Genomic DNA, 72,089 nt, shown 5'->3' with positions numbered 1-72,089 from the left:
AGATTATCTTTGCCATGAAAGGATGTACCTGGTCCATAGCAATGTTTAGGTAGATGGATGATGAATGGCTGGACGCAGGGTTTCCCAGCAGAATATTGCCCAAATGGTCTTACTCAATTTCAGATTCATTTGGACCGAGCGCTTGTGTGTGCTAATGTATAGTGTGCTAAGAGAATTTATAATTAAATAAAACTAAAAATAAATAAAAATAAAATTAAAATAAAATAAAAAATAAAAATAAAAAATGAATAAGGACAAAAGGAGAGGGTTGGGTAAGGGTAGGGGGAGGAAGTGCAATGTTTACAGCTCCTTTATGTATTTTGTGGAGCTTGTGGACACTTTGGATGAAAGGCTCAGTCTATTCGTTTGTAGTAGAAAACTTTCCCTGACTTACCCTATTATCCAGTATAGGTGTGGCTCTGGTGTTGTTTTGACAGCGTAGGGGATAGCTTCTCCTGCCTGTGCTGTTAATCACGTTCCACTCCTTCTGGCCGCACTGTAGCCGCTGCACCGTTCGTCGGACCGGAAGTTCGGATGTTTACTTCCGGTATTCGGGCGCTTGGATAATAGGGTAAGTCAGGGAAAGTTTTCTACTACAAACGAATAGACTGAGCCTTTCATCCAAAGTGTCCACAAGCTCCACAAAATACATAAAGGAGCTGTAAACATTGCACTTCCTCCCCCTACCCTTACCCAACCCTCTCCTTTTGTCCTTATTCATTTTTTTTTTTTTTTTTTAATTTATTTTTATTTATTTTTAGTTTTATTTAATTATAAATTCTCTTAGCACACTATACATTAGCACACACAAGCGCTCGGTCCAAATTAATCTCTACATACGTTAAACAACAACCTGAGCAGCTTCATTTCACAAGCGCAGCAAACTATATTTATTCATTCTACTTACTCAATTTCAGCTTGTTTTCTTCCCACAACGCATCCTTGCTCAGTCTCTTCTCTAGGTAAATGATGCACCAACCGTCCACATGATACAACATAAAACATGATGCATCAGACCAGATGTCCTTGGTCCAGTTCCAATGCTCATATGACCATTATAGGTGCTGTCAGTGGTGGACATGGGCTATCAAAGGCACTGTAACTGGCCTGTGGTTACCTAGCCCCATACGCATCAGGGATTGATGCATTCTGTATTGTGACAAATTAATCCCATCACTGTAAAATGTTCAGTGATTTGTGCTACAGTAGCCATTCTGTTTGTCCATGCCAGATAGGATCTCCTTTGCACCTCTCACATCGATGACTCTTGGCTGCCCTACACCTCATTTGCTGTTTTCCCTCTCTTCAGAGCTCTGCCGGTAGGAACTCACCATGGCTGACCTTGAGCACCTCCCATGACTTGCCATTTGAGATTGCTTTGACCCTTTCAGGTCATAATGATTTGGCCCATATTAAAGTAACTCAGGCCTTCACAACTGCCCATGTCTTCTGCACCCAACACGTCACCTACTATTACTAAGGTCAGCCTACCGTCTAATTTATTCCTGACCTTGACATTAGGGAGATAGCTGGCTTCACTGACTTTATATGGGAGTGGTGAAAATGTTTTGGCTCATGAACATATAATCTCAGCAAAGGACTGGAGATATAGGGGGGGTCATTCCGAGTTGATCGCAGCCAGCAACTTTTTGTTGCTGGTGCGATCAACTTATCCACGCCTATGGGAGAGTGTATTTTAGCTTAGCACGGCTGCATTCGCTTGTGCAGCCCTGCTAAGCTAAAAAAGTTTCCCGCAACCTAGGAGTAAGGCTGGATCTACTTACCATGTGCGACGGTTCCAGTGACGTTCCTCCTGGCTTTGACGTCAGACATCCGCCCTCCATTTGCCTGGACATGCCTGCATTTGGACGACCACTCCCCGAAAACGGCATCCAACGGTGAGTATCAGCCCCGGACCGCCTCTCCGCTGACCATCTTCCTGCGTTAGGCTCTGCGTCTTCTTTTTTAGTTGTGAGCGTCGTTGCCCGGTGACTGTAGTTGCCTGGCAACGACACGTGCGCAATGCGTACACCGCGCATGCGCAGTTCTGACCCGTTCGCACCGCAGCGAAGAACTGGAATATTGTTATATTGTCCTTTGTTATACTTTTAGATAGTTTTTAAAATGACTTATATAACCTTTTACTGGGAGTCATTTACATAGATGCAAAATTGTGAGCCCATGGAGGGGAAGGGAGGGGGGGATAAACACATGTAGTTATGCAGGTACGTTATTGGGTAGGTAAAGATATTTCTTCAGGGGTAATAAACTGTTTCTCATGGGAGGAGCTAAGTGGGCCCATCCTGGTATTGCTCCTTCATATGAAAATTAGATGTTATTTTCCTGTTGGTGTTTTAAGTGAGTTTTTAGTTAAGCATGTGTACAGTATACCTTCCAGCTGCCCCAATTTAGAAAGAACAGCATCTGGGCTGGGTTTGTATGGATCAAGAGTTGGACTTATTTATCCTGGTTCTGCATGTATCAATGGCCCTCATTCCGAGTTGTTCGCTCGCTGCTAATATTAGCAGAATTGCTAATAGGCTAAAATCCGGCAGTTCTGCGCATGCGTATGCATCTCAGGGCGCACGCACTAAGCAAATTTACACAAAACTATGCTATTTTACTCACAGGCTAACTAAGCTTTTCAATCGTTCTGCTGATTGACAGAAAGTGGGAGTTTCTGGGCGGAAACTAGCCGTTTTCAGGGAGTGTGCTAAAAAACGCAGGTGTGCCAGGTAAAAACGCAGAAGTGTCTGGAGAAACAGAGGAGTGGCTGTTCGGACGCTGGGCGTGTTTGTGACGTCAAACCAGGAGCTAAACGGACTGAGGTGATCGCAATCTAGGAGTAGGTCTGAAGCTACTCAGAAACTGCAAGGAAATTGCTTTCGTTAGTGTAAGGATTATGTCTCTGAACCACCTCGATGTGATGACCTCTTTGGTACCAGTGAGAGCAAAACTTAACACCATACAGAAAACACACAGTTGAGGGTTAAGAATCACTCTGTTTATTGTAAAAATTACAGCGTACTATATAGATAAGAAACATGGGTGTATACAATATGTGCAAGCATATGATTGGATAAATAGAAGTAGCATACGACATTACATGCAGGATATCATACAGCGGGAGCATAAACAGCACGAGGACATCACGAGCTCTATGTCCATATAGGGGCTTCCGTACACGGACAGGGGTACGTGTCGAAACTAAGGCATAGTTTCAGTGTGGGATGTGAAAATAGCTTTGCAAGGTCATAACCACAAATGAAAACACAGAGACATTCTTGTCTCTGTAGCAATACAGCAAGAGAACATAGACCCTTTAACCCTTCAACCCCCTCTTAGAATCACAAATTTATATTATGTGATTCTTACAATGGGATTTCTTTAATCGATAAGTGGCTAAGTATTGGGTGTAGGCCTTAGGGGAATCATCACGTAAAGTGGTGATGTCTTCGTACATAAGTGCGTTGTCGATACCTTTGGAAGTGAGCTTTCTGCAACAGGGTATTACGCAGTATACAACAACACAGATGAGAATCAAGGCAATTAGTATGAAGATTCCTAACTGGACGAGGGCTTGTTTCCAATTTTCAAACCAACCAAAGTATTGGCTCCAGGGGTTGTCAATACCAGAATTTCTTTTAAGTTCAATGGATAAGTTTTCCAGTTTGTTTATGGCCAAGGTGACTTTGCCATTAGGGCCAGTATTGTCAGGTATGTAGGTACAACATCCTTCTACCTTCCCAATATAGACACAGGTGCCCCCTTTCTCTGCTAGTAGCATATCAAGGGCCATGCGGTTTTGGAATGTCATTTGGGAAGTGGCTTCCAATTGTTCAGCTATGCCTTTAAGAGCATCCTTTGTGTCATTTACAAATCTCTGCTGATTATAATAAATGTAATTAATCCAAGCAACATTTTTATTCACAGTAATTATGGGTATTAACGATTCAAACCCAGCTGCCACTTGGTCCCTGGCTTTAAACTCATTTGGTACACCCCTAGGTACCCCAATAGTATCTATATATACATGTGGATCAAAACTGCCCCCTGGGCTTTCCCTCTTTCTTCTCCTGGGGGTTACAACGGGAGAGGGAGGCTGCTCCTCTCCTGGGATGATATGGAGGGGCATGATCACCTTAGCCAGGGCACATTCTCCTTGCCAAGTAGTATCTAATTTTGTTCTTAATTTCATATCCCCACAGATATAGTAGATGTCACCTAAGGATTTGGTTTGATTCACCAGGACAGTAATCCTTTTAGATGTACAGTAACCTGGGGGGAAGGTTTTCAAGTCCCTGGCGCTGGAAGTGTTAGAGACATAACAGGTGTAATTCCCTGGATATATGGTTATGGTATTACCTGGATTGGGGTCTTTTGATAGGATAGGATATTCCTTTTTCCACATTTTACATTGACTGTCATTGGTTTTGGTGCCGTTGTAAAGGCTGAAAAAACAACTTTCCTGCTCTAGGGGTATATTAAGGGGCACTGTGCCTAGGTGAGGCCTAGATCTGCCACAAACATAGCAGTTACTTTTATTATGTTTATTGGCGCTATATTTCATCCATTCTAACCAGAAATTGATGTCAGAGAAACCAGTTTCAATAGCTAGGATGTCTTCAAAGGTGGGATTGTTAATGGCTATCATATCCTTGAAGGTAGCTATATGAGGCCTTAGGGGTTTACCTTGGGGGATAGCCTTAGACTGATACGCTGGATTGTTAAACATGTCCCATAAATGAAAGCTTTGCCTTTCGCTATAGTACCCTGTTCCCCACCATATTCCAACTACATAGGTACCATTATCTGCTCTGCTGGGGCGTTCTATGTTTAATCTGAACCTATATGCACTTGGGCCCTCGTCCATCTTAAAGATAGACATTCTAGAGAGTAGAGGTATTCCACCAGGTTGGCTCCATCTATTTAAGGCATCTGATTGTCTGTACCCCCAGTCAATTCCTGTGTTCCACCCCACAGATCCCCAGGAATCACAGTTGTATCCCCACCATGAATCAGTAACACAAATATAAACTGTCTCAGATATTCCTGATTTTCTTTTTTTGTGTATAGAGTGTTTTGCTTCAGCAAGCTTGGAGAACATAAAGTAATCTAAGACATAGGTGGCTACGTGTGTGTTGGAGGAGTTATACCATAAGGTGGTCACCCCTTCCTTTTGTGAGATGTCAACCTCAGTTCTACAGGGAAGTGTTAGGACTGTGATGAGGGTTAGGATAACACATGCCCAGCGGGGTCCGTGGTTCACAATCATCTTCTCCATGTGTGAGGTCATCTTGGTTGGAGGTCAGGGCTATCTGCCCCCGTTAGTACCTCTCCTCGTTGGAGGTCAGGGCTGTCTGCCCCCGTTAGTACCTCTCCTGGACTTGCTTCGCGGTTTGGGCTGGGTATCTTCTTTACTCGGGATGCATGGATCCAGGTGGGCCCCTCCTCAGTAAGGACAGCTGTTCTGGTCACTGCTACAACTTCTGTCTCTGGACCATAGGCAAAATCTCCTGGACCTTTGTTCCTGGGGAGCACTTTCACAATGACCTTATCTCCGACCTGGAAAGGATGTGCTGGTTCCTGTGGGTTAGAAGGATTTTTACAAGCAACCTTATGTTCAATCTCATCTAGTTTTGTTATGAGGGACCTGACGTATTCTTCCCTTATGAGCTCTAAGTCTCCTTCCTGTACTAGTATGATAGGGAGGGCTTGCTTGAGGTATACATGGTTTCCCCTCTTTGCAGATTAATCCTGTTTTAGGATTCTTCTGCATTATTGGAAACAACCAATCAGCTAAATCTTTGGGGGAGGCAGAAACTTGGAGTTCAGTAAATAGATACTGATCATCTATCATGGGTGGGGTCATGACGGCCATGGCTTGGTATGTGGAGTCATTTGGTCTAGCACAAGAGCCGTCAACAAAAATGTGGTCAGAACCCGGAATGGGCACTGGTGACATGTCCAGTCTTGGGGAGGTTTCTGACTCTATTGAAGCAGAACAGTCATGGTCGTCGGGTATGTCGTCATGGGGGCCTTTTAATCCTAGAAGTGCATTGAGTATGGGTGCTGGGCCTGAGGATGTGGTGGCATACTTAATGGTGAGCGAAGGGTTACCTAGTAACAGGACCTCATACCCACTGAGACGTTGAGCTGACATATGCTGTGTATGTAAACCTTTAAGTATGGCTAGGACATCATGTGTTGTGTGAAGCACAGTAGTATGTCCCAAAGTGAGTATAGTTGCCATCTCAGCCACCATTGCACAGGCCGCCAATGCTCTAAGACAGGCAGGCATGCCTTGGACCGACACAGGCATTACCTTGGAAAAGAATGCCACAGGGCGCAGTTTGCCTCCATGTGATTGAGTTAGTACCCCCGCCATGGTTTTACAGTTGTCCCTTGCATATAAATGAAACGGCAGTACATAGTTTGGGAGGCCCAGTGCCGGACTTTTTACCAACATACATTTTAGACTTTCATATGCAGTTAACATTTCTTGTGACCATTGAATCTGTTTAGGTTTGTCATTGAGAGTGGCTTGTCTCAAGATATTGTCATAGTAGGAACAATCAGATATCCACTGTCTGCAATAATTAATCATGCCCAGAAAGGATAGCATTTCCTTCTGAGTAGTTGGGGTGACCAGGCCCAATACAGACTGAATGCGTTGTGGACTGATTTTCCTTTCTCCCTCTGTGAGTACAAAACCCAAATAATCGACATGCTTTTTACACCATTGCATTTTTGTTTTAGACACCTTGTGTCCACATTCACAGAGCCAGTTTAACAGTGATATACCATCCTGTCGGCAGGCCTCCTCCGTTTGACTACAGAGAAGCAGATCATCTGCATACTGTAGCAGGACAGAACCATAGGGGGGGTGCCAGGGAGCCAATGTGGCTTGGAGTACAATGCTATACACAACAGGTGAATCAATATACCCCTGTGGTAACCGGCACCATGTTAACTGCTTGCCCTCAAAAGAAAAAGCAAAAAGTAATTGTGTCTGATGGTCAACTGGTATGCTGAAAAAGGCATTTTTTAAATCAATTACTGAGAAAAACACAGCGTTCGCAGGGATGGCTGAGAGGAGAGAGTTTGTGTCTGGGACTATGGGAGCAATGGGGACAACTAGCTGATTAATTGCCCTTAGGTCCTGTACAAACCTAGTTGAACCATCTATTTAACAACAGGGTTGACAGGAGTGCAGTAAGGAGAAACTACAGGTCTGAGTATGCCTTGCTGCAGGAATTGCTCTACAATGGGTTTAAGGCCATCTATTTTCTCTTTGGACAGTGGATATTGTTTCTGATACACGGGCTGCACATCAGGTTTTCAGCGTGGCCCTGTATGGGGTGCAAGATATCAGTCCTGTGTCGAAGGGACCTTCTGCCCACACAAGGGGGTCTATTGTATCTAGTTCAGTGGTCTCAGTGAGCACGGGGAAGTGTGGTGAGGTTATGTCCATACCCCTCCCAGTAGGGGTGATGGTTATCTGTAGTTCAGTAAGGAGGTCTCTTCCCAGCAAGTTAACTGGACAGTCAGGTATGACAGTGAATGAGTGAGTCCCTATGTAATGTCCCCGTGGTGTGTCAATAGGGATAGGTACAGTGGAGTAAGCTTTTGTGGGTATCCCATTGATTCTCATTGAAGGAGCGGACTTTCTCAGGGGCCCATGGTACTGGTCCCTGCACAGAACACTGGTGGTGGCCCCGCTGTCAATCAGGAATGGGACACTTGTTCCATTGACACCTAGATTGATCATTGGGGGTTCCTTCCAGTGTTCTGTGAGCTGCATGAAAGTCGGGACACCCTCCTCCGGGGCCCCGTCAGCGGGGCTGTCCCTACCAGTCAATCTGGAACCTTGGGGGGTCCCTGGGAATGTTGCTAAGGGGGGGCAGATTCAGTTGATGGCTGCCTAGGTTTGTTAAGGGGGTAGGGGCAGTCCCTAGCCCAGTGTCCATCCTTGCCACAATTAAAGCAGGATGTATGTCGCTTGTTTGGGGGTACAGGGGAACCTCTATTCTGTGGGATGTCCCGCTGGGGGTGGGAGTTCCTAGGCTGCCTCCGGGGGTTTTGGTAACTGTGGGTTGGTACATTAGGAGTAGTTTTTTTAATGTCAAAACAGCCTGCTGCTTCCTTCTCATATAAGTGTTTAGCAAATTCCTACTGTCAAGGTCACAGAAGGCAGCAGGTTGTTTATAAATGTGGAAATAAGTAAGCTGTCAGTATTTACTAGGGTGAGACCTGCTTCCTCTGACCAGCATTTTTTTTAAAATCTCTTCCAGAATTCAGTCACATTCTCACTAGGTTTCTGTTTGCAAGCTACTGCTACTGGGAGGGACGAGCGGGTTTTAAACACTGCGTCCAGATGTTCACTCAGTTCATCCCACTAAATTGTCTAGCCAGGGGTTAACAAAGTAGTAATTTGTAGGGGAGACACGAGCAACATATTCCTTGCAGGTCTCTCCCGGGAGGGGAGGGGGGTATTCAGTCTCTTTACTCTGATATGATCCCATATTACCAATAAGTAACTAACGTGTCTAAACTGAATTAATAACAATCTTTATCATAAAAAAAAACATAGATTGTTCCAAACACAGTGTCATATAGTGCGTGTACACTTACCACCCACGCAATATATGTCTGTGAAGTTAACAAACAACAGGGAAGGGGAACAATAGTCTATGTATGCATTCAGCTGATCTGATCATAGATCATTGGTAACATGTGGGAGTGCATATTTCCTACACAAATTACCGGGAACAGAAAACAACAACAGTACAACAATATTTGTCACAAATCAACTTTTAAATGTACTTAAAATCACTGTAAACAACAATGTCCTCTGACACTCAGCGTCCGTACACTTACCACCCGTTCACTGAGTGTCCTTAATAGAAAAATTACAATATGAGTACTTATAAGACAGACATACAAATATTTAGGTGATCAAATCGAGGAGGCGTTGTTATTTGGACCCCTGGTCCATCTATGGTATCCCGGATACCTGTTTATGACGCCTTAAATACGTGGACCCCTGGTCCTTCTATGGTATCCCTGATACCTGTTTATGACGCCTTAAAAAAAATCCTTTACATAAAACTACGTAACATTAAGTCCCGGACTTAAATATTACCTTGTCATGTGTTCCCGGAACACGGAGTGAGTTCAGATCCAGTAGATGGTCGCAATCCCTTAGCGGACAAGACAGACAACAAAATTCTCTATCTTACCGATCAGGGAACGATCAGCTGGATTCCGGACTGAGCCCCCAGACTGTAAGGATTATGTCTCTGAACCACCTCGATGTGATGACCTCTTTGGTACCAGTGAGAGCAAAACTTAACACCATACAGAAAACACACAGTTGAGGGTTAAGAATCACTCTGTTTATTGTAAAAATTACAGCGTACTATATAGATAAGAAACATGGGTGTATACAATATGTGCAAGCATATGATTGGATAAATAGAAGTAGCATACGACATTACATGCAGGATATCATACAGCGGGAGCATAAACAGCACGAGGACATCACGAGCTCTATGTCCATATAGGGGCTTCCGTACACGGACAGGGGTACGTGTCGAAACTAAGGCATAGTTTCAGTGTGGGATGTGAAAATAGCTTTGCAAGGTCATAACCACAAATGAAAACACAGAGACATTCTTGTCTCTGTAGCAATACAGCAAGAGAAGAACATAGACCCTTTAACCCTTCAGTTAGCAACTCTGCTATGCTAAAATACACTCCCAGAGGGCGGTGGCTTTGCATATGCATTTCTGCTAAAAGTAGCTAGCGAGCGAACAACTCGGAATGAGGGCCAGTGTTAGGAGGTATACCCATGTATAGACCAAGCCAGTGGCTACCAAATTTCTCGAATCACGATGACCTAGAATCTCAGCTTTTTTTCAAGATGTTTCTTATTAAGATAATCAACAAACATGATTAAATTAAGTAAAATATTTTTATCTGCCATCCTTCAGGTCAGTTATGAGGTGGTCGACACGTTTGTACTTTTGTTTGTCCATGTATTTAATGATTGGCAGCTGCCTGCACTGGTTTTGCCTAACATTGACCATAAATAATTTGATTTGGGACTGCACCACCAACTTCTGAGAGCCAGGAACTAGCACAGTGTCTGTATGTATCAAACACCCAGAGCCAGGAACTGAAACAGTAACTGTACGCACCAACTACCCTGAGCCAGGATATAGATATTGGTCCCAGTAGAAGCCTGTTGTGGGGATTCTTCCAATCTGGACACCCTAGGACAGGCTTTCCAACCTCGGTCCTCAAGGCACACTAAGAGTGCAGATGTTAGTGATATCCAGGCTTCAGCACAGATAAATCAAAATAACTAATGTACTGATAAAGTCCCCTGTGCTCAACAATGGATATCACTATAACTTACTGATAGTGTGCCTTGGGGAGCGAGGTTAGAAATGCCTCCCTAGGATCTACTTTCTTCTGCCAAAAATTTCAAGCAGGTAACACAACAGAGTCTATTTTCTTATGGTGGGCTCATCCCGGACACCTGGATGTCATCTGACTAGAAATGGCACTTCACACTGCTGGAAGGTACATACTGTAACATTATAGTTGGGGCTTGTCCATCTCTATACAGACATTGTTCTAGAAGTCTTAGAATCAATACTAACCCAGGTTCTAAGTTCTGTAGTGTTTCCCACAAGTTGTGTTCTTAACCTATTTCCTTCATTAAACAATGACTATTTCTAATAAAATTCTGTTAAAAATATCTGCCAGATAAATGATTAATAGCTGATATTGTTCACTTTGGTCACCTTCCTTTAAAGTTGTTCCGTATTTGCAACACAATGGGAGGATTCATTTAGGTGCAAGCAGCTCACAGGGGTGTGTGAGTTACCAATGCAACCAGAAGTAAGTGCTGGCAATCACCCTCAAACTCGCTCCCCCCACAGCCTCTTCTAGTGCCAGACACATTTTTGCTTGTAGCCCTATGGGGGTCTGGCAGTACTGCAAGTGTGGCATGCCCCTGCACTTGCTCAAGCCTAATAGGATCAGCCTCACTGGGGGAATCCAAAGCCACACATAAACCAAACACAACTCCGGAAGCCTGCTTTGACCGGCATGCTCTAGCGACTATATGGCTGTATTCTGAATCCTACGCTATCATGTAAATGCAGTGCCCCCACTGTCATTACTATCATGGGCTCTCACACCTACTATGTACCAAGTGCAGGAGACCTGTCTGGATTTGGCATCCACAATGTATATGCACAAATAGTGAGTAATTGTGGCTACACACCCACGACATGCCTACTAAACAGTTTTCTTATGTGTGCTTGCATTGTTGCCACCTAGAAATGCCCATTTCTCTGACGTCCTAGTGGATGCTGGGGACTCGGTAAGGACCATGGGGACTAGACGGGCTCCGCAGGAGACTGGGCACTCTAAAGAAAGATTTAGGACTATCTGGTGTGCACTGGCTCCTCCCCCTATGACCCTCCTCCAAGCCTCAGTTAGATTTCTGTGCCCGGCCGAGCTGGATGCACACTAGGGGCTCTCCTGAGCTCCTAGAAAGAAAGTATAGTTTAGGTTTTTTATTTTACAGTGAGACCTGCTGGCAACAGGCTCACTGCACCGAGGGACTAAGGGGAAAAGAAGCGAACCTACCTAAGTGGTGGTAGCTTGGGCTTCTTAGGCTACTGGACACCATTAGCTCCAGAGGGATCGCACACAGGACCCGACCTCGTCGTCCGTTCCCGTAGCCGCGCCGCCGTCCCCCTTACAGAGCCAGAAGCAAGAAGGTCCGGAAAATCGTCGGCTGAAGACTTCTGTCTTCTCCAAGGTAGCGCACAGCACTGCAGCTGTGCGCCATTGCTCCTCATGCACACCACACACTGCGGTCACTGATGGGTGCAGGGCGCTGGGGGGGGGCGCCCTGAGCAGCAATATTAACACCTTGGCTGGCAAACTAACACCATATATAGCCCCAGGGGCTATATAGGTGTATATTAACCCCTGCCAGATATATTAAAATAGCGGGAGAAAGCCCGCCAAAAAAGGGGCGGAGCCATCTCCCTCAGCACACTAGCGACATTTTCCCTCACAGCTCCGCTGGAAGGATCGCTCCCTGGCTCTCCCCTGCAGTCCTGCACTACAGAAAAGGGTAAAAAAGAGAGGGGGGCGGGGGCACAAATTAGGCGCAGTATAAGATTTATATGCAGCTATAAGAGGAAAATACTTCTATAGGTGATATCCCTGTGGTATATAGCGCTCTGGTGTGTGCTGGCATACTCTCCCTCTGTCTCCCCAAAGGGCTTTGTGGGGTCTTGTCATCTGTCAGAGCATTCCCTGTGTGTCTGCTGTGTGTCGGTACTGCTGTGTCGACATGTAAGATGAGGAAAATGATGTGTAGGCGGAGCAAATGCCTGTGAATGTGATGTCACCCCCTGCGGGGTCGACACCTGTGTGGATGGACTTATGGAAGGAATTACGTGACAGTGTCAACTCCTTACACAAAAGGTTTGACGACATAGGACAGCCGGCTACTCAGCTTGTGCCTGTTACAGCGTCTCAAATGTCATCAGGGGCTTTAAAACGCCTGCTACTTCAGGTGACAGACACAGATGTCGACACTTATACCGACTCCAGTGTCGACGACGATGAGACTAGTGTACCCTCCAATAGGTCCACCCGTTACATGATTGAGGCAATTAAAAATGTATTACACATTTCTGATAATACCCCAGGTACCACAAAAAAGGGTATTATGTTTGGTGAGAAAAAGCTACCTGTAGTTTTTCCCGCATCTGAGGAATTAAATGAGGTGTGTGAGGAAGCGTGGACTTCCCCCGATAAGAAATTGATAATTTCTAAACGGTTATTGGCAGCGTACCCTTTCCCGCCAGAGGATAGGTCACGTTGGGAAACGCCCCCTAGGGTAGATAAGGCGCTGACACGCTTATCAAAAAAGGTGGCACTACCGTCTCTGGATATGGCCGCCCAAAAGGAACCTGCTGATAGAAAGCAGGAAAATACCCTTAAAGCTATCTACACACACACGGGCATTATATTGCGACCAGCGATTGCATCAGCTTGGATGTGCAGTGCTGCTACTGCGTGGTCAGATTCCCTGTCGGATAATATTGATACCATGGATAGGGACAATATTTTGCTGACGATAGAGCATATAAAAGACGCCGTCTTATACATGCGTGATGCACAGAGGGATATTTGCCGGCTGGCATCAAAAATAAGCGCTATGCCCATTGCCGCCAGAAGGGGGTTACGGACTCAGCAATGGTCTGGCGATGCCGACTCGAAACGGCACATGGAAGTTTTGCCCTATAAAGGGGTGGAACTGTTCGGGGATGGTCTTTCAGACCTCGTTTCCACAGCTACTGCTCGGAAATCGACTTTTTTGCCACAGGCTACCCCACAGCAAAAGAAAGCACCTTATTATCAGGTACAGTCCTTTCGGCCCCAGAAAAGCAAGAGGGCTAGAGGCTCATCCTTTCTGCCGAGAGGCAAAGGTAGAGGGAAAAAGCTGCAGCACACAGCTAGTTCCCAAGAGCAGAAGTCCTCCCCTGCGTCCGGTAAGTCCACAGCATGACGCTGGGGCTGCTCAGGCGGACCCGGGTACGGTGGGGGCCCGTCTCAGAAATTTCAGCGCTCAGTGGGCTCGCTCACAGGTGGATCCTTGGTACAGGACTGTCACTATCAGTTCCAGACGCTGCCGTTTGGGTTATCCACGGCACCTAGGGTCTTTACCAAGGTAATGGCCAAAATTATGATACTCCTTCGCAAGAAGGGAGTTTTAATTATCCCGTACTTGGACGATCTCCTGATAAAGGCGAGGTCCAAGGAACAGTTGGTAGTGGGGGTAGCACTTTCTCGGGAAGTGCTACAACAGCACGGCTGGATTCTCAATATTCCAAAGTCACAGCTGGACCCGACGACACGTCTTCTGTTCCTGGGAATGATTCTGGACACAGACCAGAAAAGAGTGTTTCTTCCAGTGGAAAAAGCAGAGGAGTTGTCATCTCTAGTCAGAGACCTCCTAAAACCGGGATTGGTGTCGGTACATCAATGCACACGAGTCCTGGGAAAAATGGTAGCTTCGTACGAAGCAATTCCATCGGAAGGTTCCACGCAAGGACTTTCCAGTGGGACCTGTTGGACAAATGGTCCGGGTCCCATCTCCAGATGCAACAGCGGATAACCCTGTCGGCAAGGACCAGGGTGTCGCTGCTGTGGTGGCTGCAGAGGGCTCATCTACTAGAGGGCCGCAGATTCGGAATACAGGACTGGGTCCTGGTGTCCACGGATGCCAGCCTTCGGGGCTGGGGTGCTGTCACACAGGGAAGAAATTTCCAAGGACTGTGGTCAAATCAGGAGATTTCACTTCACATAAACATTCTGGAGCTAAGGGCCATTTACAATGCCCTAAGCCAAGCAAGGCCCCTGCTTCAGAACCAGCCGGTACTGATCCAATCAGACAACATCACGGCGGTCGCCCATGTAAACAGACAGGGCGGCACAAGAAGCAGGAGGGCAATGGCAGAAGCCACAAGGATTCTCCGATGGGCGGAAAATCATGTGTTAGCACTGACAGCAGTGTTCATTCCGGGAGTGGACAGCTGGGTGTCAGGTCCAGGTGTTTTTGTGAATCCGTTAACCCGGGACCAACCACAGGTGTAGGTGCTGGGCTATGAAGAAAGCAGGGAGGACGAAGAAAGTTCCGCTTCATATATTTATTCAAAATAACAATTCAGTAAAGAGTTAACTGACAAGTTGTTAATCATCATATTATACTGAAGTATTGCAGGAATAATATGCAAGAGAAAACTCAAAAATAAATAAAAGAAATGTTCATGGAAACATATGCAAAACAAGCTGATGAATAAATGTTGGATTGTCCAAATATAAACAAGCTTTGATGCTGAACTGCAGAATGTGATTAACTGGATAATGCAGACATGAAGAGATAACTGTAAGGATTTGCAATGGAGTTTTGAGAGTTAACTGAGAGACTGTGAAGAATTATCCTTGTTATGATAACATAGCAAATATAAACAAGCTTTGATGCTGAACTGCAGAATGTGATTAACTGGATAATGCAGACATGAAGAGATAACTGTAAGGATTTGCAATGGAATTTTGAGGGTTAACTGAGAGACTGTGATGAATTATCCTTGTAATGACAACATAGCAAATAAAAAGTACTGAATTGGGTTACTTGCGGGTTCCGGAGATCACTGTGAAACTGTAGTAGAAGACAAGGTGATGAATGGGTTAAATGCAGAGTTGAACAAACGAACAGCTGAGAGAAACAGGATCCTCCAGACTTTGAATGATAGGCAGACTGACAAGGCAACCTCATGCAGGACACTGGGAATCCAACTATTTCCAATAGGAGTGCAATTAACTGACAGCACAGCGGAGAGCCGGTGGATCTTTCAGCAGTGAAGGCTGCAGACGGACCTCTGGGAACGGAGGCGATATCTGGACCACGGGAATCACACAGGAATGCACGGAGAGAGCTCAGAGCTAGAGCACAGCGTTGATACAACAAAGCACTGGCCCAGAGTAACATAATCCCAGCCTACTTAAAGGCAGCACAAGCACGGGATTGGCTTACACCTGCCCACAGGTGTTTTCACAAGTGCTCTGTATTAGCTATTTGGTCTCCAACATGGCCACCTCCTATACAGCAGACACACTGCAGTGCCTTAGGCCATTTGGTCCCCGCACTCACAGTTCCCAGCCTCTGCATTACCTGTGCCATTGATCACGCCGCGTCCCCACACGGGCACACAGCACCGCGAGCAACCGCACTGACAACGGATGAACCCCAGAACCCGCAAAGGTGAGAAACCGGTTCGTGACAGTACCCCCTCTTCTACGGGTGATCTCCGAACACCTTTGAACCTTGTCAGGATTTTTGGAGAAGTATTTCTGTACCAGTCTTGGAGCATGAACATCTTCAGAGAAAACCCAGGATCTCTCCTCCGGACCGTAACCCTTCCAGTCGACCAGAAACTGTAAACGTCCATATCGGGAACGTGAGTCCACAATCTCTTTAACTTCAAATTCCTCATTCTGCAAAGAGTGAACTTTAGGAGATTTGGACTGGGTAGTACGGAACTTATTGAGAATCAAAGGCTTCAGTAAAGATGTATGAAAGGCGTTAGGAATTCTCAAAGACGGTGGCAACTTGACTTTGTATGACACAGGGTTGAGAACCTTTACAATGGGAAATGGACCAATAAACTTGGAAGCAAATTTCTTAGAAGGAACTTTGAACTTGAGATTGCGCGTAGAAATCCAAACTTGGTCTCCCACTTTGTAATTCGGTACAGCTTTACGTTTTCTATCTGCAAAAGATTTATAACGAGCGGAAGCTTTGACCAAGGACTTACGTACACAACTCCAGATGCTAGATAGACGTTGAAGCTCTTGATCTGCTGCTGGAACCTCTAGGGCTGGCAAAGGATGAAACTCTGGTGGAGAACTTCTTGGACTCTTATGTTGGGCACATTTATGACATGCTGCTATAAACTCTTGGACATCGGCTTTGAGACGTGGCCACCAATAAGACTGTTGAATAAATTTGAGAGTCTTTAGAACCCCAGGATGACCCATGAAGGAAGAGGAGTGAGCCCAGGTAAGCAGCCGTTTTCGAAGACTTGTGGCGACAAAGGTCTTGCCAGGCGGAGGAACTGGAGAGGTTCGAGTCATTAAAAAGGACGTAGGATTCACAATGGCTTGATTCGTGGTAGCATCATTTAATTCAGAAGAAGCAAAGGGCCGGGAAAGGGCATCTGCCTTTTTGTTCTGAGACCCTGGACGATAGGTGAGTTTGAAATCAAATCGTGAGAAGAAAAGCGCCCATCGAGCTTGTCGTGGATTCAAACACTGAGCTGACTGCAGATACAGAAGATTCTTATGATCAGTATAAACTGTAATGCGATGTTGAGCTCCTTCTAGAAGGTATCTCCACTCCTCAAATGCCAACTTGATGGCAAGTAACTCTTGCTCACCGATTGCATAATTACGTTCTGCCGGGAGGAACTTACGGGAGAAATATCCGCAGGGATGGACCTTTTTATCTTCAAAGACTTGTGACAACACAGCTCCTACTGCTTCTGTAGATGCATCCACCTCTAGTAGAAAGGGACGATTCAAATCAGGCTGTCGAAGAATGGGGGCTGACACAAAGGCTTGCTTTAAATCAGAGAAGGCTTTGATTGCTTCAGAAGACCAGTTCGTAGGATTTGCTCCCTTGCGAGTTAGGGCTGTGATAGGAGCAGCTAACGTAGAATAATTCTTAATGAATCTCCTATAGAAATTAGCAAAGCCAAGAAATCGCTGAATCCCCTTGAGAGTTGTAGGAGTGGACCAATCCCGGATATCTCGCGTCTCTGGGATGGATAGCGGATGAATTTGTCCCCTAGGAGGGGTCTTGCCCGGAACCAGGACGACTGGGCAGTCCCATTCACGATGAGGAGGTAGAGAGTCTGCTGCTTGCTTACTGGAAACATCCGCAAGGGATTGATACACCGGAGGTAGATCGGAAAGGCTAATTGACCGAAGAGGTACAATTGCAGCTACACAGTCCTTGGTACAAGATTTACCCCATGAAAGGACTTTCATGGTTTGCCAATTAAGTTGAGGATTATGTTTCTGCAGCCAAGGTAAACCAAGTATCACATCTTGAGAGGCTTTGGGAATCACGTAGAAGGAAAGGTATTCGGAATGGAGCTCACCAACTTTCATCTTGAGACATACGGTTCGATGAGTAATTATACCATCTGGAATTCGACTTCCATCCACTGCTGTAACAGCAACTGCTGCTTCCAGGGGCATGGTTTGAACTTTAGACCGTATGACAAAGGCTGAGGAGATGAAGTTCTTGGCTGCCCCGGAATCTAGGAGGGCTGAAACTTTCACTGTAGAACTTGGAACTTCTAATTGAATAGACAAGGTTGGCTCTTTCCCAGAACGTGATTCTAAAGTAACTCCTAGCTTAACCTCTCTTGAATAAGCTAGGAGGCGAGAGTTTCCCGGTCGGAGTTTGCAGAATTTAACTAAATGTTCGGAGGACCCACAGTACATGCAGAGGTTACCCTGTCGACGACGAAGTCGTTCCTCCTCTGTGAGGCGAGAGCGCCCAATCTGCATAGGTTCTTCAGTCATTACTAGAGACTGTGTTGAAGAATCTTGTCGAGGTCTAGGATGATCACGTGGACTGGATCGCTCTGCCCTGGATTTCTCTAAACATCGCTCCCTGTAGCGTAGGTCAAGTTTGTTACAGAGAGAAATCAATTCATCCAGTTTAATTGGCACATCCCGGATAGTTAAATCATCCTTGATTCTTTCTGAAAGTCCATTCCAAAACGCGGCGATCAGGGCCTCCTCATTCCAGTTTAACTCTGAAGACAACGTGCGAAACTGAATAATATATTGACTGACAGGACGTAAACCTTGACGTAGACGGAGAATCTCCAAGGATGCTGAGGTGGTCCTGCCTGGTTCGTCAAAGATTCTCCGGAAGGAAGATACGAACACTTTGTAATTAGAGAGGATAGGATCACCTCTCTCCCATAATGGTGATGCCCACTCCAGAGCCTGACCGGAGAGGAGGGCAATAATATATGCAACCTTAGAACGAGCTGATGGGAAACTGGCAGACATCAGTTCAAACTGGATCTCGCATTGATTCAGGAATCCTCTGCAAAGTTTTGGAGTTCCGTCAAACTTACTCGGAGAGGGTAACTGCAAGCGGGACGTAGGCAGCGTCACAGGAGAAGCTGTAGTGGTAACTGGGACATCCGGGGTTGGAATCTGGACTTGGGACGTTTTAATAGCCGTATGGAGAGTCTCTAAACGGTCTGCCATAGTTTGCATAAACTGCACTATTTGTGTCTGTATAGACTCCTGGTTTTCCAGACGGGAAAGGATATCTGACGTAGCACCACCTCCTGCGAATTGGACACTTGACGGATCCATGTGGCCAGTGCTTACTGTCAGGTCCGGGTGTTTTTGTGAATCCGTTAACCCGGGACCAACCACAGGTGTAGGTGCTGGGCTATGAAGAAAGCAGGGAGGACGAAGAAATTTCTGCTTCATATATTTATTCAAAATAACAATTCAGTAAAGAGTTAACTGACAAGTTGTTAATCATCATATTATACTGAAGTATTGCAGGAATAATATGCAAGAGAAAACTCAAAAATAAATAAAAGAAATGTTCATGGAAACATATGCAAAACAAGCTGATGAATAAATGTTGGATTGTCCAAATATAAACAAGCTTTGATGCTGAACTGCAGAATGTGATTAACTGGATAATGCAGACATGAAGAGATAACTGTAAGGATTTGCAATGGAATTTTGAGGGTTAACTGAGAGACTGTGATGAATTATCCTTGTAATGACAACATAGCAAATAAAAAGTACTGAATTGGGTTACTTGCGGGTTCCGGAGATCACTGTGAAACTGTAGTAGAAGACAAGGTGATGAATGGGTTAAATGCAGAGTTGAACAAACGAACAGCTGAGAGAAACAGGATCCTCCAGACTGAATGATAGGCAGACTGACAAGGTAACCTCATGCAGGACACTGGGAATCCAACTATTTCCAATAGGAGTGCAATTAACTGACAGCACAGCGGAGAGCCGGTGGATCTTTCAGCAGTGAAGGCTGCAGACGGACCTCTGGGAACGGAGGCGATATCTGGACCACGGGAATCACACAGGAATGCACGGAGAGAGCTCAGAGCTAGAGCACAGCGTTGATACAACAAAGCACTGGCCCAGAGTAACATAATCCCAGCCTACTTAAAGGCAGCACAAGCACGGGATTGGCTTACACCTGCCCACAGGTGTTTTCACAAGTGCTCTGTATTAGCTATTTGGTCTCCAACATGGCCACCTCCTATACAGCAGACACACTGCAGTGCCTTAGGCCATTTGGTCCCCGCACTCACAGTTCCCAGCCTCTGCATTACCTGTGCCATTGATCACGCCGTGTCCCCACACGGGCACACAGCACCGCGAGCAACCGCACTGACAACGGATGAACCCCAGAACCCGCAAAGGTGAGAAACCGGTTCGTGACACTGGGAAGCAGACTTCCTCAGCAGGCACGACCTCCACCCGGGAGAATGGGGACTTCATCCAGAAGTCTTCCAAATGCTGGTAAACCGTTGGGAAAGACCACAGGTGGACATGATGGCGTCCCGCCTCAACAAAAAGCTAAAAAGATATTGCGCCAGGTCAAGGGACCCTCAGGCGATCGCTGTGGACGCTCTAGTAACACCGTGGGTGTACCAGTCGGTTTATGTGTTTCCTCCTCTGCCTCTCATTCCCAAGGTACTGAGAATTATACGAAGGCGAGTAGTGAAAACTATACGTGGTTCCGGATTGGCCAAGAAGAGCTTGGTACCCGGAACTTCAAGAGATGCTTTCAGAGGACCCTTGGCCTCTGCCGCTCAGACAAGACCTGCTGCAGCAGGGGCCCTCTCTGTTCCAAGACTTACCGCGGCTACGTTTGACGGCATGGCGGTTGAACGCCGGATCCTGAAGGAAAAGGACATTCCGAAGGAAGTCATCCCTACCCTGATCAAAGCCAGGAAGGATGTCACCGCAAAACATTATCACCGCATATGGCGGAAATATGTTGCTTGGTGTGAGGCCAGGAAGGCCCCAATGGAGGAATTTCAACTGGGTCGATTCCTGCATTTCCTGCAAGCAGGGGTGACGTTGGGCCTCAAATTGGGGTCCATTAAGGTCCAGATTTCGGCCCTGTCGATTTTCTTCCAGAAAGAACTGGCTTCACTGCCTGAAGTTCAGACTTTTGTCAAAGGAGTTCTGCATATTCAGCCTCCTTTTGTGCCCCCAGTGGCACCTTGGGATCTCAATGTGGTTTTGGAGTTCCTGAAATCACATTGGTTTGAACCACTTAAGACTGTGGATTTGAAATATCTCACATGGAAAGTGGTCATGCTGTTGGCCCTGGCTTCGGCCAGGCGTGTGTCAGAATTGGCGGCTTTGTCCAGTAAAATCCCTTATCTGATTTTCCATATGGATAGGACAGAGTTGAGGACTCGTCCTCAGTTTCTCCCGAAGGTGGTATCAGCTTTTCACTTGAACCAACCTATTGTGGTGCCTGCGGCTACTAGGGACTTGGAGGATTCCAAGTTACTGGACGTAGTCAGGGCCCTGAAAATTTATGTTTCCAGGACGGCTGGAGTCAGGAAAACTGACTCGCTGTTTATCCTGTATGCACCTAACATGCTGGGTGCTCCTGCTTCTAAGCAGACTATCGCGCGCTGGATTTGTAGCACTATTCAGCTGGCGCATTCTGCGTTGGGACTACCGCAGCCTAAATCTGTAAAAGCCCATTCCACAAGGAAGGTGGGCTCATCTTGGGCGGCTGCCCGAGGGGTCTCGGCTTTACAACTTTGCCGAGCTGCTACTTGGTCAGGGGCAAACACGTTTGCAAAAATCTATAAATTTGATACCCTGGCTGAGGAGGACCTGGAGTTCTCTCATTCGGTGCTGCAGAGTCATCCGCACTCTCCCGCCTGTTTGGGAGCTTTGGTATAATCCCCATGGTCCTTACGGAGTCCCCAGCACCCACTAGGACATTAGAGAAAATAAGAATTTACTGACCGGTAATTCTATTTCTCGTAGTCCGTAGTGGATGCTGGGCGCCCATCCCAAGTGCGGATTGTCTGCAATACTTGTAAATAGTTATTGTTACACAAATCGGGTTGTTATTGCGAGCCATCTGTTCAGAGGCTCCATTGTTATCATACTGTTAACCGGGGTTCCTATCACGAGTTATATGGTGTGATTGGTGTGGCTTGTATGAGTCTTACCCGGGATTCAAAATCCTTCCTTATTGTGTCAGCTCTTCCAGGCACAGTGTCCTAACTGAGGCTTGGAGGAGGGTCATAGGGGGAGAAGCCAGTGCACACCAGATAGTCCTAAATCTTTCTTTAGATGTGCCCAGTCTCCTGCGGAGCCGTCTATTTCCCATGGTCCTTACGGAGTCCCCAGCATCCACTACGGACTACGAGAAATAGAATTACCGGTGAGTAAATTCTTATTTTAGTGGACACAGAGAAACATTAGATGTGTCTGTCCCAGAAGTAGGCCCTATGTAGTCTATCGGAAACATCCACTATTCGTTGGTTATACTGTATAAATAAATATTCATTAAAAAATATCTTATTTTGTGGGAAAAGGTGGATAAGTGAATGAAGCAATGGTATCCTGTGTATTAGAGCTTCCCATGGAATTATCCCAATTGTGATTATGCATATAAATAGTTCTTAGTTAAACTTTGCTTTTCTTTATTTCTATAACCTACAGAGCTAAACTCTAATTCATTGCCTGTCTTGTAACCAGAGTTGGGAGCCAACATTCTCCTTGCTACCCTGCAATCCCGATCCAAAGTAAGCACTGAGGACTAGCCAGCCATAGTTCTGAGCAAATTACTGTTCAGCTGGCTATAACAACACTCAGAATTAAACAGTTCCAGATGCTGGTGAAGGTGCCAGGTAGTGACTACTCTTGTACAACTAGTGCACAGTTCAGGGGGGAACAGCCAGACATGCAGGGCGGACTAGCCCTGTGCTGGGCGTCCCTTCACATGTCTGTGAAACTGATCGTAGATGTGATACATTTATCACATCTGCCATCAGGTCTGAATTAGGCCCCTAGAGCCAGAATAAATCAGAGGGAATACTTGCTGGAAACGTGGTCCAGAGTGCAGTCACTGAGGCAGAGTTGAATTGATGAGCTGGCACTGGTCACTGCACAGAGCACACACAAAACGCCAGTCCCCAGGTGTAATCACAATTAGGTAATCAGGGCTGTAAGATCACAGACTAGCCAGGGTGGAGTATCCTAGACAGACCTCAGGCAGAATGACACCACAGACAGGGAAAAGAACGTGTATGAGTTGTGACAATGTCCCCTCTGCAAGGAGCGGGTTCTAGATGCTCTAACAAATGTCTAAGTGAATGGATAACGGAGACATCAGGGTATCCTAATGCTGCCAAGGAAGCCCAACAGAGACCCTCAGATGCACTCTATTTCCTCCTTGCAGCCTTCCCAGTAGTAACCGTAGACTGGAGCTGGAAGGAACCAATGCGTAGGCTGCTGGTTGCAATCTTTTTGCTGGCAATGGAGATCCCCACAAGGGACAGTGTATGGTGGAAAGGTTCTAGAGACCTGACACTGGAGACCCGGAAGGACCCGGTGTGACAGTTCAGCACATGAATGTAGACTGCAACCTACCAGACACTCCAATCTGTTTCCTAGTTCAAAAACAATATAGAAACCAGCGCTGGCTGTAAAAATTCAAATAGTATGGACGGTTTGTTATAAATGAATAATAAACCATTTATTAATCAATACACATTCAAAAAAAATATTAAAAAGGGGTATACACAATAAAAAAAACTTAGTAAAATAGCCAGTGCCATCAAATTTAAATACTAAATTCTCAGCGATCCACTATAATGGCTCATATAAATAAGTCCTCAATTGGCTGGGACCTCCTCCAAAGGATAGCAGTCAGCATATAAGCAATGGATATTACCAGATATCAATTAGGATTGTCCCTTGATGTACTCTCATCCTTGGGGATTATCCATTTGTGGCCAGAGGGGATTCCAAATGAAAAGTGCTTAGCTGTTGATCCAAATGGTGGAGCGAATGTCCAATAGATGCCAGAGATACAGTAGATGGCAGGAGTCCAAGTTATCTGGTGTGGTATCGGTTCTCAATTGTAGGTTACCGGCTCTCAGTATCACGCTCTACGCGTTTCGCTGGTTACAGGACATCCAGCTTCATCAGGAGCATCATGTTTTCATGTTGTTTTACCCATAGTGTGTTTCTTTTGTTTAGGTTAGTGGAATTTAGCCAGAGCCCGGTGGTCAGACAGGTTCCCAGCAGACACCAGGGCGGGACGAATTCTTCCAGAAAAGTATACATAAGCAATCCCCAGCCACATTGTAAAAGGCTGACCCACCTCTCTGACATCAAGGACATCACTCTCAGCCAGTGGTGGCTCTAGAGGTGGGGATGCAGCACAGTCCAAAATTCACATAGGGGAGCCACACCAACTGCCACCAACTGTCATTCCAACTGACTCACTGGCAGTTGGTGCGGCTCCCTTATTTGGACTACGCTGCAGCCCCACCTCTGGAGCCACCACTGCTCCCAACCAATGGGCATGCTACACATATCCAAGACAAATGGGGGAGGAGGAGAACGGGAAAACTGATTCATTCTGTGTGTGAGATTGGAGGTGAGAGGTTCTAGAGAAATCTGGGGAAAACCTGTCTGGGAAGAACTTGAGCAGCCAATGGAGGGGGTAAAGCTGCTTTACCCAGGAATTGGACCCAGTAAATATCAGGAGACAGCAGGCAAGATGATCTAAAGCAGCTGTACACAGTGCCATCAGTACTATACCCCTGGGTGAGCGTGGACATATTTACAGTAATTATCACTGATGGTTGGGACTCTGCAGGGGCTGTTAAGGGGACTGGTAATTACCTGGCATGTTATTCAATGGGTTACAATATGTAATGATTATTTACATTACTGTATTAAACTATTGTGTTTTCTGTGCAAGAAAGTGTCTGTTTATATATTTATTTCCTCCCTACTCGTATGTTGCTGAACCTAAGGATCCGGGCATACTGAGCGAACAATGGTTCCAATAGCTGTATCCTCACATATGGCATGAGCAGTAAAAGCCCCATAATCCTCAATGTCCCCAGGCAAGTTTGCTTGGATCTCTTCTGGAATCATATCTGGGTGCTGAGCAGTCACTGGGCACTCAAACGGTTGAGGGTGCTGGACACTCAAAAGATTGGACAGAAGATGGACACAGAGATGGACCCATATGGATTGGAACCTTGGATGGACAGGAACCCCCGGATGGACCCAGCTGGATAGGAAACTTGAATGGACCTGGCTGGGCAGGAACCTCTAATGACAGCGCATGGGCAGGAACGTCGGCACAGAATTCTGGCGCTTCACGGATCTTGAACAACGGAGGCATACAGCTGCTAGACAAAAAACATTAGAGCACTTTGACAGGCATCCGGTGAGGGGGCATTTGAGACAATAGATGAAACCTCTTTCCCAGAGGCAAGGGCAGAGCTCAGGTCCTCATTCCCCGAAGACAAGGGCAGGTGGGTCCACATGCCCAAAGGCAAGGGAAGACTAGTCATTATGCCCAAAGGCAAGGGCAGACCTTGGGTGGGTTGCCAGCAAAGCAGTGCTAAGAGGGAACTGTAAAACAGCAGCTGGTCACAGGGATGGTTTCCCCTTAGAAGCTAGCAGGCAGGAGACCCTTGTTGAGGTTGACAGACAATTGTCCTTTCCTGGGGTAGCAACACTTAAAGCCTGTTTCTGGGGTAGGAAACTTGTACCCTCTCCTGGATTCTTGAAGCCACCTCCTTTGACAGGACACTTGAAGCCTCCTGGGGTAAGATAATTGGAAGCCATTCCTTGGGCAGGTTACTAAGAGTCCCCTCCTGTGGCAGGATACTTGAATTCCCTTTCTGGGGCAGGACTCTTGGAGCCAGCTCCAGGGGCAGGACACTTGGAGCCCCCTCTTAGTCTGAAGCACTGAAGACCCCCTCTTAAGCTGAGGCACGGGAGACCTCTCATGGAGCTATAACACCATTCATGAAAACATTCAACTTTCATTTAAAATTAGAGGATAAGTCTATTAACCTTTTAGACTTTACAATATACAATAAGGATGGAAAAGTTCATACAAAGAATTATTCTAAACCCACTATTTTAGGATGCTTTTATTGGTGCCATGCATTGGAACCATGATAGTTGGATCAATTATATTTCTGGGGAGCAACATAAAAGATTAACAATAATTATTAGGGAATATATCCTAAGAATTGGATTTGAACAAAGAAGAAGAAGAAAGATAAATCTAAACTATTGTAAATAGTGGTGTTCATTACGAGTTTATTGCGAGATACACATGGACCCTTACTTTATGTATGATCTATTTTTCATCCTCTCCTTCTTGCCATGAATTGGAAGAACAGAGGAACCATATACGTCACATAGAAATTATGGACCAAGAGACTGATTAGCAATAATCTGTCATTACTGTTCATGGGTGGTCATTCCGAGTTGTTCGCTCGCTAGCAGTTTTTAGCAGCCGTGCAAACGCTATGCCGCCTCCCACTGGGAGTGTATTTTAGCTTAGCAGAAGTGCGAACGAAAGGATTGCAGAGCGGCGGCAACTTTTTTTGTGCAGTTTTAGAGTAGCTCAATACCTACTCAGCGCTTGTGATTACTTCAGACTGTTCAGTTCCTGTTTTGACGTCACAAACACGCCTTGCGTTCGCTTAGCCACGCCTGTTTTTTGTCCTGGTACGCCTGCATTTTTTCGAACACTTCCTGAAAACGGTCAGTTGACACCCAGAAACGCCCACTTCATGTCAATCACTGCGCGGCCAGCAGTGCGACTGAAAAGCTTCGCTAGACCTTACTACTTTGTTCATTGGAATAGTACTTTGCGTGTGCGCATTGCGCTGCATGCGCAGAAGTGCTGTTTTTTTTGCCTCATCGCTGCACAGCGAACGAATGCAGCTAGCAATCAACTCGGAATGACCACCATGGTCCATATAACATTGTACATTATAAGGTTGAGTGTAATGTATGAATCTGGGACAAAAAATTAGAATTGATATAGCCATTTTTGAAGTGCAAATGTCCTTGACTATAAGCAATATCAGATATGAGAGATATGTGTGGAGACATTTTGATAATGAATACTTACCATGTGGCCGGGATCCTGAGAACCTGTAAAAGAGAAAAAGATACATCATACCTGATTGATGGGGACAGGGGCGGAACTGTGGGAGGCAGTGGAGTCGGCTGCCGCCGGGCTCCTGGCCGCAAGGGGGCGCATCTCCTCCACTGTCTCCCGCAGCCTGAGGACTGCGCTGCTATTGCAGACGGAGGAGCTGTGTCAGTGACACGGAAGCTGCCTCCTGTAGAGAGAGATGGCACTGGCTGCAGCTAGGGGGAGCTCCAGAGCACAGCTCCTCCCGGGCCCTTAGTAAGCCAGCCGAGGGAAGCTCAGAACTCTCTGCTCCTCCATGCTCTGGATGATAGCCAAAGGTAGGCACTGTGTGGGGGGTGGGGAGAGGTGTATTTGGGGGGAAGTATTGTGTTTTGTGTGTGCTTGTTTTTAAGTGAGGTGTGTGTGTTTTTAAGGAAAGTTGTACATTCAAGTAAAAGAGGCATGTGTATGTGTGACTGATGTGTGTGTGTGTGTGTGTGTGTGTGAGAGGCATGTATGTGTATGTAAGTGAGAGGCATGTGTGTGAGAGGCATGTTTGTGTATGTAAGTGGGAGGCATGTGTATGTAAGTGAGAGGCATGTGTGTGTGTGTGTGTGTGTGTGTGAGGCATGTGTGTGTGTGTGTGTGTGTGTGAGAGGCATGTGTATGTAAGTGGGAGGCATGTGTATGTAAATGAGAGGCATGTGTGTGTGTGTGAGAGAGGCATGTGTATGTAAGGGGCCCTACACACTCGGCGATGCGCCGCCGAGGTGCCCGACGGCCGATACGGCCGACGAGTGACCCGGCGGCGGGGGGGCAGTGACGGGGGGAGTGAAGTTTCTTCACTCCCCCTGTCACCCGGCTCCGTAGACTTGCAGGCAAATATGGACGATCTCGTCCATATTGGCCGGCATGCACAGCCGTCATGGCCCCAGCGATGAACGAGCGCGGGGCCGCACATCGTTCATCGCTGGGGACTCCACACTGCACGATATGAACGATATCTCGTTCATTAATGAACAAGATCGTTCATATCGTGCAGTGAAATCACTATGTGTGTAGGGCCTATAAGTGAGTGGCATGTGTATGTAAGTGAGAGGCATGTGTATGTGAGAGGCACGTGTGTGAGAGGTGTGTGTAAGTGAGAGGCACGTGTGTGAAAGGTGTGTGTAAGTGAGAGGCATGTGTATGTAAGTGAGATGTGTGTGTGTGTGTTTAAGTGAATGAGGCGTTTGTGTTTTTTTTAATATATATCTAGTGTTCACGCTAGGTGTCTGCCCCTTTTTTAGACAGCTGAATCCCGCCCTGCCAGTTTTTGTGCGCCCTGCCGCCCCGCTGTTTGCTGCCTGCCGGACCCCGCCACGTCGCCGGATCCAGCCGTGCGCCGCTGGACCCGGTACGTACATGAGAGTCCCCCTAGGCTAAATTAACCTTGTAAGTATTTTGCAGCTGTAAACATTAATCTCAGTGCTCTCTACCTGGTGCAATGTATCTCAGTGCTCTCTACCTGGTGCAATGTATCTCAGTGCTCTCTACCTGGTGCAATGTATCTCAGTGCTCTCTACCTGGTGCAGTGTGCCTCAGTGCTCTCTACCTGGTGTAATGTATCTCAGTGCTCTCTACCTGGTGCAGTGTGCCTCAGTGCTCTCTACCTGGTGCAGTGTGCCTCAGTGCTCCCTACCTGGTGCAGTGTGCCTCAGTGCTCCCTACCTGGTGCAGTGTGCCTCAGTGCTCTCTACCTGGTGCAGTGTGCCTGAGTGCTCTCTACCTGGTGCAGTGTGCCTCAGTGCTTCCTACCTGGTGCAGTGTGCCTCAGTGCTCCCTACCTGGTGCAGTGTGCCTGAGTGCTCTCTACCTGGTGCAGTGTGCCTCAGTGCTCTCTACCTGGTGCAGTGTGCCTCAGTGCTCTCTACCTGATGCAATGTATCTCAGTGCTCTCTACCTGGTGCAGTGTGCCTCAGTGCTCTCTACCTGGTGCAATGTATCTCAGTGCTCTCTACCTGGTGCAGTGTGCCTCAGTGCTCTCTACCTGGTGCAGTGTGCCTCAGTACTCCCTACCTGGTGCAGTGTGCCTCAGTGCTCCCTACCTGGTGCAGTGTGCCTGAGTGCTCCCTCACTGGTGCAGTGTGCCTCAGTGCTCTCTACCTGGTGCAGTGTGCCTGAGTGCTCTCTACCTGGTGCAGTGTGCCTCAGTGCTCTCTACCTGGTGCAATGTATCTCAGTGCTCTCTACCTGGTGCAGTGTGCCTCAGTGCTCCCTACCTGGTGCAGTGTGCCTCAGTGCTCCCTACCTGGTGCAGTGTGCCTGAGTGCTCCCTACCTGGTGCAGTGTGCCTCAGTGCTCCCTACCTGGTGCAGTGTGCCTCAGTGCTCCCTACCTGGTGCAGTGTGCCTGAGTGCTCCCTACCTGGTGCAGTGTGCCTCAGTGCTCTCTACCTGGTGCAGTGTGCCTGAGTGCTCTCTACCTGGTGCAGTGTGCCTCAGTGCTCCCTACCTGGTGCAGTGTGCTTCAGTGCTCCCTACCTGGTGCAGTGTGCCTGAGTGCTCTCTACCTGGTGCAGTGTGCCTTAGTGCTCTCTACCTGGTGTAGAGTGCCTCAGTGCTCTCTACCTGGTGCAGTGTGCCTCAGTGCTTTCTACCTGGTGCAGTGTGCCTCAGTGCTCTCTACCTGGTGCAGTGTGCCTCAGTGCTCTCTACCTGGTGCAGTGTGCCTGAGTGCTCTCTACCTGGTGCAGTGTGCCTCAGTGCTCTCTACCTGGTGCAGTGTGCCTCAGTTTTCTCTACCTGGTGCAGTGTGCCTCAGTGCTCCCTACCTGACGCAATATGTATAACGTGCTCTACCTGGCGCAGTGTGTATAGGAGGTTCTAACTGGTGCAATGTGTATTAGGGGCACTACTGTGTGGTGTAAATTGACACTATTATGTGGCCACACCCCTTCCCCACGAAACAACGCCCCTAGATTTTTGCTGCGCACCTTCGGTTCGCACTGTCCATGTTTTGGCCATAGGAATAGGAGCACCAAGGATTATAGTATGTACCTAAGTTTGCCCATCTAACTTAAAAATGTACCCTCCCGAATGAAAAATGTGCCCTCCCCGTGATCAGCACCCTGCCCTAAAAAAAAATACTACAGTGAACACTAATTATATTGGCACACCGCTGCGCCAAAGCATCTCCATGGAGACCTGGCGGGTGAGGGAGCACTGTAGGTGTACTATAATGGTATGCTGGTGTCTGTTTTATTGTAATGACTGACTTGGAGTGCGTCCACTTTCTATGTGTATGTATATTACTATTGGGAAAGGTACCTGAGCACCCTTCTACTGTTCACCCTGGGTGCCGGATAGCTACATATGGTATGTGTGTGTATGTGTAGGGGGGCACCAAAATGTATCATGCCTCCGGGCGACTGGGACGAACTTACGCCACTGGATGGGAAGGATGGTCGAATTATGATTAATGGACCATTACTAGATTATAGAATATAATAATGGCCTGGCTATTCTATATCCCACTATATATGGTAAACAAGACATACAGGCTGTTAACAATATGAAAGAAAAGGGACTCTTACTGGAATTTTGAAATATCACCCTGACAAATATACATATGCAAAACCCCTCTTAAATAAATTTTCAATATTGGCTTACATGTATCTAGAGGGTTAAACACAAAATAAGCTGTAAATATTATAATATATATGGAGATGGAAACACATGTTTAGTGATAAGTAGGCTTATATATAAGGAATTACAATTAGTCGAATAGATAACAATCACATACAAACAATTAGGGATCACTCTACACAAACCTATGATAACACCACAACACTTATTAACCGGTCACGGTTCACGTCATATTTAAGCACTAGCACATTATAACAACCAGTTACAGGTCTGCTATAGAAATGTAACAATGATCGTAATTGCACAATTCTTTCACGTCACACGTTATGTGATTATAGTAACTCATTTAAACATTTACACATATAACAATTTCCAATATTTATACTATATCAGTCACAATCATTCACTGTATTTATATTTATTACATGGACACATTATTGTTTCACTATGTTTATTTTATGTTTTTTTCACACACACGATTTTGATTTTTTTGATGCGTTTTTCACATAATGCTGTGGTTATTTTCAACAATAAATGTTAATATATACTGATAAAATATATATATGTTCTATAATTAAGGGATATAAATCCTTAGTTGCATTTGTATATTATGCCTGTCGAGTGTAAGAGAACCTATCACATCTTCCCTATTGGTCCGGCTAGATCATGTGACCAGAAAACGGAATCCATACCAGGAGACAGAAATTTAACATTTTATCTATCCCTAGCAAATGGTTCTCAGGCTCCAGGATTGGCCCAGACAGACCACATGATCGGACACATTCCAACTAAACTTTTATTAATGGGAGCCTTGCCGTGATTGGATGAGAAAATCAAGTGATCAGGAATCCATCCCGGGACTGGCGTGGCGATATTGTTAAATCTTGGTCACTGGAGACATTCTGGTGTGCCCTGAAAAAACTATCTGTGAAACGCGCGTCGGTGGTTCACACTGTACCAATGTGGTTAATAACTTGTGCATGCTAATTATGTGTGTTACTGTCTAAATGTGACTCTGATTGGAATGCACTCCAGATGTAGAGTAATACGTATAGGGGTCAGATTATATATATCCGAGGCAGAATTAACTACTTAGCTACACAGGCAAACAGCGTAATAGCAGCAGTATAATATTATACAGAGATACAGTGCTTGATGTATCTTTGTACACTACTATATAAGTGTTTGTGATGCATTGAAAGTAACATATTAAATAATAAATTACTACTAGTGTATAAAGCAATTGCTCCCTTTCACTGAATAGGAGAACGTCAATGGTAATATTCAGTATTTAGCTGCATGCAGCCGTTTGTGAAGCACTGAAAGTAATATAGCAAATAATAAACTTCTTCTACAGTGTACAAAGCAATTGTTCCCTCTCATTGAAGAGGAGAACGTCACTGATAATATTTAACATTTAGCCACATGCAGCTGCCTGTGATGTATTGAAAGTAATAAAGTAAATAATAATCTACTGCTACAGTGTATAAAGCAACCGTCCCCTTTCACTGAATAGGAGAACATTACTGATACCATCCAGCATTTAGCTAGATGCAGCCGTTTAGGATACATTGTGAGCAGTTTTGTAACAATTTGAGGAGGGTGGCAGAATACTGCAACTCATTAACATTTCAGTTAATTTGCTAACTCTCAGACTCTACACGGTGTACATACATTTGTCATATTTCAGCTACTACAACAGTGATGTACTGCATAACATTAACATATCACTAACAGTTTAATAAATTCTGCTGACAGCGCTGACAACGAGGATTGAGAGCGTTTGCCAGTAACAAAATCAATATAAATTTGCTAGATGCGTAAGGTGATACTCACTTGAGGGTGAGTTTGTGAGATCATCCTATTTGCTATAATACACTAAAGCAGTATATACTGCCAGCAGCAGACTCTTGGAATTATTTCACTATTTATGAACTTTTCATGACACAATATGTGGCTGTGTGTGACAGGGGAACACAAGCCAGCAGCTGGAAAACCACCACAATATCAATGAAATTGTAATGCTCAATACACATTTGGAATTTTTCTAGAATTATTATACCCTAGATTACATGTGAGAGTTTGGTTAGAATTAAACTGACACAATAAGAGAATAACTGCAAGACAAACATCAAGTAAGTCTTTATTGACAGTAATAAACAAATTGACAGTACACACCGTGTCATTAGAGGTCATACCACCCAATAATCAATTACAAGAACGGTGCACGACACATTGAGTACAATGTGTGTTTTTAACAATATATGTCACACTTTGTCTTGTCATTTGGTGTTGATTTTAATATTTCACAGTTATAGGCCTTTTAATAATACTAGATTAAAAGTTATATTTTATGTAACCATTGATTGTTTTTGTGGGCCACCTTAGACCAATTCTTTCCCTTCTTTTGTGAACAAGACTTAATTAGCACCTCAGTCAGTTTGATTTAACCATGTGCGCTGAGCCATGGATATACCTAAAACCTGGACTGTTGGGGTGCCTTGAGGAGCACATTTGATAACCTCTGTCCTTTGCTTCTTTAAATTAGAGCCTACTTGCCTGTTGCAAGATACATTTGTGCGTTTTCCAGACTTAGACCTTTGAGAAATCAGAGAGATCATTACATTCAATGCGAATCGCGCATTTTAACCCCCCCCCCCCCTCCTCTCCCAGCGGAGAACCATGAATCTCAGAATTTTGTAGAAATTGGGGTGGGGCTTGACTGCATCAGAGCCCTACCCCGCCCAACTGAGTGCCCAGCAGAGTCTCCTCCCCAGGCCTCTGGAAGTAGGCAGGTATGCAACAAATAAACCTACCAGCCCAATCTGAGAAAGCAGCGACCATTCTAGTGATGCCTACAAAATGCGCACGACTCTAGTGACGGATACACAATGCAGGAATAATTATTTTAACTAATATACAATGCAGGGACCATCCTAGTGCTCCATATACAATCCATGGACCATCCAAGTAACCAATATACCAGTGGTTCTCAAACTCGGTCCTCAGGATCCCACACAGTGCATGTTTTGCAGGTAACCCAGCAGGTGCACAGGTTTATTAATTACTCAATGGCACATTGTAAAAGGTCCACAGGTGGAGCTAATTATTTAACTTGCGATTCTGTGAGGAGACCTGCAAAACATGCACCGTGTGGGGTCCTGACAGTGGTGCAAGTAGAAAAAATGTCTTACGGGTACTGTGAGCGCGCGCCAAAGGCGCGCGTGCAAAAAAATGGGTGTGACCAAATGCCATATGGGGCGTGGCCAATGAAAATGGGGGCGTGATACACATATGGGGGAGGGGCAGATACACGTATGACCCCAATAGTGCCAGATACACATTGCCCCACAGTGCCAGATACACAATGACTAACAGTGCCAGATACAAAAATGCCCCCAGAGTGCCAGATATACATTGCCTCACAGTGTCAGATACACGTTGCCCCACAGTGCCAGATATACATTGCCCCACAGTGCCAGATATACATTACCCCACAGTGCCAGATACACATTGACTAACAGTGCCAGATACAAAAATGCCACCAGAATGCCAGATATACATTGCCCCACTGTGTCAGATATACATTGCCCCCCGTGCCAGATACAGAAATGCCCCTACAGTGCCAGATATGCCCCCAGTGCCAGATATCCCCCAGTGCCAGGTATATATGCCCCCCAGTGCCAGATATCCCCCAGTGCCAGATAGAAATGCCCCTCAGTGCCAGATATCCCCCAGTGCCAGGTATACATGCCCCCCTGTGCCAGATATCCCCCAGTGCCAGATAGAAATGCCCCTCAGTGCCAGATATCCCCCAGTGCCAGGTATATATTCCCCCCTGTGCCAGATATCCCCCAGTGCCAGGTATACATGCCCCCCTGTGCCAGATATCCCCCAGTGCCAGATAGAAATGCCCCTCAGTGCCAGATATCCCCCAGTGCCAGGTATATATTCCCCCTGTGCCAGATATCCCCCAGTGCCAGGTATACATGCCCCCCTGTGCCAGATATCCCCTAGTGCCAGATAGAAATGCCCCTCAGTGCCAGATATCCCCCAGTGCCAGGTATATATTCCCCCCTGTGCCAGATATCCCCCAGTGCCAGGTATATATTCCCCCCTGTGCCAGATATCCCCCAGTGCCAGGTATACATGCCCCCCTGTGCCAGATATCCCCCAGTGCCAGATAGAAATGCCCCTCAGTGCCAGATATCCCCCAGTGCCAGGTATACATGCCCCCCTGTGCCAGATATCCCCCAGTGCCAGGTATATATGCCCACCAGTGCCAGATATCCCCCAGTGCCAGATAGGAATGCTCCCCCCCAGTGCCAGATATCCCCCAGTGCCAGGTATAACATGCCCCCCCCCCCTTCCCTGCTCACCGCTGCCGCTTCCGTCCAGTGTGAGGGAAGGAGAGAGCAGCCTGTGCCTCTCCTTCCCCTCAGTCTCCGGCGGGTGTCTCACAGTTTAATTCAGCTCCGATCCGTGAGCCAATCAGAGCTCGCACTGCGCGCTCTGATTGGCACACGGATCGGCGCTGAATTAAACTATGACACCCGCCGGAGACTGAGGGGAAAGAGAGGCACAGGCTGCGCTCTCCTTCCCTCACATCATAGGCGGTGCGAGGAGCGGCGGCCCGTCGGTGTGGGTACGGCGTACCCACGGCTAAATTCTTACGGGTACGCCGTACCCACCCGTACCCGCCCACTTGCACCACTGGGTCCTGAGGACCGAGTTTGAGAACCTGTGCAATATACAATACAGGGACCATACTAGTGACCCCCAAAGACAATCCAGGGTCCATCCTAGTGATCCATATAAAATCCAGGGACCATCCTAGTAACCAATATACAATACAGGTACCATCCTAGGGACCCATATACAATCCAGGGACCATCCAAGTAACCAATATACAATACAGGGACCATCCTAGTGACCCATATACAATCCAGGGACCATCCAAGTAACCAATATACAATCCAGGGACCATCCAAGTGACCCATGTATAATACAGGTACCATCCGAGTAACCAATATACAATACAGAGACCATCCTAGTAACCCATATACAATACAGGGACCATCCTAGTGACCCATATACAAAACAGGAACCATCCTTGTGACCCATGTACAATACAGGTACCATCCTAATGACCCATATACAATACAGAGACCATCCTAGTGACTCATATACAAGGACCATTCTAGTAACCCATATACAATACAGCGACCATCCTAGTGACCGAAAGACAATCCAGGGTCCATCCTAGTGACCCATATACAATCCAGGGACCATCCTAGTAACCCATATACAATACAGAGACCATCCTAGTGACCAATGTACAATACAGGTACCATCCTAATGACACAAATACAATACATGGACCATCTTAGTGACCCATAAAAAAAAATACAGGGACCCATATACAATACATGGACCATCCTACTGACCCTTATACAATATTTTATCAGGGACCCATTTATAATTTTTAATATATAATTTATAATTTTATCAGGGACCCATTTACAATACAGGGACCCATATACAACACAGGCACCATTCTAGTTACCCATATTCAATACAGGGACCCTCCTAGTGACCCATATACAATACAGGGACCATCCTATTGACCCATATACAATACCAGGGACCATCCTAGTTATCCATATCCAATACAGGGACCATCCTAGTGACCTATACATACCCTCCGACTGTACCTTTTTAGCAGGTGCAGTACCTTTTTTTTGGTCTGTACCGATTTTTGGCTCTCCAAACTTCCATTGAAAGTATAGGAAAAGGGGCGTGACAACTCCCCATTTACCTGTGGCCACGCCCCCTTTTTAAATTTGTACTGATTTTTGTGTGTAAAATGTTGGAGGGTATGCCTATTTACAATATCAGGGACCATCCTAGTGACCCATATACAATACAGAGACCATCCTAGTGACCCATATACAATACAGAGACCATCCTAGTGTCCCATATACAATACAGGGACCATCCTAGTGACCCATATACAATACCAGGAACCATCTTAGTAACCCATATACAATACAGCTACAATTCTAGTGACCCATGGGGGTCATTCCGGGATGATCACTCGCTAGCTAGCTTTAGCAGCCGTGCAAACGCTATGCCGCCGCCCACTGGGGAGTGTATTTTAGCTTAGCAGAAGTGCGAACACTTGTGCAGCCGAGCTCTGCAAAAACAGTTTGTGCAGTAGCTCTGAACCTACTCAGCGCTTGTGATCACTTCAGCCTATTCCTGTCCCAGCGAGCGCCCAGCCACGCCTGCGTTTTTTCAGACATGCCTGCGTTTTTGCAAACACTCCCTGAAACTGGTCAATTGACACCCAGTAACGCCCCATTCCTGTCAATCTTCTTGTGGCCGTAGAAGGAAAACTTCGCTAGAACCTGAGCACAACCACAAAGAGCTTTGTACCCGTACGTTGCCCGTGCGCATTGCGGGGCATACGCATGCGCAGACATGCAGCTTTTTCACCTGACCGCTGCGCTGCGAAAATCGGCAGCGAGCGATCAACTCGGAATGACCCCCCATATACAATACCAGGGGCAATCCCAGTGACCCATATACAATGCAGGGAACATAACAGTGACCCATATACAGAGGTTTTTTTTTGTTGTTGCTATTAATCTTATAGTCCCTCCCTGTGGGATTTATGATTATAGCGCAGTATTTAGTCTATGATAGGCGTACTATACACAGTAGTTACCTGCGGCCACTGCGTATCTCCAGCTCCGGGAAAACTGTTCCATATTTCATTTAAAAGTGGGAATATTTGTATCACATCAGATGTCAGGACTACATGTATTATACCTATACACTGGCAACTTGTAATTTACTGTTGATTAAATATGTTAATTTAATTCTGCAGCGTCCCCAGCGCCAGTGTTACATTAATGTTGGTTATAGTCACTCTGATATAAAACTGGCCCACTACTAGGGATTAATGTGACCAAAATCCACCCTACTTCCGGAATGTGCGTTCCATCACCTAACAGCCTGTGCGTTCCAGACTACTTCCGGAATCTGCGTTCCATCACCTTACAGTCAGTACGTTCCACCCTACTTCCGGTAAATGTGTTTAATCGCCTTACAGCCTGTGCGTTCCAACCTACTTCTAGTATCTGCGGTCCATCACCTTACAACCTGTGCGTTCCACCCTACTTCCGGTATCTGCATTCCAAAACCTTACAGCCTCTGCGTTCCACCCTACTTCCGGTATCTGAGTTCAAGCGATTCCTACCCACCCTCCCGTCAGTGCGTTTCACCCACAGGAAAAACTTTAATATCCGGTGCTACAACTTCCGAATGTAGAGAGTCCAGTCTTGCACCAAGAGGTACTGTACTGTACAGCAGGAGCAGCCTGTGGTGTCCTGTTATTATTATTATTATTATTATTATCCAGGAGGAACAGCCTGTGGTGTCCTGTTATTATTAATTATTACCCAGAGGGAGCAGCCTGTGGTGTCCTGTTATTATTATACAGGAGGAGCAGCCTCTGGTGTCCTGTTATTATTATACAGGAGGAGCAGCCTATGGTGTCCTGTTGTTGTTATTATTATTATTATACCGGGGGAGCAGCCTGTGGTGTTCAATTATTATTGCTAAACAGGAGGAGCAGCCTGTATTATCCTGATATTATTAAACAGGAGGAGCGTCCTGTGGTGTCCAGTTGTTGTTGTTATTAATATTATTATACAGGAGGAGCAGCCTGTGGTGTCCTGTTATTATACAGGAGGAGCAGCTTGTGGTATCCCGTTATTATTATACAGGAAGAGCAGCCTGTGGTGTCCTGTTATTGTACAGGAGGAGCAGCCTGTGGTGTCCTGTTGTTATTATTATACAGGAGGAGCAGCATGTGGTGCCCTGTTATTATTATACAGGAGGAGCAGCCTGTGGTGTCCTGTTGTTATTATTATTATTATTGTACAGGGGGAGCAGCCTGTGGTGTGTTGTTGTTTACTATTATTATTATTATTATACAGGAGGAGCAGCTCGTGGTGTCCTGTTGTTGTTCTACAGGAAGAGCAGCCTGTGGTGTCCTGTTGTTGTTGTTATTGTTATTATTATTATTATACAGGGAGAGCTGGCTGTGGTGTCCTGTTGTTATTGTACAGGGGGAGTAGCCTGTGGTGTCCTGTTATTATTATACTGGAGGAGCAGCCTGTGGTGTCGTTGTTGATGATGATGATGATTATTATTATTATTATTATTATTCAGGGGGAGCTGCCTGTGGTGTCCTTTTATTGTTATTATTATTATACTGGAGGAGCAGCCTGTGTTGTCATGTTGTTGTTGTTATTGTTATTATTATTATTATTATTATTATTATTATACAGAGGGAGCAGCCTGTGGTGTCCTGTTATTATTATACTGGAGGAGCAGCCTGCGGTGTCCTGTTTTTATTATTATTATTATTGTTGCGGTGATATGTGATTTCATCATTTGTGCAGAGTCACATATTACCCGAGACTGATGGAATTCTGTATTGTTTGCCCCTTGTTTCCTCCATTCTGGTGCCCTGTCCCTGTATTATTACCCTCTTCTTTTTTCTTTTACTATTGGTGTAACATTATGCAGTTCAGCGTTATGTGACGGCCTCTAAGGAGCCTTATGGGGCTCATTCTTACATATCTATTACTTGTGTTCTCTGTGATTTGTCTTATATTTATTCCTAGACACTACATCTGTGAGGAACCTTTGTCTTTATTATACATATTCTGTATTCTCACTGATTAACTGAGGATGGATACAGACAGGAGTAAGAAGACTGAGATGATAATAAATATCACCCTGGAGATCATCTACCTGCTGACTGGAGAGGTGAGGGGATCTGGGAGCGTCACAATGACGTCACTTATATCTATAGTAATAATACAGGGACATGACTGGGGAGGTGAGGAGATCTGGGAGCGTCACAGTAACATCACATATCTATAGTAATAATATGTGGACATGACTGGGGAAATGAGGGGATCTGGGATGGTCACAGTGACATCACTTATCTATAGTAATAATACAGGGACATGACTGGGGAGGTGAGTGAATCTGGGAGTGTCACAGTGACATCACTTCTATCAATAGTAATAATACAGGGACATGACTGGGTCGGTCAGGGGATCTGGGAGCATCACAGTGACGTTACTTATATCTATAGTAATAATACAGGGACATGACTGGGGAAGTAAGGGGAAATGGGAGTATCACAGTGACATCAGTTACTTATATCTATAGTAATAATACAGGGACATGACTGGGGAGGTGAGGGGATCTGAGAGCGTTACAGTAATGTCACATAGCTATAGTAATAATATAGGGTCAAGACTGGGGAGGTGAGGTGATCTGGGAGTGTCACAGTGAAATCACTTATATCTATAGTAATAATACAGGGACATGACTGGGAAGGTGAGGGGATATGGGAGCGTCACAGTGACATCACTTATATCTATAGAAATAATACAGGTGCATGACTGGGGAGGTGAGGGGATCTGGGAGCGTCACAGTGATGTCACATAGTTATAGTAATAATACAGAGACATGACTGGGGAGGTGAGGGGATCTGGGGGTGTCACAGTGACATCACTTATATCTATAGAAATAATACAGGTGCATGACTGGGGAGGTGAGGGGATCTGGGAGAGTTACAGTGACATCACATATCTATAGTAATAATACAGGGACATGATGGGGAAGTGAGGGGATCTGGGAGCATCACAGTGACATCACTTATATCTGTAGTAATAATACAGGGACATGACTGGGGACATGAGGGGATTTGGGAGTGTCACAATGACATCACTTATTTCTCTAGTAAAAATACAGGAACATGACTGGGGAGGTGAGGGGATCTGGGAGCGTCACTGTGACATCACTTTTATCTATAGTAATAATACAGGGACATGACTGGGGAGGTGAGGGGCTCTGGGAGCGTCACAGTGACATCACTTATATCTATTAGAGGATACGCTGGGAATCTTCACCAAAAGTGGACAAGGCGCTGACACGCTTGTCCAAAAAGGTGGCACTGCCTTCTCAGGATACGCCTTCCCTCAAGGAACCTGCTGATCGGAGGCAGGAAATTACCTTGAAGCACATTTACACTCACTCCGATACTATTGCTAGACCGGCTATGGCGTCGGCCTGGGTTTGTAGTGCGGTGGTGGCATGGGCAGATTTCTTATCTGCGGAGATTGACACCTTAGATAGGGATGCCATTCAAATGACCATAGAGCATATCAGAGATGTTGCCTTGTATATGAGAGATGCACAGAGAGACATTTGTTTATTAAGCTCCAGAATAAATGCTGTGTCTATTTCTGCTAGGCGACTCCTGTGGACCTGGCAGTGGACGGGAGATGCCGATTCTAAGCGGCACATGGAGTCCTTGCCGTACAAGGAGGGGAAGTTGTTTGGAGACGGCCTCTCGGACCTTGTCTCTACGGCTACGGCTGGTAAGTCGAATTTCTTACCTTATGTCCCCCCGCAGCATACTAAGAAGGCACCTCATTATCAAATGCAGTCCTTTCATTCCAATAAAAACAAGAAGTTACCAAGAGCAGAAGTCCTCCCCTGCGTCTGCAAAATCCACGGCATGACGCTGGGGCTTCCCGGGGGGAGGCAGATCTGGTGGGGGCTCGTCTTCGGTTTTTCAGCCACGTCTGGGTTCAATCGCAGGTGGATCCCTGGGCAGTAGAGATTGTTGCTCAGGGATACAGGCTAGAATTTGAAGACTTGCCTCCTCGCCGGTTTTTCAAATCGGCTCTGCCAACTTCCCCGTCAGAGAGGGAGTCAGTGTTGACAGCAATACAAAAATTGTATGTTCAACAGGTGATTGTTACAGTTCCTCATCTCCAGCAGGGAGAGGGATATTATTCAACCCTGGTTGTGGTCCCGAAACCGGACGGTTCGGTCAGGCCCATTTTAAACCTGAAATCTCTGAAATTGTACTTGAAAAGGTTCAAGTTCAAAATGGAATCACTCCGGGCGGTCATCGCCAGCCTGGAGGGGTGGGGATTGGATGGTGTTCCTGGATATAAAGGATGCATACCTTCATGTTCCAATATTCCCCCCCATCAGGCGTTCCTGAGATTTGCAGTGCGGGACTGTCACTACCAATTTCAGACGTTGCCGTTTGGGCTTTCCACGGCCCCGAGGGTTTTCACCAAGTTAATGGCGGAAATGATGGTGCTCCTGCGCAGGCAGGGGGTCACAATTATCCCATACTTGGACGATCTCCTCATAAAGGCGAGATCTCGGGAGAAGTTGCTGGACAGCGTGTCTCTGTCCATGAAGACGTTGCAGCTACACGACTGGATTCTCAATATACCGAAGTCCCAGCTAGTTCCTACAACGCGTCTGACCTTTCTGGGCCTGATCCTAGACACAGACCAGAAAAAAGTTTTTCTTCCGATCGAAAAGGTTCAGGAACTCATGACCATGGTCAGGAACCTATTGAAACCAAAGAAGGTTTCAGTGCATCAGTGCACGCGGGTCCTGGGGAAGATGGTGGCTTCATACGAGGCCATCCCTTTCGGCAGATTCCACGTGAGGACTTTTCAATGGGATCTCTTGGACAAGTGGTCCGGGTCCCATTTACAAATGCATCAAAGGATCACCCTGTCTCCCAGGACCAGGGTATCTCTCCTGTGGTGGCTGAACAGTGCTTACCTTCTAGAGGGTCGCAGGTTCGGCATTCAGGACTGGGTCCTCGTGACCACGGACCCAAGCCTCTGAGGCTGGGGAGCAGTGGCACTGGGAAGAAATTTCCATGGTCTCTGATCAAGCCTGGAGACTTGTCTCCGTCTCCACATCAACGTCCTGGAGTTGAGGGCCATATACAACGCCCTGCGTCAAGCGGAGAACGGTTCTGATTCAGTTAGACAATGTCACGGCAGTGGCTCATATAAACCGCCAAGGCTGAACAAGGAGCAGAGTGGCCATGGCAGAAGCGACCAGGATTCTACGCTGGGCGGAAGGCCATGTAAACGCGCTGTCAGAGGTGTTCATCCCGGGGTTGGACAACTGGGAGGCGGACTTCCTCAGCAGGCACGTCCTGCATCCGGGGGAGTGGGGACTTCATCAAGAAGTCTTTGCACAGATCGGTGGGGCCTGCCTAAAATAGACATGATGGCGTCCCATCTCATCAAAAAGCTAAAGCGGTATTGCGCCAGGTCAAGGGACCCTCTGGCGGTAGCGGTAGATGCTCTGGTGATACCTTGGGTGTTCAGATAGGTCTATGTGTTTCCTCCTCTTCCTCTCATACCCAAGGTATTGAGAATTGTAAGAATAAGCAGGGTCAGAACAATCCTCATTGTTCCAGATTGACCACAGAGGACTTGGTATCCGAAACTGCAAGAGTTGCTCACAGAAGATCCTCTTCCTCTAAGGCAGGACCTGCTGCAGCAGGGGCCCTGTCTGTTCCAAGACTTACCGCGGCTGCGTTTGACGGCATGACGGTTGAACGCCGGATCCTAGCGGAAAAAGGAATTCCGGAGGAAGTCATTCCTACCCTGATGAAGGCTAGGAAAGACGTGACATTGAAACATTATCACCGTATATGGCGGAAATATGTTTCTTGGTGTGAGGCCAGAGCTGCTCCTACGGAGGAGTTCCATTTGGGCCGTCTACTACAATTCCTTCAACAGGAGTGACCTTAGGCCTAAAATTAGGGTCCATAAAGGTGCAGATTTCGGCCTTATCCATTTTCTTTCAAAGAGAATTGGCCTCTCTTCCTAAGGTACAGACTTTTGTGAAGGGGGTGCCGCATATTCAGCCTCCCTTTGTGCCTCCGGTGGCACCTTGGGATCTTAACGTGGTGTTACGTTTCCTCAAGTCACTTTGGTTTGAACCACTTAAAACGATGGAGTTGAAATACCTCACGTGGAAAGTGGTCATGTTGTTGGCGTTCGCTTCGGCAAGACGTGTTTCAGAATTGGCGGCTTTATCGCATAAAAGCCCATACTTGGTTTTTCACGTGGATAGGGCAGAGTTGAGGACTCGTCCTCACTTTCTGCCAAAAGTGGTCTCATCTTTTCATGTGAACCAACCTATTGTCGTGCCTGTGGCTACAAGGGACTTGGAGGATTCCGAGTCCCTGGATGTAGTCAGGGCTTTGAAGATTTATGTGACCAGAACGGCTCGGATCAGGAAGACTGAAGCTTTGTTTGTTCTGTATGCGGCCAACAAGGTTGGCGCCCCTGCTTCAAAGCAGACTATTGCTCGCTGGATCTGTAACACGATTCAGCAGGCGCATTCTACGGCAGGATTGCCGTTACCGAAATCGGTTAAGGCCCACTCCACTAGGAAAGTGGGCTCTTCTTGGGCGGCTGCCCGAGGGGTCTCGGCATTACAGTTGTGCCGAGCAGCTACTTGGTCGGGGACAAACACCTTTGCAAAGTTCTATAAGTTTGATACCCTGGCTGAGGAGGACCTCCTGTTTGCTCAATCGGTGCTGCAGAGTCATCCGCACTCTCCCGCTCGTTTGGGAGCTTTGGTATAATCCCCAAGGTCCTTACGGAGTTCCAGCATCCTTAAGGACATTAGAGAAAATAAGATTTTACTTACTGGTAAATCTATTTCTCGTAGTCCGTAGAGGATGCTGGGCGCCCGTCCCAAGTGCGGACTTCTTCTGCATGACTTGTATATAGTTATTGCTTACATAAGAGTTATGTTATAGTTTTCGGTGATACCGTGGCTATGTTTTTGTTCATACTGTTAACTGGGTAAGTTTATCTTAAGTTATACAGTGTGATTGGTGTGGCTGGTATGAACCTCGCCCTTAGATTTACAAAAATCCTTCCTCGTACTGTCCATCTCCTCTGGGCACAGTTTCCCTAACTGAGGTCTGGAGGAGGGGCATAGAGGGAGGAGCCAGTGCACACCCAGAATCCAAAACTTTCTTAAAGGGCCCTATCTCCTGCGGAGCCCGTCTATTCCCCATGGTCCTTACGGAGTCCCAGCATCCTCTACGGACTACGAGAAATAGATTTACCGGTAAGTAAAATCTTATTATATCTATAGTAATACAGGGACATGATTGGGGAGTTGAGGGTATCTGGAAGCATCACAGTGACATCACTTACTGTATATCTATAGTAATACAGGGACATGACTGGGGAATTGAGGGGTCTGGGTGTATCGCTGTAATGTCACATATCTATAATAATAATACAGGGACATGACTGGGGAGGTAAGGGGATCTGTGAGCATCACAGTGACGTCACAAAGCTAGGGACATGATTGGGGAGGTGAGGGTTTCTGGGAGTATCACAGTGACGTTACTTATATCTATAGTAATAATACAGGGACAAGACTGGGGAGGTGATGGGATCTGGGAGTGTCACAGTGACATCACTTATATCTATAGTAATAATACAGGGACATGACTGGGAAGGTGAGGGGATTTGGGAGTGTCATAGTGACATCACTTATATCTCTAGTAAATAATACAGGGACATGACTGGGGAGGTGAGGGGATCAGTGAACGTCACTGTGACATCACTTTTATCTATAGTAATAATACAGGGACATGACTAGGGAGGTGAGGGGCTCTGGGAGCGTCACAGTGACATCACTTATATCTATAGTAATAATACAGGGACATGACTGGGGAGGTGATGGGGTCTGAGAGTGTCACAGTGACATCACTTTTATCTATAGTAATAATACAGGGACATGACTGGGGAGGTGATGTTATCTGGTTAGGTGAGGTGGTCTGGGAGTATCACAGTGACATTACTTATATCTATAGTAATAATACAGAGACATGACTGGGGAGGTGAGGGCATCTGGGAGCGTCACAGTGACATCACATATCTATAGTAATACAGTGACATGATTGGGGAGGTGAGGGGTTCTGGGAGTGTCACAGTGACACCACTTATATCTATAGTACACTTTTATCTTTAGTAATACAGTGACATGACTAGGGAGGTGAGAGGATCTGGGAGTGTCACAGTGACATCAGTTATATCTATAGTAATAATAAAGGGACATGACTGGGGAGGTGAGGGGATCTTGGAGCGTCACAGTGATGTCACATATCTATAATAATAATAATAATACAGGGGCATGACAGAGTAGGTGTGGGGATCTGGGCGTGTTACAGTGACATCACATATCTATAGTAATAATACAGAGGCATGATGGGAAGGTGAGGGGATCTGCGAGCGTCACAGTGACATCACTTGTATCTATAGTAATAATACAGGGACGTGACTGGGGAGGTGAGGAGATATGGAAGTTTATACAATGATATTTGATGTGTCCCCCTATACCCAGGGTTACACGGTAGTGAGGAAGACATCCGGTAAGTTCGAGACACCCAGCAGCTGTCCCCGTGTGTCAGGAAGACTGAGCAGAACCCAGAGCCCCATCACGGTGCCTCCACCTCACTCACTGATACATGAGAGACACAATAACCAGAAGATCCTAGAACTCACCAACAAGATCATTCAGCTGCTGACTGGAGAGGTGACTGCTGGGAATGGGACATTATACAGTAACACCGGGGAACGTGTCTGGGTGATGACTGGAGAGGTGACTGCTGGGAATGGGACATTATACAGTAAGACCAGGGGATGTGTCTGGGTGATGACTGGAGAGGTGACTGCTGGGAATGAGACATTATACAGTAACACCAGGGGACGTGTCTGGGTGATGACTGGAGAGGTGACTGCTGGGAATGGGACATTATACAGTAACACCGGCGGATGTGTCTGGGTGATGACTGGAGAGGTGACTGCTGGGAATGGGGCATTATACAGTAACACCAGGGGATGTGTCTGGGTGATGACTGGAGAGGTGACTGCTGGGAATGGGGCATTATACAGTAACACCAGGGGACGTGTCTGGGTGATGACTGGAGAGGTGACTGCTGGGAATGGGGCATTATACAGTAACACCAGGGGACGTGTCTGGGTGATGACTGGAGAGGTTGCTGCTGGGAATGGGGCATTATACAGTAACAGCAGGGGTTGTGTCTGGGTGATGACTGGAGAGGTGGCTGCTGGGAATGGGACATTATACAGTAACACCAGGGGATGTGTCTGGGTGATGACTGGAGAGGTGACTGCTGGGAATGGGACATTATACAGTAACACCAGGGGATGTGTCTGGGTGATGACTGTATCACTGTGTGTGTCAGATTCCTATAAGGTGTCAGGATGTCACTGTCTATGTCTCCATGCAGGAGCGGGAGTATATAGAGGAACACAGGGGTCTGTACAAGGACATGATGATGGAGAATCACCGGCCCCTCACATCACTGGGTAAGAGGAGACTGTCATGTATTGTACAAGGGAGAGCAGGTATGGGGGGCCCTATATACACACATCATCTGATAATCACATATATACAATGTACTCAGTCACTTTGTGTCTCCTACAGATGGACCCAGTAACAGAGATACCCCAGAGAGATGCCCCCGTCCTCTGTATTCCCAGGACTGTACAGAGGAGAATCACAGGACCCCACAGGAGGATCAGGTAGGTGGGATTTAGGGTCTAGACAATATACCAAAGTGACTGACGCTATGTGATCTGTAGAGGAGCTGTGTGTGTCTTATACACTATTATACTATTTACTATCAAATAATGAAATAAGCCTTATTATAAAGTGTTCATTATTGTTGGTATTTAGGGTGAAGATAGGAGTAATGTGACTGATATGAAGGCAGAAGATATAGAGGGAGAAGAGGAGACGTATGTGACTGATATGAAGGCAGAAGATACAGAGGGAGAAGAAGAGACGTATGTGACTAATATGAAGGCAGAAGATACAGAGGGAGAAGAAGAGACGTATGTGACTGATATGAAGGCAGAAGATATAGAGGGAGAAGAAGAGACGTATGTGACTGATATGAAGGCAGAAGATATAGAGGGAGAAGAAGAGACGTATGTGACTGATATGAAGGCAGAAGATATAGAGGTAGAAGAAGAGACATATGTGACTGATATGAAGGCAGAAGATATAGAGGGAGAAGAAGAGACGTATGTGACTGATATGAAGGCAGAAGATATAGAGGGAGAAGAAGAGACGTATGTGACTGATATGAAGGCAGAAGATATAGAGGGAGAAGAAGAGACGTATGTGACTGATATAAAGGCAGAAGATATAGAGGGAGAAGAAGAGACGTATGTGACTGATATGAAGGCAGAAGATATAGAGGGAGAAGAAGAGTCGTATGTGACTGATATGAAGGCAGAAGATATAGAGGGAGAAGAAGAGACGTATGTGACTGATATAAAGGCAGAAGATATAGAGGGAGAAGAAGAGACGTATGTGACTGATATGAAGGCAGAAGATATAGAGGGAGAAGAAGAGACGTATGTGACTGATATGAAGGCAGAAGATATAGACGGAGAAGAAGAGACGTATGTGACTGATATGAAGGCAGAAGATATAGAGGGAGAAGAAGAGACGTATGTGACTGATATGAAGGCAGAAGATATAGAGGGAGAAGAAGAGACGTGTGTGACTGATATGAAGGCAGAAGATACAGAGGGAGAAGAAGAGACGTATGTGACTGATATAAAGGCAGAAGATATAGAGGGAGAAGAAGAGACGTATGTGAAGGGTGATCTGCAGTGTAAGGAGGAGGAAATCCCTACAGATATCAGCACAGGTGAGCAATAAACACTTTATTTTATTTATTTACAGTTCCTTATATAGCGCATCAAATTCTGTTGCTCTTTACAATTGGAAACAGTGATAAAATAAAACCAAACGAGTGAAAACAGTGAGATAACAAGAATAGGTAATAACAGAAATTCATAGAGGTAGGACGGCCCTGCTTTCAAGCTTACAATCTATAGGGAAGTAGGCATTGATAGACAAGGATAGGTGTTGACTATTGCAAAAAGGTCCACCAGATTGCAAAAGTCCTTGGTGGGCTGTATGATATGGTTACACAGCAATGTTGGCCTGGTGTCGGGAGGATGGGAAAGTGAAGAAAGTAAAAACATGTGAGGTTATGTGTGGACTCTACAGTGGGGATGTAATTGGAAAGTAAAGTATATGAAGCTATGTGGGCATTTCCAGAATTCGATAAACTCACCTTCAGGAATTGCTTAAAGTTTTGGAGACTAGAGGCGAGTCTTATTGTGCGTGGGAGGGGATTCCACTATTTTATTACAGAATAGAGTCCCATATTCTCCTTCCTTAGTCACTACAGCAATATCTCATTCTACACCCTTTTCTGTCAGTACAAACTAATGAGAGATATGTATCTGACCATTGGAGGAGTCCAGAGCCATCAGCCCCTATTATACTCCTGCTCTCCCATTCGCATCATGTCACAGTATGTTACCAGCCCAGAGATCTGACCAGTCTCCTCACGACACTCTCTGGTGTATCATATACATCAGGGGACATCAGCCCCTATTATACTCCTGCTCTCCCCCTCACATCATGTAATTTTGTGTTACCAGTCCAGAGATCTGACCAGTCTCCTACCTATACACTCTGGTGTATCTCATACATCAGGAGCCATCAGCCCCTATTATACTCCTGCTCCCCCTCACGTCATATCACTGTGTGTTACCAGCCCAGAGATCTGACCAGTCTCCTCCCCACACTCTCTGGTGTATCTCATACATCAGGAGTCATCAGCCCCTATTATACTCCTGCTCTCTCCCTCACATCATGTCACTGTGTGTTACCAGCCCAAAGATCTGACCAGTCTTCTTCCCACACTCTATGGTGTATGTTATACATCAGGAGCCATCAGCCCCTATTATACTCCTGCTCTCCCCCTCACATCATGTCACTGTGTGTTACCAGCCCAGAGATCTGACCAGTCTCCTGCCTACACACTCTGGTGTATCTCATACATCAGTAGCCATGAGTCCCTATTATAGTCCTGCTCTCCCCCTCACATCATGTCACTGTGTGTTACCAGCACAGAGATCTGACTTGTCTCCTCCCCACACTCTCTGGTGTATCTCATACATCAGGGGACCTCAGCCCCTATTATACTCCTGCTCTCCCCCTCACATCATGTCACTGTGTGTTACCAGCCCAGAGATCTGACCAGTCTCCTGCCTACACACTCTGGTGTATCTCATACATCAGGAGCCATCAGCCCCTATTATACTCCTGCTCTCCACCTCACATCATGTCACTGTGTGTTACCAGCCCAGAGATCTGACCAGTCTCCTCCCCACACACTTTGGTGTATCTCATGCATCAGGAGCCATCAGCCCCTATTATACTCCTGCTCTCCCCCTCACATCATGTCACTGTGTGTTACCAGCCAAGAGATCTGACCAGTCTCCTTCCCACACACTCTGGTGTATCTCATACATCAGGAGCCATCAGCCCCTATTATACTCCTGCTCTCCCCCTCACATTATGTCACTGTGTGTTACCAGCCCAGAGATCTGAACAGTCTCCTCACCACACACTCTGGTGTATCTCATACATCAGGAGCCATCAGCCCCTATTATACTCCTGCTCTCCACCTCACATCATGTCACTGTGTGTAACCAGCCCAGAGATCTGACCAGTCTCCTCCCAACACACTCTGGTGTATCTCATGCATCAGGAGCCATCAGCCCCTATTATACTCCTGCTCTCCGCCTCACAACATGTCACTGTGTGTTACCAGCCAAGAGATCTGACCAGTCTCCTTCCCACACACTCTGGTGTATCTCATACATCAGGTGCCATCAGCCCCTATTATTCTCCTGCTCTACCCCTCACATCATGTCACTGTGTGTTACCAGCCCAGAGATCTGACCAGTCTCTTCCCCCATATTCTCTGGTTTATCTCATACATCAGGAGCCTTCAGCCTGTATTATACTCCTGCTCTCCCCTCACATCATGTCACTGTGTTACTAGCTCAGAGAACTGACCAGTCTCCTCCCCACACTCTCTGGTGTATTTCATACATCAGTAGCCATCAGCTCCTATTATACTCCTGCTCTCCTCCTCACATCATGTCACTGTGTGTTATCAGCCCAGAGATCTGACCAGTCTTCTTCCCACACTCTATGGTGTATGTTATACATCAGGAGCCATCAGCACCTATTATACTCCTGCTCTCCCCATCACATCATGTCACTGTGTGTTACCAGCCCAGAAATCTGACTTTTCTCCTCCCCACACTCTCTGGTGTATCTCATACATCAGGAGCCATCAGACCCTATAATACTCCTTCTCTCCCCCTCACATCATGTCACTGTGTGTTACCAGCCCAGAGATCTGACCAGTCTCCTCCCCACACACTCTGGTGTATCTCATACATCAGTAGCCATCAGCCCCTATTATACTCCTGCTCCCCCTTACGTCATATCACTGTGTGTTATCAGCCCAGAGATCTGACCAGTCTCCTCCCCACACCCTTTGGGAAATCTCATACATCAGGAGCCATCAGCCCCTATTATACTCCTGCTCTCCCCCTCACATCATGTAATTTTGTGTTACCAGCCCAGAGATCTGACCAGTCTCCTCACGACACTCTCTGGTGTATCTCATACATCAGGAGCCATCAGCCCCTATTATACTCCTGCTCTCACCCTCACATCATGTCACTGTGTGTTACCAGCCCAGAGATCTGACCAGTCTCCTCACGACACTCTCTGGTGTATCATATACATCAGGGGACATCAGCCCCTATTATACTCCTGCTCTCCCCCTCACATCATGTAATTTTGTGTTACCAGTCATGAGATTTGACCAGTCTCCTCCCCACACACTCTGGTGTATCTCATACATCAGGAGCCATCAGTCCCTATTATACTCCTGCTCTCCCCCTTACATCATGTCACTGTGTGGTTACCAGCCCAGAGATCTGACCAGTCTCCTCCCCACACTCTCTGGTGTATCATATACATCAGGGGACATCAGCCCCTATTATACTCGTGCTCTCCCCCTCACATCATGTAATTTTGTGTTACCAGTCCATAGATCTGACCAGTCTCCTCCCCACACTCTCTGGTGTATCTCATACATCAGAGCCATCAGCCCCTATTATACTCCTGCTCTCCACCCCTCACATCATGTCACTGTGTGTTACCAGCCCAGAGATCTGACCAGTCTCCTCACGACACTCTCTGGTGTATCATATACATCAGGGGACATCAGCCCCTATTATACTCCTGCTCTCCCCCTTACATCATGTAATTTTGTGTTACCAGTCCAGAGATCTGACCAGTCTCCTACCCATACACTCTGGTGTATCTCATACATCAGTAGCCATCAGCCCCTATTGTACTCCTGCTCTCCCCCTCACATCATGCCACTGTGTGTTACCAGCCCAGAGATCTGACCAGTCTCCTCCCCACACTCTCTGGTGTATCTCATACATCAGGAGCCATCAGCCCCTATTATACTCCTGCTCTCCCCCTCACGTCATGTCACTGTATGTTACCAGCCAAGAGATCTGACCAGTCTCCTCTCCACACTCTCTGGTGTATCTCATACATCAGGAGCCATCATCCCCTATTATACTCCTGTTCTCCCCTCACATCATGTCACTGTATGTTACCATCCCAGAGATCTGACCAGTCTCCTCACGACACTCTCTGGTGTATCATATACATCAGGGGACATCAGCCCCTATTATACTCCTGCTCTCCCCCTCACATCATGTCATTTTGTGTTACCAGTCCAGAGATCTGACCAGTCTCCTACCTATACACTCTGGTGTATCTCATACATCAGGAGCCATCAGCCCCTATTATACTCCTGCTCCCCCTCACGTCATATCACTGTGTGTTACCAGCCCAGAGATCTGACCAGTCTCCTCCCCACACTCTCTGGTGTATCTCATACATCAGGAGTCATCAGCCCCTATAATACTCCTGCTCTCTCCCTCACATCATGTCACTGTGTGTTACCAGCCCAAAGATCTGACCAGTCTTCTTCCCACACTCTATGGTGTATGTTATACATCAGGAGCCATCAGCCCCTATTATACTCCTGCTCTCCCCCTCACATCATGTCACCGTGTGTTACCAGCCCAGAGATCTGACCAGTCTCCTGCCTACACACTCTGGTGTATCTCATACATCAGTAGCCATCAGTCCCTATTATAGTCCTGCTCTCCCCCTCACATCATGTCACTGTGTGTTACCAGCACAGAGATCTGACTTGTCTCCTCCCCACACTCTCTGGTGTATCTCATACATCAGGGGACCTCAGCCCCTATTATACTCCTGCTCTCCCCCTCACATCATGTCACTGTGTGTTACCAGCCCAGAGATCTGACCAGTCTCCTGCCTACACACTCTGGTGTATCTCATGCATCAGGAGCCATCAGCCCCTATTATACTCCTGCTCTCCACCTCACATCATGTCACTGTGTGTTACCAGCCCAGAGATCTGACCAGTCTCCTCCCCACACACTCTGGTGTATCTCATGCATCAGGAGCCATCAGCCCCTATTATACTCCTGCTCTCCCCCTCACATCATGTCACTGTGTGTTACCAGCCAAGAGATCTGACCAGTCTCCTTCCCACACACTCTGGTGTATCTCATACATCAGGAGCCATCAGCCCCTATTATACTCCTGCTCTCCCCCTCACATCATGTCACTGTGTGTTACCAGCCCAGAGATCTGAACAGTCTCCTCACCACACACTCTGGTGTATCTCATACATCAGGAGCCATCAGCCCCTATTATACTCCTGCTCTCCACCTCACATCATGTCACTGTGTGTTACCAGCCCAGAGATCTGACCAGTCTCCTCCCAACACACTCTGGTGTATCTCATGCATCAGGAGCCATCAGCCCCTATTATACTCCTGCTCTCCGCCTCACAACATGTCACTGTGTGTTACCAGCCAAGAGATCTGACCAGTCTCCTTCCCACACACTCTGGTGTATCTCATACATCAGGAGCCATCAGCCCCTATTATACTCCTGCTCTACCCCTCACATCATGTCACTGTGTGTTACCAGCCCAGAGATCTGACCAGTCTCTTCCCCCATATTCTCTGGTGTATCTCATACATCAGGAGCCTTCAGCCTGTATTATACTAATGCTCTCCCCTCACATCATGTCACTGTGTTACTAGCTCAGAGAACTGACCAGTCTCCTCCCCACACTCTCTGGTGTATTTCATACATCAGTAGCCATCAGCTCCTATTATACTCCTGCTCTCCTCCTCACATCATGTCACTGTGTGTTATCAGCCCAGAGATCTGACCAGTCTTCTTCCCACACTCTATGGTGTATGTTATACATCAGGAGCCATCAGCACCTATTATACTCCTGCTCTCCCCCTCACATCATGTCACTGTGTGTTACCAGCCCAGAAATCTGACTTGTCTCCTCCCCACACTCTCTGGTGTATCTCATACATCAGGAGCCATCAGACCCTATAATACTCCTTCTCTCCCCCTCACATCATGTCACTGTGTGTTTCCAGCCCAGAGATCTGACCAGTCTCCTCCCCACACCCTTTGGTAAATCTCATACATCAGGAACCATCAGCCCCTATTATACTCCTGCTCTCCCCCTCACATCATGTAATTTTGTGTTACCAGCCCAGAGATCTGACCAGTCTCCTCACGACACTCTCTGGTGTATCTCATACATCAGGAGCCATCAGCCCCTATTATACTCCTGCTCTCACCCTCACATCATGTCACTGTGTGTTACCAGCCCAGAGATCTGACCAGTCTCCTCACGACACTCTCTGGTGTATCATATACATCAGGGGACATCAGCCCCTATTATACTCCTGCTCTCCCCCTCACATCATGTAATTTTGTGTTACCAGTCATGAGATTTGACCAGTCTCCTCCCCACACTCTCTGGTGTATCTCATACATCAGGAGCCATCTGCCCCTATTATACTCCTGCTCTCCCCCTTACATCATGTCACTGTGTGGTTACCAGCCCAGAGACCTGACCAGTCTCCTCCCCACACTCTCTGGTGTATCATATACATCAGGGGACATCAGCCCCTATTATACTCGTGCTCTCCCCCTCACATCATGTAATTTTGTGTTACCAGTCCATAGATCTGACCAGTCTCCTCCCCACACTCTCTGGTGTATCTCATACATCAGAGCCATCAGCCCCTATTATACTCCTGCTCTCCACCCCTCACATCATGTCACTGTGTGTTACCAGCCCAGAGATCTGACCAGTCTCCTCACGACACTCTCTGGTGTATCATATACATCAGGGGACATCAGCCCCTATTATACTCCTGCTCTCCCCCTTACATCATGTAATTTTGTGTTACCAGTCCAGAGATCTGACCAGTTTCCTACCCATACACTCTGGTGTATCTCATACATCAGTAGCCATCAGCCCCTATTGTACTCCTGCTCTCCCCCTCACATCATGCCACTGTGTGTTACCAGCCCAGAGATCTGACCAGTCTCCTTCCCACACTCTCTGGTGTATCTCATACATCAGGAGCCATCAGCCCCTATTATACTCCTGCTCTCCCCCTCACGTCATGTCACTGTATGTTACCAGCCAAGAGATCTGACCAGTCTCCTCTCCACACTCTCTGGTGTATCTCATACATCAGGAGCCATCATCCCCTATTATACTCCTGTTCTCCCCTCACATCATGTCACTGTATGTTACCATCCCAGAGATCTGACCAGTCTCCTCACGACACTCTCTGGTGTATCATATACATCAGGAGCCATCAGCTCCTATTATACTCCTGTTCTCCCCTCACATCATGTCACTGTATGTTACCAGCCCAGAGATCTGACCAGTCTCCTCCCCACACTCTCTGGTGTATCATATACATCAGGGGATATCAGCCCCTATTATACTCCTGCTCTTCCTCTCACATCATGTCACTGTGTGTTACCAGCCCAGAGATCTGACCAGTCTCCTCCCCACACTCTGTGGTGTATCTCATTCATCAGGAGCCATCATCCACTATTATACTCCTGCTCTCCCCCTCACATCATGTCACTGTGTGTTACCAGCCCAGAGATCTGGCCAGTTTCCTCCCAACACTCTGTAGTGTATCTCATACATCAGGAACCATCAACTCCTATTATACTCCTGCTCTCCCCCTCACATCATGTCACTGTGTGTTGTCAGCCCAGAAATCTGACCAGTCTCCACCCCACACTTTCTCATACATCAGAAGACATCTGTTACTATTCTTCTCCTTCTCCTGTTATAGCAGTGAGCAGTACAGTTGGTGTAATGGCAAGCATTACTGAATCACAGAGGTGAGGTTGTGGGTTCAAGTCCCTTACTGCATGGAGTTTGTATTTTCTCCCTGTTCTTTTATGGGTTTCCTCCCACAATCCAATAATTATACCAGCTGAGCAACTAGTGTATATGTGTTTGCCTATGTGGTAAGGAATATAGACTGTTAGCCCCTGGGACTGAGGTAAGTGAGCGGATATTCTCTGTAAAGTGCTGTGGAATATGTATGTGCTATATATGGATAACTGGTAGCGAATGATCATGCATACCCCTGATCGGATCAGCTCCGGCTGCCAGGTTTGTATGATGTCCCTCATGTGGGTGTGACTGACCTCCCCCTGACCTTAGCTGCTGCCCTGATCTTGTGCTTCTCACGCTGTGCACCAGAAATGCGTAATTCCCAGCTCTGCTAACAGTACATTACGCGTATACTGCCCACTGTGTGCGAGCCTGGATGCAGCAGTATTCCGTCACCTGATGTGAGGATATGGGGCTCACAGATCACTTCCAGTATTAGATGGAAAGGTGAAATGTTTATGTTTAAGGACAAGTTGCACCACAGCATGGCACCCTTGGACTCGGCAACAGGAGCAGAGAGTCCAGTAATGTCCCGTGGCTCGGGACAGTCTGCCGTTGATCCAACGTACGTTTCAGCAGGGGTGATGTATAGAGGCAGTGACCAGGATAAGGGGCCGGTGACGGGTCTAAATAATCCCAAAGTTATTTGTCCCACACGGCCTCTTGGCAGAGCATCAACGCTTATCCACTATCAGAGACAATCACTGACTGCAAAGCTCTCCGGTAGCCATTCTTACCCCCTCTCACCCCCAATAGCGTAATCACTCAGGAGTGTCTGATGCTCCCCTTCCACTCATGACTTAAAATAATAGTCCTAGTAAAGAATAATACATTTTGACATGAATAACTTGATTGCATTTTCATAAACTGAATCTGATAGATATATTGTGTATTGTATATTTGCTTAGTTCTTATAATGTAGTAAGGGGAATGGGTCACCTCAATCTGCTCCCACCTGCTCTGCCCTGCTCCCTTCTGTCCAGTCCCTCCCCCAGCTGTGACTCCTGACTTCATCTTTGCTCTCCTCTCCGTCCCCTCAAAATACAAGACAAAAGTGTAGGATACAGATACTTATCACCCACCCAAAAGCTCAGACAGATGACGGAGCAGATTTTTGGTTACGTTCTACAAAGATGGGCGACACAAAGATATTACAGAGACACGGGCAGGTACTTTGTGCAGATGAAGATTTAGACAAAGGTGTGGGCGATACAATCTCCAGCTGGAGAAGATCAAGAAATCACTTTTTCAATGGACAACTAGTATATGGACAATTGACAGTTGTGAGCTATTCGTTCATTATTTCTCCGGCTGGGTCCACAGGTTATCCTCAGGATAACAATGGGATATGATGGAGCGATAGCGGATTGGCACCAAAGATCACAAGCTTTCAGTCCTCCCAGGATGCAATGAGCTCGTCCATATAACCCCACCCACTGGCTCAGGCAAATCAGTTTTTTGTTTGGTGCGGCAGGAGCCGGACCATGGTCACAGGGCTGCTGTGTTCTGCCAGCCCTAAGCTTTATTATTATATTTTTAATAGTCTAACTATGTTTTTGAGTGATCTTTCCTAACAGCGTCTTAAACGCATATTGGAAAGAGTCGCTCCAACAACGCTTACCCACGGTACAAGTACTGTGTCGACGGGCGTCTGTGTCTGATATACTAGCAGGTCCACCAGACGTTACCAGGCTGTGGCCGGAGCACGGGGAGAAGGTAAGGCACCGGTTCCACTTAGAAGGGGAATACGGACACAGCCGCACTGGTTTGGGAGGAGACTACCAAACAGTAGCTGATGCACCGCCACCACGGATGCTCCAGAGCTAGGCTTTAGGGATCATAAAGTGCCAGTAATGGTATGAGGCTGGGATCCCTAGGGTTGATGTCAGCATGGACAGTCAGACGCTCTCCTGTTCGCCCCTCCCCCCAGTTCATGACCAGTTTCCGTCGGTCTCCTGCCATGAACTGTTGCCTCACTTCCGTCTCAGACGCTACCACAAGGTGTCTCGGTCGCAGCATAGGCCGCTGCGTCTGTGTACACTAAACTCTACCGCGAGGAGACCCAGTCGCAGGACAGGCGTCTGTATGACCGGTGCGCTTGTATGCACAGTGCGTCTGTGTTCACTTAAAGTTCCCGGAGCGACAGTGTACACTAGTATCGTCTGGATCCACTCGGCGTTTGCTAACATATTGATCGATCTTGGAAGTGAGGTGAGTCTCCCTGTATCCCACTCTACTGAGTACGTGTTATACAGCACTACAATTCTTTCTACTTTTGTCAGTATAAATAGTTAAATTTAAGTGCCTATTGCATATGAGTCTGTACATTACTGTGGTTTTCTTCGCATTGCGTCTGAATACGTTTGGATCTGTTGTGCTCAAATGACTAATATATAACATGTGACTGACTGCTAGTGTGATTGCTGACTTTATATATGTTTGTCAGTGGTTTCTTCTGAACCTCAATGCTGGTGCATGGGATGGGGTCAGATTGATATCACTTTAATAAGGTAAAGTGATTACAGTCACTAAGTGTGTAGTACACTGTGAAAAGCTGATAATTTATCATGTCTAAGAGCGGCAAAAGTGACGAGGTTACACTGACAGTAACACCAACACTTATAACATGTTTGTCCTGCAAAACGGGATTATCCTCTCAGGATCTGGCACATGATGTGCAAATTGTTTTGATTTTCAGCAGATTGCAAGGCAGATCCCTGTTCAACTGCAGGTAGATCCACCTTGGGCGATGTTTGCACAGACCGTGTCCAGTATAGCTGAACTGGTAATTCCTACAGCTTCAATACCAGCAGTAGGATACACTATTAACCCATACATGCAGCTCCCTTATTACGGTATATCCACTACAGCTCAGGATACACAGCAAGCTGATAAACCGGGTGTAAATAAATCATAAAATTCACAGGCTACACAGGATGATACATCAGATGATGATAGCTCTATGTACTCTGCTTCATCATATCAAGAACAGGTGGAAGGTATCAGCTCAGTGGATATAGCTGAATTAATTGGAGCAATGAAGGCTATTCTGTCCTTAGAGGATTCAGCAGAGCCAGTGTTAAAAACTAAGGCACCTATGTTTAAACGTCCCAAAACAGTTAGGGTCGAGTTTCCAGGATCAGATCAGCTGACGAAACTCATGGAAGAAGCTTGGGCTGCACCCAATAAAAATATAGAATTCCCAGAAAATGGGATTCCAATTACCCTTTTCCAACTGGGAACTGTTTAAAAAGGGAAGTGCCTCCTAAGGTAGATACGCATGTCATTCGATTAGTGCGAAAATTTATATTGCCTTTGCAGTCAACGTCATTGAATGATGTCACAGAAAGGAGAGTGGATGGGTTTTTTAAAACCATATTTTCACTGTCGGGGGTAGTCATAAGGCCAGCTATGGCTTCAGCTTGGATGGCAAAAGCAGTAGCTGAATGGGCTGAGGTACTGGAAGACGGGCTTTCAGCACCTACCCATATAGCTCACATGAAACAGGCTGCAGTATTCTTAGAAGAAGCGGCAATAGATATGGGTACTATTGCTTCTAAAGTATCAGCCTTAAAAGAAGCTGCTCGCAGAGCAGTTTGGCTGCGTACGTGGAAAGCTGATTCAGAATTGAAAAAGGTTCTGGAATCTTTGCCTTTTGTGGGGAATATTCTGTTTGGTAAGGAATTGACAGATATTCTGGAATCAGAGGCAGAATCCAAGAAGGTCAGGTTTCCTGCCACATATAACCCAGACCTAAGGGTCCGGTTTTTCGGCCATTTCGCAAGGAAAAGCAAAAGGAAAAAGTGATCGTAAGCAGCCCCAATGTAATAAGTTTGGTAAGGCAAAGAAGCATTAGGCCACCAGAGGGCCAGCTTCCAACCCAGAAGATAAGCCATCAGCCTGATGGTGCGGGCCTCCGCCTGGGGGACCCCAGGGTAGGGGGCCGACTTCTTCCTTTTGCACAGATATGGCAGCAGTCTACAACAGATGCCTGGGTGCAAGAAGTGGTATCTCTGGGTTATGTTTTCCCTTTCAAGAAGCAGCCTCCTCAAAAGTTCTTCTGCACCAGCCCGTCACGGATAGAGGCGAAGGCCAGAGCCCTGCAAGAAGGAGTTCAGAAATTGCTTCAGTCAGGATTAATTATTCCAGTACCCCCTGCACAATGGGGACAGGGTTTTTACTCCATCCTGTTTTTGGTTCAGAATGGGTCGTTTCGGACGATTCTCAATCTCAAAATGTTAAACAAATACATTTTGGTACCACGGTTCCACATGGAGACATTACGCTCCATAGTTTTAGCTATGGAACCAGGGGATTACATGGTATCCCTAGATATACAGGATGCTTACCTGCATGTTCCTATAGCACTGTCTCATCAGTGTTACCTCAGGTTTGCCATCCTCCATCAACATTTTCAGTTCCAGGCCTTACCCTTTGGGTTAGCCACAGCTTCCAGAATATTTACCAAGATTATGGTGGTTATGGCAGCTTATCTCCGAAAGCAGGGGATAAGAATTTTTCCATACCTCGACGATATTTTCATCCTGACACTGTCCCAGGAATTGTGCTTGGGCCATCTCCAGCAGACAATAACTTGTCTACAGAGCCACGGATGGCTCATACATTGGGCAAAGTCATCTCTGATTCCATCACAACAGATGATTAACTTGGGGGCTTTATTGGATTCAAGTCTGCAGAAAATATTTTTCCCTCGGAACAAAATATCCAAGGTGCAGTTAAGGACTCAGGAGTTGTTACACAGTCAAATATTATCAATTCAACATTCGACATGGTGGAGTAGGCACAGTTCCCCTCAAGACCTCTGCAGCATCTGATTCTGTCCAAATGGAATGGAGTACATCAGACGATAAAGTAACATACCATAGTACTTTCAGAAAAAGTAAGACATCCAATCTAGACAAGGGGAGACCCTTTTGGATATCCGATTGGGAGATCCTGACAACAGATGCCAGTATTCAGGGCTGGGGAGCAGTGTCCGGAAAATTATGGTTCCAAGGACAGTGAACCACAGAAGAAAGTTGCCTGCTAATAAACCTGTTGGAGCATCGGGCCATATACATGGCACTGATTCAGGCAAAAGACACTTTGCAAGGAAAACCAGTCCAGATCCGCTCAGACAATGCAACGGCAGTAGCGTACCTCAACCATCGGGGAGGGACTCGCAGCAAAAAAGCAATGAAGGAGGTAAGTCACATACTAAAATATGCAGAACTCCATCTTCCAGCATTGTCCGCAGTGTTCATTCCGGGAGTCCTAAACTGAGAAGCGGATTTTCTCAGTCGACACGCCATTCAAGCAAGCGAATATGCTCTACACCCGGAAGTCTTTCAGACTCTGGTAGACAAGTGGGGTTTGTCAGAGATAGATCTCATGGCGTCCCATCTGAACAACAAAGTGCCAGCATACAGGTCAAGAACAAAGGATCCCGGAGCGATCTTTCTGGACGCTCTATCAATGAAATGGGATTTTCACCTGGCATATCTGTTTCCTCCGATCATCTTGCTACCCAAGGTGGTGTGGAAAATAAAGCAAGAAAAGGGTGCCGTGATTCTAATAGCTCCGGCTTGGCCCAGAAGGCATTGGTACACAGATCTGCAAAGTATGTCAATGGATGCTCCAATTCTGCTCCCTCAACGTCCAGATCTACTGATGCAGTGTCCTTGTTATCACAGGCAGCTGGATCGACTGTCGTTGACGGCGTGGTTCTTGAAACCTCTATCCTGAAGTCAAGAGGATTCTCACAACAGGTAATTTAAACAATGCTCAAAGCAAGGAAACCCTCCTCAGCTCGCATTTATCACCGAATATGGCAGACCTATATTCATTGGTGCAGTAAAGGAAATATAGACCCAAAATCTTTCCAAGTTTTCAGGGTCTTAGATTTCCTTCAAGCAGGAATGGATAAGGGTTTGAAGGTGGCTTCCTTGAGAGTGCAAGTATCAGCATTGACTGTATGGTTCCAAAAGAAAATTGCCAAATTACAGGATGTGCGTACTGTTTTCCAGGGAATGCTGCGCATTCAACCGGCTTTTGTTCCTCCGGCAGTGCCTTGGGTCTTAAGTCTAGTTCTCAAAGCCCTTCAAGTTGCTCTGTTTGAACCACTTAATAAAGTGGATCTGAAATTGTTGACTGCTAAAGTTCTCTTTCTACTGACTATGACATCAGCTAGAAGAGTGTCAGATTTAGGAGCGCTGTCATGCCGTTCTCCTTTTCTGATTTTTTTATCCAGATAAAGCAGTTCTCAGAACTAGGTCTGGGTATCTTCCTAAGGTGATGTCTAAATTCCACCTTAATGAAGAAATTATAGTCCCGGTTTTCAGGTATCGGGACTGTCTGCGGGAGAAGTGTCGCTAGACGTAGTTCGGGCATTAAGGAACTATGTGGATCGTACCAGTGCCATCAGAAAGACAGATTCTCTCCATTCTTTACGGATTTCACAAGAGAGGATGGCCTGCTACTAAACAGACGCTAGCAAGATGGCTTCGAATGACGATTTCAGAAGCGTATTCTCAAGCTGATCTCCCTGTTCCGGCTAATGTCTTGCTCACTCTACTCGTAAGGTAGGTCCTTCATGGGCAGCACAACATGGTGCTTCAGCAGAACAGATATGTTAAGCAGCCACATGGTCTTCCATTAACACTTTCATTAGACATTATGCCTTGTATACTTTTGCCTCTCATGACGCTAAATTCGGGCGCAAGGTTCTCCTGTCCAATCAGGAGTATACCCACCACTAAATTGCTTTGGGCTAAATTGCTTTGAGAAATCCCATTGTTATCCTGTGGATAATCTGTGGACCCAGCCGAAGAAATATACGTTATGGTAAGAACTTACCGTTGATAACGGTATTTCTCCTATGTCCACAGGTTCCACAGGGATCCCACCCTGATGCAACTGATTTGGGGATCTTTATACTCGCTAAACTCTTCCCTCTTGCATGGAAGGGTGTGCAATGTGTGTTCTTCTCGCCTGAATAGGGCTCTACATGATGCTCCTGCCTAAATGCTTTGGAATACAACTGATTTGCCTGAGACAGTGGGCGGGGATATATGGACGAGTCCATTGCATCCTGGGAGGACTGAAAGCTTATGATCGTTTGGTGCCAATCCGCTGTAGCTCCATCATATCCCATTGTTATCCTGTTGAACCTGTGGACATAGGAGAAATACCGTTATCAACGATAAGTTCTTACCATAACTTATATTTCTTCATCAATTTAGCAGGCAAAGGGTCTAGAGGTGATTCCAAGTGTTGAATTTGCATTTTTAACCTGTTGCTGTGAACCCACAACATGCAGTCAAATGAGCTCTCATACAGGCTGCAGAAACAAAATCAGACAGATCGCAGGGACCTTCAGTGGCCAAATCAACAAATTTATATTGACCTATCCGTATAGTATCCCATCTTCCACCTATTGTATCACACCATTCTCCCCAAAATCTCCCTTTTTTTCAAACACACCAAACACGTTTTCACTCAGTAAATTGGGATGTATTCCTCCCTTTCTAGAAATAACTCAGCAATCTTATATCCTGAAACCACCCAAAAACCCTAAAAAAACTTTGTTGACCTTTTGTGTGTCAACCATGCCCACGTCAACCTAATGACCATGTCGACCTTCCATATATGTTGACCTAGACATGTGTCAGCTTTCGGTCAGTGTCGACCTACTTACTGTTGACCTTCAGTCGTCAAACTAGTGACTGACGACCTAAAGACCGGATACCAGTTTAATTAGTTATTTTTATATTTATTTATTATATTTTAAGGCAGTAGTTCCCAAACTTGGTGCCGTGAGGCACTTCCAGAGGTGCTTCAGGTTGGTGGTCCAGCACTAGGGTGCGATGATTCAACAAAGTTTGGGAAACACTGTTATAAGGCAATTCTTTCCTCTGCCACTGTAAATTGTGCGGCAGTATCAGCAAAGATGGTGTTGATGAGCTTCTGATTCAGTGTGGGGCTGAAGGGATCTGCCCACACAGAAGATAAAGGGTGGACAGACAGTCCAGGTGGGGACTGCTGTTAGAGCCCAGGGTGCCTGGAGGCCAGTGGGGGCTATGAAGCCACATTCTTATCCGCAAGAGGCAGGGAGAACTAGAATACTCTGAAACTGTATTTGAGTAGTTGTGGTTGCCAGGCCAAAGCCTGTGGAGATACCTGCAAGAAGCATGCAAGACTTTGAGACTTTGCACACAGACTAGCTGACCCACGCTCTAGCTGGACACAATTCGGCTGTCTAGTCACTGGCCAACTAGCTGGCATCTGTTGCCCCGCCTACAACAGTGTTTTGTCCTCTTCCCAACCACTACAAACCAATTACAGAAAACAAATCAATGACACACATGTGGCGCACCTGTGGGTTTGTGTGCTGTAATAGAAATCCAGAGGGAATGTGACCCTGACTGCAGCCTGTTCATTTGCCAGAAAAAGGAAGTACCAGCTTCCATTCCCAGTACATGTCACCACACCTTGCATTACATTTCTATCTTCTGCAGTGGAAGTACTATATCTAGGCAGATATCTTTGTGATCCATTGGCGTATAATTTCTAGTGAAGATGGCAGAATATCGCAGTGTAAGTGACTCTGAATGAGGCTTGATAGTAGGTACATTCTGCAGTCACTTAGATGGGAGCAGGCTCTTTCAGGAAGACAATGCATCACCCTACAGGTCTGGAGCCATCATATTATGGCTGGAGGAGCATTCCTCTGAGTCTGACATCAGAAATTGGACCCCTCATTTGCCATATCTGAACCCAGTAGCACTCCACTGGGGAATATTATAAATTGTACCTTATTATGGAGAGACATTCAATTTTCTGTACACTTATTCCCAACAGATGAATGTAACAGAAGGAATATCTCGGAAGAAAATCTAATTTCATCTTCAGGTTGTAAAATAGAAGATGATGACATCACACAAGATTCTCCTGGAGAAACCCCTACTGCCCTACTCGTACCTCCTGTACCTCACAATGTGCTTGTGTCATGTGGTCCCTCTAATCAGAGGGAATGTTCTGATAACACTGATATTGGGTCATCTTCTACAGCTCTGACAGTAGATAAAATATTTCCCTGTTCTATAGATGACAGATGTTTTACACAGACCGCACAGCTTATAACCAATCATCCAGCTAAGGGAGGTGAGAAACCATTTCCATGTTCTGAGTGTGGGAAATGTTTTACCGATAAATCAAATCTTGTTACACATCAGAGAAGTCACACAGTTGACAAGCCATTTCCATGTTCTGAGTGTGGGAAATGTTTTACACACAACTCACGTCTTGTAGCACATCAGAGAAGTCACACAGGTGAGAGGCCATTTCCATGTTCTGAGTGTGGGAAATGTTTTACACACAAGTCACATCTTGTTGCACATCAGAGAAGTCACACAGGTGAGAAGCCATTTCCATGTTCTGAGTGTGGGAAATGTTTTACACACAAGTCAGATCTTGTTGCACATCAGAGAAGTCACACAGGTGAGAGGCCATTTCCATGTTCTGAGTGTGGGAAATGTTTTACACACAGCTCAAGTCTTGTTAAACATCAGAGACGTCACACAGGTGAGAAACCATTTCCATGTTCTGAGTGTGGGAAATGTTTTACTGATAAATCAGATCTTGTTACACATCAGAGAAGTCACACAGGTGACGAGCCATTTCCATGTTCTGAGTGTGGGAAATGTTTTACATACAACTCACGTCTTGTTAAACATCAGAGAAGTCACACAGGTGAGAAACCATTTCCATGTTCTGAGTGTGGGAAATGTTTTACCGATAAATCATATCTTGTTACACATCAGAGAAGTCACACAGGTGATAAACCATTTCCATGTTCTGAGTGTGGGAAAAGTTTTACCGATAAATCACATCTTGTTACACATCAGAGAAGTCACACAGATGACAAGCCATTTCCATGTTCTGAGTGTGGGAAAAGTTTTACACAGAAGTCACATCTTGTTGCACATCAGAGAAGTCACACAGGTGAGAAACCATTTTCATGTTCTGAGTGTGGGAAATGTTTTAGAGATAAATCATCTGTTGTTAGACATCAGAAACTTCACACACATGAGAATGTGTAACATGACAGTAATCGAATCTTGATAAAACTATACTTTATTAACACTATATAAAATTTGTATATATGCAGATGGAAAGTTATTTATCTTACAAATAAATCTAATTTCTCACATATTTTTTTGTTAAAGGGCTGAGCTGGAATGATTTGTGTTATTTCTCTAGCATCCGTAAGGGATATTGGGGACAGAATTAGTGCGATGGGGTATAGATGGGTCCAAAGGAGCAAGTGCACTTTAAAATTCTTCACTGGGTGTGCTGGCTCCTCCCCTCTATGCCCCCTCCTACAGCTCAGTTTAGATAAAGTTCCCTCAGGAGAGGATGCACACTCTAAAGCTCCAGAGTTTTTCTTCATTTTATGTCTAAGTTTTATTTATTTCGGTATGCTGTTTGGGCAACAGCATACCTGTGCTGTGGGAGTTATGGGGGAGACGGTCACCGGCCTCTTGAGGTGCAGAGCCACTTTCCCGCTGCAGGGCCGCCGTCCTGAGGGGCTGTTTGTTCAGCGAGGCATGGATCCTTGGCTGTCGCAGCCGCAGCATGCCGCAAACCCTTAACACTGCGTGAAGGTGATCATCAGTGGTGAGTACCAACCAGGGGCCCCGCTAGGGGGCTCCCGCGGTCTAATGTGTGGCTGAAGCGCGGGTCAGGCGTTCGAGTCCCTCCTGGGGGCGGACCCATTATAGTTCCTGCGTGAGACTGGCTAACTAGAGTGAACCAAGCATTTATGTGAGGTTGTACATGTTAAAGGAGACATGGCCAGTATAAATATACAGCAGTAGCTCCGGCGCCATGTTGGGGGGCGGAGCTACATGAGAGCAGGCTCAGCGGCATTTTGGCGTCTTCCTCTGCATGAGCAGCAGCTGCAGCAGCCTACACAGCTCCTCCAGAACTGCCCCTGTATACACTGGTACCGGGTATAGAGAGGGGGGAGGGGGAGACGCTATTATTGTGCACAATAATCCCCTGAGGTTACACATATATATCAAACGCTGACAACCTCACTGGGGCCGGTCAGTGTTGGGTGCGCTGGAGTCTCTCTTCTCTGTCTCCTCTCACATTCAATAGGGCAGGCTTGTCATATATAATATCAGGCTGTATTGTGTGTGTATATTATACCTGTTTTTCTAATCACTATGGTAAAATAGAAGTCTTGTAATGCCAGGTTCTCTCCTAGTACATACAGCTCATTATCATGTGAGCAGTGTAGTCAGTCATCTCATGCTGATACTAATGTGGGGGAGAATGCAGAGACCCCCTGGTTGGGGTCTATAAAAACTATGATGTCTGATATGTCATCTCAGCTCACTGCAACTGCAAACAAGACACAAGAATTGCAACAAGCAGTTACTGCTAAGCGTCCCTCCTGCCTGCTTCACAGAAACCTGCTCTACCAGCACTCCTATCAGATGATACTGATGATATACATGATGATGGGGACCCCATAAGTGGGGATCCCACCCCGATTCAGGGTATTGAACCCCTCGTATTGGATATTGGGGAGGTGTCCAAGCTCCCCCTGGGGGATGCAAATACTCAGCAGTCATTTTTCCTCCCTCAAGAGAAACCAAAAGTCACATTGCCTGATTCCACAGAATTGGATAATTTATTTAAACTAGCCTGGAAGAATCCAGATAAAAAATATCAAGTGACAAAAAGGTTTTTGAATACCTTCCCCTATGCCGCTGAGGGCAGAATGTTTTGGGAATAATCTCCAGCAGTAGACTTCTCAGTCTCTCGCCTTTCTAAATAGGCGGTGCTCCCTGCTCCGGGCTACCTTACGGTAAAGGACCCAGCAGATAGGAAAATAGAGACCACTCTACAATCTATTTACATTGCTGCAGGCGTAGCACAAAGGACGGTCATTGCAGGTTTCTGTATAACACATGCAATCCATTCCTGGGCTAGTCAAATAAAGGAAGGTCTGTTGGGTGATAGGACCTTAGTCAATACTGTTGCTTTCCTGACTCGCATTCAGGACACGGCAAGAGTCCACTGTGACTCCCTAAAAGAGATTGGCACTATTAATGCTAGAACCATGGCTATGGCTGTGTGCGCACAGAGCCATATGGTTACGTCATTGGATTGCTGATACATGTTACAACTGAGGGCTGAGGCTAACCTGGGGAAGCCTCAGATGTAGGGGCTGACGTGTAGGTGAACCAGGGAGGTAGTATTGGGTTCCTAGACATACCGGAGCTCTAGTACCATTTGCCCGAAGGCGTGACCACGACAACGAAGTTGTAAAAAGGTAAAGTCCGTTTTATTGAACACACAGCTTAAGGCCCCTAAGATATGCAAAACGTCACAAAAGATGTGCAGTGGTAAATTACAGTACAGTTCCTAGAAGTGCAGGAGTAATTAGTGCTGTGGCTTGCAGAACAGAATATTAGAGTCCTTGCCAGAACTGGAGATGGTAAGTCCGTATGCCAAAGCTAACCGCTGAGGAGAGGTATTAACTGGTACTGCCCAGCAGATGGTATACAGAGGCTGGAGCAACACAGTTGCAAAGAAGTAGATGGTACTTGGTAATTGCAGAGTGCCGGATGGAACCGGTATGAATGAAAGCTGTGCAGAACTCACCACTGTAGATTTAGAGTCCGTTGGTGAGCATCGATGGACGCTGTGGTTCAATGGTAGAATGGTCACTGATGCATGCGATATAGGAATACCGCTGATGATGTTGAAATAAACTGAAGACACTGTGGAGCACCGCTAGCAGAATACCAATGACTCAGGAGCACTGTGGAAAGCTGGTAGGCCATGGTAAGTATGCTGTGGAGTATGGAGAACGGTGCTGTAGAAGGGAGAAGTTGAAAACGATACCAGGACACCGCTGGAATCTGGAAGCGAAGCAGGATCAATACTGGAAGCAGGAAGCTGGTGTCTGATCCTGAGACCCAGCAATTGTTGGTTTTCTAGGTTCTGGAACACTGCAGAAGTCAGGCTGCACCGCAGGATGGAAACAGGTGCGGGTCTCTTAGTGGAGGTGAATCACAGTAGCTGGAATACCTGGAGAAACAAGCAGTAGAATCCACAAGCAGGAGAGACATGTGTATAGGTTAGACAACCAAAGCACTGACGATTATCCAGCCCAGGAGCAGGATATTTATACCAGCTAGTAAGCAGGCATTGGCTGGATAATTAGGCAGAGTCCAGAGTGCAGCGGATAGGTTGTGAAAGGACATGTGATGAGGAAAAACATGGCTGCGCCCATGTTTGCATTTGGAGGGAAAGTCTGTATATTGCATGTGGTAAACAGCAGTATTGGCGGCGGAGGGCAGGAGACGCCATTCTTTAAAACAGTGTAACTAAACTGTAAGGTTGCCATGACAGCGCTGCGGGATCACAGGGAAGAGACTTGAGGTGAATGTATACAGCGCGCTGCACGCAGACAGCGCAGATGGAATCCTGTTTTGGAACGCTGGGCCAGTCTCGGGAGACACTTGGAAGGTAAATAATGATGTCCAATAACCCGGATCGTGACAATACGGACTCAAAATGTAATGTGGAATCTGTTCCCTTCACAGGTGAATGGCTCTCTGGAGGTGACCTAGACACCTGGATTTCTAAAGCCACGTTTCTTCCTTCAGGTGCCCCTCCTGCTAGACGTACCTATCCAGGACCGTCTGCTCAGTCCTTTCGGTCCCGCAGATTTCGATCCAGAGCCAGAGGAGCCTCCAACGCAGCGAGAGGCTACAGAGGAATACCTAGAAAACCAGCAGTTGCTGGGTCTCAGGACCAGAACGCCAGTTCTGCTTCCGCAAAATCTTCAGCATGACTGTACCCGCCCACCCCAGGGAGATCTCGTGGTGGGAGCTCGGCTACATCACTTCAGTCACATCTGGGATGGTTCTTGCCAAGATGCTTGGGTAAGGGACTTTATCTCTCAGGGCTACAAGCTGGAGTTCGACGGTACTCCTCCCCAATGATTTTTCAAATCAGGCTTACCAGTTTTGGTAAGTAGGCATGGTACGCTACTACTGGCCATAGAGAAGTTGGTACAGTCCCAGGTCATTGTCCCAGTACCACTACTGCAATAAGGACAGGGTTACTACTCCAGTCTGTTTGTAGTAGCGAAACCAGACGGGTCTGTGATACCCATTCTGAATCTGAAATCCTTGAATCCTTACCTGAAGGTTTTCAAATTCAAGATGGAATCTTTGAGGGCGGTGATCGCAGGCCTGGAACCACAGGAATTCCTACTGTCCCTTGATATCAAGGACGCTTACCTACATATCCCAATTTGGACTCCTCATCAGGCCTATCTGTGATTTGCCCTGCTGAATGATCACTACCAATTTCTGGCATTAACCTTCGGCCTGTCTACAGCTCCGAGAGTGTTCCCGAAGGTGATGGTGGAAATGATGTTTCAGCTTAGGGTCCAGGGAGTCAATGTGATTCCATACCTGGACGATCTCCTGATAAAAGCAAGCTCCACATAGATCGCACTATCCAACTTCTGTCTCACCACGGGTGGATCCTCAATCTACAGAAGTCCCACCTGGAACCGTCTCAGCGGCTCCTGTTTCTGGGCATGCTACTGGATACTGTAGCACAGTAAGTGTTCCACCCCAAGGACAAAGCGAGAACACTCCAGGAAATGGTTTGCATGGTACTCAGACCTGCTCGAGTCTCTGTCCGTCTTTGCAAAAAATTATTGGGAAAGATGGTGGCCTCCTACGAGGCGATACAGTATGGAAGGTTCCACGCCAGACCCTTCCAATTGGACATCCTGAACAAATGGTCCGGTTCCCATCTTCAGATGCACCGGATGATTCAGCTGTCACCCCGAGCCAGGATTTCACTCCTGTGGCTACAGTCTTCCAAACTCCTGGAAGGCCGAAACTTCGGGATTCAGGATTGGATCCTCCTCACGACAGATGCGAGTCTACGAGGATGGGGAGCTATCACCCAAGGGGCGCAGTTCCAGGGCAGGAGGCCCTTCTTCCAATCAACATTCTGGAACTTCGGGCTATCCATAATGCTCTACTTCAGGGGTCTCCTCTACTAAGGGATCGGGCAATCCAGGTGCAGTTGGACAACGCCACGGCAGTGGCATACATCAATCGACAAGGAGGGACAAAAAGCAGGGCCTGAATGCGAGAAGTGTCAAGAATACTCCTCTGGGCAGAAAAACATGCAAGAGCGCTGTCCGCAATCTTCATTCCGGGAGTGGACAACTGGGAGGCAGACTTCCTAAGTCACCACGACCTCCACCCAGGGGAGTGGGGACTACACACACAGGTGTTCCAACTGATCATCGACAGGTGGGGTTGCCCACAGATCAACTTGATGGCCTAACGTCTCAACAAGAAGCTTTGCTGCTATTGCTCACGAACCAGGGACCCTCAGGCGAGCGCAGTGTATGCGCTGACTTCGCCTTGGTCATACCGGCTGGTCTACCTGTTTCCTCTGATTCCTCTGATCCCAATGGTGCTCAAGCGGATGAGACATCAAAGAGTGGAAGCAATCTTGATTGGGCCCGAAGAGCATGGTTGCGGCTCTACTGGACATGTCCATACAGGACCCTTGGCCTCTACCACTAAGAAGGGATCTTCTTCAACAAGGACCGTTCGTCTACCCGAACTTATGGCAGCTTCGTTTGACGGCATGGAAGTTAAACGGAACATCCTAGGTCACAAAGGGATTTACAAAAAGGTAATTGCCACTATGGTACAAGCCAGAAAACCTGTGACGTCAAAACACTATCATCATATCTGGCGGAGATATGTCTCTTGGTGCGAGGAACGCACATATCCCTCTGCGGAATTCCACTTAGGAAGGTTCCTCTGTTTCCTGCAGGCTGGAGTGGATAAGGGCTTACTTCTGGGATCCATTAAGGTCCAGATTTCAGCTCTTTCCACCTTCTTCCAGAAGAAGTTGGCTCTCTTGCCGGAAGTTCAGACCTTGTTGCAAGGGGCTCTTTATATACAACTTCCCTTTGTGCCCCCTACGGCACCTTGGGATCTGGATGTTATGTTACGCTTTCTACAGTTTTCCTGGTTTTAACCTCTGACGATGGTAGAGGATAAATACCTCTCGTGGAAAACTGTGATGTTGCTGGCCCTTGCTTCTGCTAGGCATGTCTCAGAATTGGGGGCCTTGTTGTGCAAAAGTCAGTACTTGCTCTTTTACAAGAACAGAGCAGAGCTCAGGACTCAACAGCAGTTCCTGCCGAAGGTGGTCTCCGCGTTTCACTTGAATCAACCTATTGTGATTCCATCCAGTTCTGACACAGCTTCTAGTCCGGAGGCATTGGATGCTGTACGAGCCTTGCAGA

At 46.5% G+C, this 72,089-nt stretch overlaps 1 protein-coding gene across 2 annotated transcripts; it reads left to right on the top strand.

The window, feature by feature from the left end:
• The first annotated feature begins 37,772 nt into the window (after positions 1-37,772).
• On the top strand, positions 37,773-65,921 carry LOC135042850 (zinc finger protein 568-like). Of its 2 annotated transcripts, XM_063955062.1 has the most exons (7): positions 37,773-37,829; positions 39,171-39,315; positions 45,772-45,963; positions 46,682-46,760; positions 46,879-46,976; positions 47,131-48,115; positions 64,571-65,921. In XM_063955062.1, exons 2-7 carry the CDS (start codon positions 39,238-39,240, stop codon positions 65,809-65,811), a joined length of 2,673 nt encoding a protein of 890 aa, XP_063811132.1. In that variant the 5' UTR covers positions 37,773-37,829; positions 39,171-39,237; the 3' UTR covers positions 65,812-65,921. The 2 variants fall into 2 exon arrangements, with proteins under 2 accessions (XP_063811132.1, XP_063811131.1); XM_063955061.1 differs by lacking the exons at positions 37,773-37,829; positions 39,171-39,315 and adding an exon at positions 40,412-40,943.
• The last annotated feature ends 6,168 nt before the right edge of the window (positions 65,922-72,089 follow it).

Source organism: Pseudophryne corroboree, unplaced genomic scaffold (genome assembly GCF_028390025.1).
Source record: "Pseudophryne corroboree isolate aPseCor3 unplaced genomic scaffold, aPseCor3.hap2 scaffold_840, whole genome shotgun sequence".
In the NCBI taxonomy this organism is placed as follows: Eukaryota; Metazoa; Chordata; class Amphibia; order Anura; family Myobatrachidae; genus Pseudophryne; species Pseudophryne corroboree.
This window is presented reverse-complemented; position numbering and strand designations above follow the sequence as displayed.

Bases quoted from the DNA above. Each gene is read 5' to 3' on its own strand.
- LOC135042850 (XM_063955061.1), top strand. From the start codon at position 40,794: ATGCTGTGTCTATTTCTGCTAGGCGACTCCTGTGGACCTGGCAGTGGA. The intron at 40,944-45,771 runs GTAAGTCGAATT...CCCTATACCCAG, and splicing joins TGTCTCTACGGCTACGGCTG to GGTTACACGGTAGTGAGGAA. The intron at 48,116-64,570 runs GTGAGCAATAAA...TATTCCCAACAG, and splicing joins CCCTACAGATATCAGCACAG to ATGAATGTAACAGAAGGAAT.